Source organism: Lissotriton helveticus, chromosome 10, assembly GCF_964261635.1.
Source record: "Lissotriton helveticus chromosome 10, aLisHel1.1, whole genome shotgun sequence".
Classification (NCBI taxonomy): Eukaryota; Metazoa; Chordata; class Amphibia; order Caudata; family Salamandridae; genus Lissotriton; species Lissotriton helveticus.
The window spans coordinates 269737074-269809162 of record NC_136071.1 but is presented as its reverse complement, the minus strand read 5'-3'; positions in this window follow the sequence as shown (position 1 = coordinate 269809162).

The following is a 72089-nucleotide window of genomic DNA, read 5'->3' as shown; positions in this document are numbered from 1 at the left end:
TGTAAGGGCTGAGATGGACATAGACACTGGGGGTGGCCTGGCTGCTGATGAGAGGAGAAAGAGCGACCGGGGGTCAGCTAGAGATAAGGATGTCTTCAATGTTGGTGAATCCGGAAGTGGTGTTATTTCAACTGAAAATAATGGGACAAATGATGAGGCTCTCTTGCCGTCTTCGCGACGAGATCATGAGCTGCATTCTGAAATGATTAACACACTGGAATTTGGCACTCTAACTATGGAAGGGGCAGAAGCTACAGTAATCATCGAATCTACTGAATCTGTAGAAGGCAGCCCTATTGCCGAGAATGAAGAGGAACCTGACGACCCTGACGACTATGAGGACATAAGTAATGACGTCATGGGCACCGGCAAAACTCTGGGTCGCAAGAAGGGTAAAGCTAAAGCAAAAAATAGATTTAAGAAAGGCAATACCGTTACTTCCTCTGACAATCTACGTGCCAAATTGATCAGAGATGAAAGCCCCCTCCGCAAATGGATCCAGGCTAGGGGAGGAGTCAAGTCTATGGCTCTGCGTCTATCTGGTGCCAATATCGAAGATGTCAATCAAAAAGAAGGAGCCCAAACCGCTGTGAGTGCTTCGCACTCCCCGACTCTTGTTCCGGTAGAATTGGCACCAATTCGGAGGGAGCAAACTGCTGAACCGGGTGTTAAATCAATGGTTGATGCCTCAAAATTTCCCGAAGCGACTTCTCAGCCCCTTCTCACTGAGTTGTCTTTAGAGCCAGAGCCCTCAGCCTCTTGTGATCCCTCGGAATCTGCATCTATATCAGGAATACCCCCGAAACAAATAGGAGACGCTCCGTCCTCTTTCGACCTTATTTTAAAGACACTTACTGATCATAAACATGAAGCACTTCAACATTTTCTTCAGCTCAGAGAAGACAACAACATGCTTCAGAATTCTTTGATGGAGGTCTCTAGTAAATTAGGGGGTGTCACACAAGAGATGGAGGATTTGAAACAGAGAGTCGAAGTAGAGGAGGGCGCTATGCGTACTGAATCTCTCACCAACCAACATGCAGCGCAAATCTCAAACCTTGAAATTAAGCTCGAGGACATGGAAAACCGTCAAAGACGGCAAAATCTACGTCTTTTTGGTATTCCGGAGGGGTCTGAAGGCTCAGACCCTCGGGCTTATGTTGTCAAACTGTTTCAAAAAGCCTTTATAGACCTTTCGGACTGGGATTGGGACTCGCAGCTACAGAGAGTTCACAGGCTTCCTATCTTTCAAAGAGATAAGACCAGCAAGTTTCCACGTCCTCTTCTGATCTATTTCGGAAACTACCTACTGAGACAGGCGGTCTCACTAAAAGCGAGACCAAATACCCCGGTCACAGTTGAAAACATCACCTTTTTTGTTAGATCTGATCTAAGCAAAAATACGATGGATAGAAGGTGGGAGCTCCGCCAGATGATTGATTCTTTTAAATCTATCGGTTGTGAGGTCTACTTACAAGAGCCTGCTCGTCTTAAAGTTATTAAGGCCGGCCGATCTTACTTCTTTACTGATTTAAAAGAAGCAGAGACTGCACTCTCTAAGTTTAGCCTATGATTAAGTCTATGACTAAGTAATATACATAAAGAGAGAGAGGGAGGGGAAGGAGGGTGAGGAACAATGTCTAGGTATATTGGATATAGCAGAGGGCACGGAAATGGGCCCTACTAGATACATCGAATATCAGCTGAACTGTGATACTAGTTAGGTCTTTATTATATCACTGGTTCCTAATAGCGGTACTCTGATAAAACATTATTATTATTTTTTTTCTTCTTCTTTCACTGTTCCTCCCCTAATTTTTTTTTTTTCCTCTCACTCCACTTTTACTCTCTCCTTTACTCTCTTCTTTTTTCATTGTTCTTCTCGTGGCGGGGGTTCCGGTCGTAGCCTCTCCGCTGCTGCTCTTAAGAGCTGCCTCTCTAGCGGCAGTAAGGTTAGTGGGGTGTTCTCCCCAATTGTACTAGGGAGGGTGGGTGGGGAATTGGTTTGGGTGGGGCTAAAAAAGAGGGAAAAAATAATCATTGCTCGAGACTTAATTTGGAAGCAAAGACAAAATATAATCACTATTTTATATAATGATTTAAAAACAGAGGAATATATATCACTGTGCTATTGTTTTTTTTTCAGAAAATGCTTTTCTTTAGATGCTTAAGTTGGAATGTAGCCGGCCTTAACAGTAAAAATAAACGTCGATTGGTTCAGGAAGAGCTTAATTTGTACAAACCATATCTTGCGTTGCTTACAGAAACTCATATTGGTGTAAAAGATAAAAAACTGCTTGGTCACTTGGGGTATGATCTTATTACTTGTTCAACTTTGGGCGCTTCCATACGGGGGGTTGCTATAATGAAGTGTAAACATTTGAATTTAGAAATTACACGGACAACTGCTGACTCAAAGGGAAGATGGGCTATCATTCAAGCCGAACTGGAGCATTTTAAATATGTATTTTGTGTGGTTTATGGCCCTAATATTGATGATCCAACTATGTATGATAGATTAACTATGGAATTATTAGATTGGGAAGGCGAACTACTCATTATGGGCGATTTTAATTGTGTGATGAACTATCATTTAGATACAACCCGACGTCATGCACTAACCCGGATGTGTAAAGTTAGAGCAGCGATATTAGAACTAAGTCACATACACAATCTGAAAGATGTTTGGCGTACTATACACCCTAATGTAGCCGGCTTTACATATTATTCAGCACCTCATAAATTATGTTCCAGAATTGATATGGCTTGGGCTACAGAGAGAATCACGAATAATTGTACAATAGAGCTATGTCCCAGAGTGACGTCTGATCATAACCCTATACTGATCGAAATCAATATAATGACTAAAAAACAAGAGCTCAGACAATTCACTTTCCCGAGATACCTCTTTTCAGATACAATCTTTACTGCCCAGCTTAAGCAACACATCACTGAATTTGTACTGATTATTTAAATTCTGTGGCTGTAATACACGTTTGGGATGCTTGTAAAGCTAGCATTAGGGGCTTCGTACAACAATACGTCTTATGGATAAACTCAGAAAGGCGGAAAGAGACTAAAACACTGACTTCTAATCTTATAGCTTTGGAAAATCATCTAATACAAGCTTTGCAGCAAGAAACGCCTAACGTCGATCAGATAAAGATGGATCTGATCAATTTGAAGATTGCTACTAAAAAGATTTTGATTGAAAGACATAGTCAGAAACTGCATCAGTATCACCTTTCACGGTACGAAAGTGGGGATAAAATAGGAAAATTATTAGCATATAAAGTTGCTGACAAGAAAGCGAAGACTATGATCAAAGCTATAAAAGATGACAATGGGGTCTGTCACACTCAATCGGATGATATACTAAATCAGTTTGTTAACTATTACACTAGGCTATATACACCTGAGAACTCCCCTTCTAGCGATCTTATCTTATCTTACATTAATAGACATCTGGCCAATCAAAATAACGGTTTAAGGTTCAATCAATTGGAGGATGATATCTCTATTATGGAGATAAGATCAGCAATAGCTTCTCTTCCGTCCAGTAAAGCGGCCGGGGAAGATTTAATCCCAATCGAATTATATAAAATATGTTCACAGGAATTAGCTCCCCTGTTTAGTTTAGTTATCAATTCCATTAGAGAAACAGGGAAAGCGCCAGCTTCATGGAATAAGGCTAAAATAGTATTTTTCATAAAAAAACAGAAACCAGCCAACGATTGCGGGTCCTACAGGCCTATTTCTTTGATAAACACTGATGCTAAGGCCTTTGCCAAAATATTGGCCACTCGGTTAGCCCCCCACATGTCAGAGCTGGTCAACACCCAACAGCATGGGTTTGTCACAGGGAGAGACACAACGGCCCACGTCAATATGGCAATCACCGCCTTTGATATAGCTTCTACGGAGCTCTCCCCACTCGGTATGATCATGCTTGACGCGGAAAAAGCGTTCGACCGAGTGGGGTGGGATTATCTCTGGGCCGTTCTTAGGGCATTCGGTTTCTAAAGTAACTACATTGGCTGGATCAGATCCCTGTACGACCAACCTACAGCTAAGATAAGTTATGCAGGCATGGACTCTACCAAATTTCAGATAGCAAGAGGAACCCGGCAGGGGTGTCCTCTTTCACCCCTGCTGTTTGCTCTTTCCTTAGAACCATTTTTAAATGCACTTATGACTGAAATGAACATTAGTCCTTTTCAATTTGGTAGACATGATCTAAAAATAACTTCATACGCGGATGATATAGCCATCTTCACAACTGATGTAGTTAAATCACTACCCCTGATTATTAGAGAATCAGAAGATTTTTGGAAGGTCTCGGCGTATAAATTAAATTTAAACAAGACGCAAATTATAGCCAACTATAAAACATTGACCCCAGTCCCTGGTATCTGTACCAATGCTACGTACCTTGGAATAAAAATGTCAGCTCATCTTGGAGACTTAATCGCTCTCAACTACAGTCCACTCTTGAAAGAAGTGGTACAGTCTTTTAAAAAGTGGCACAAGATCCCACTGAGCCTTGTCGGTCGGATTAATCTTATTAAAATGAAAATTGCCCCCAAATTTCTTTACTTATTTAGATGCATCCCCCTTCGACTTAGCAGTGCTTTTTTCAAAAGACTTGATGGGTTATGTAGTAGCTACATATGGGGCTATAAGAAAGCCCGCAGATCTATCCAATCATTGAAACTCTCCACTGAGAAAGGTGGACTGAAGCTCCCTGACTTTAAACTATATTTTTTTGCTACTTTTTTCTCTCGTCTTCGAAGCTTGCTCACCACTAAACTACCTCCACCTTTCTATTATGAGTTCATGTTAGGCTCTGATAGCAGCCATTTTCTATTAAGGGTCCATGATCCCAATTTTTTCAAACGTGTTAAATTTAAGACCGCTAGAGAAATTATCGCCATTTGGAACACCATCATGAATTATGGCAACTTTTCTTTCTTTCATTCAAATTTACCTTTATGGGACAACCCAGGCCTTCCCGGAATTTTCTCTGATGGGGCAGGTATTTCCTGGGCTAGATGTGGGGTTCGTACATTAGGAGACCTTTTCGGACATGAGGGCTTTTTAGATTTCACGTTATTAAAAACTATATATAAATTGGATGATGCCATGTACTTTAAATACATACAAATGAAAGACTTTCTAGTGAGAAAAATGAAAATCAAAGATGCTTGCCAATCAGATATTCTAAATTGTCTGTATTCTAACAAAACTAAATCAATTATTAGTGAGGGGTACGCATGTCTAATAAATCTAAAAATGGACGACTGTAGCAAACTTGCTATCAAATGGACCAATAAGATGGGTATAAATATAACACCAAACCAAATTTCGGGCTCATTACGTCAAATCAATCAGGTGGTCCAGTCCTCTAGCTTAAGACTACAGCACTATAGAACCATTTGTCAACTTTACTACACGCCGCAGAGAATATCTAGCTGGGCAGGCAACAATGATGTTAATAGTCGTACGAAGTGTCCTAAATGTGACTTACATGCTGCCGATCTAGTTCATATGTTTTTTTCATGCCCGTCTCTGACTGAATTTTGGGGAAAAATAGAAGACATACTTTCCCATAAACAAATATTTTGCCCGAAACTCACTGCACAGCTGGTCTTATTCGATTTGCAGGATACAAGTAACATATTCAAAGACCTCATTACTATCTTAATTGCTTGTGCACGACTGGTCATAGCTAGTGCATGGATTTCTCCTCATCCCCCGCACATATCGGAATGGTGGGCTTTAAGCAAGGAGATACAGTTGATGGAACTCTCACTAGCAAAACTAAGGGGACCTCAATCTCTAAGGAAAAGAGAGAAACTTTGGAGACCTTTCTTATAACATTATTGTTTAGCTAATGCTGGCTAAAATCATAACTTATTAAAAGAATTATTATTATTTTTTATTTTTATTTTTCTCCTTTAAATGTTCCTCTGTATCATTGACTGTTGTATAAGCTCTTAACGTTTTATGAATCTCGTATGTCTTTCTCCTAATTTTTCTTATGTATGTCTCTCTTGCAATGATCAATAAAAATATTCAAAACAAAAAAAAAAGAGATCTCAGAAGGCTGGCAGAGATCTCTTAATATATTGAGGGTGGTAGTCCAGCCAGGGTGGTGGAAGTGATTACCTCCAACACCTTGACAGGCGAAGTGTTACCCGTCATAGTCTAAATGTGGCCCTATTGTTTGGCAGTATGGAGTTCTTGGTTCATTAGACAATCTTTGGGCTATTAGCCAGCCTTAGCGCCCCTTCGACCTGGCTCTCAGTTGGAATCCAGCACGGGGACACTCCGAATTGGAGGAACCAGGCACTCTACTAATTTCTAACATAACACATCTTCCAGAAAAAGCAGTTATTTGAATTTATTAACATGGAAAAAATAGGGCATTTCTTATGACTATTCAGCAGGAACATATACATGATTTCGATGGAAATGTGATACCATGGACAAAATGCTAGCTTTATCAATGCTGGTTCCATGCTTCTGGTGTGCTTTTTTCACTAACTTTTTAGCTGCTTTTGATGGAGTGAACAGGAACCTATGAGGGCAAAGTTATCATCATGGGGAGGGGGACCTTGCCCTTATTCCTGCGATCTTTTCACACCCTGTACTCCAATACATGGATTCAGTTTAAGTTACGTGTGAATGGACTACTGTCCCTCAGGTTTAACAAAAAGTGAGGGTCAAAATAGAGGTGTTTTTTCAACCCCTGCTATTCTAACATTGATGTGAAAATAATGGTCAAATCACTACGTAGTGTTAATTCATACCAACCATAGCACAGGGGTCATAAAGTGATGGTCCTCCGTATGCCAATTATACCATTGTTTTGGTTTAGACATCCTGCTCTACATGCCCTACCGCTGCTGTTCCTGAGCCACAATCAACAAAGACGCCGCCGCCATGGACAACAACGCAGGTATGTCAATGACACACATCTGCATACCACACCAACACACAACACCTGACCTGCAAATGGCTTCCTATCCACATTTGACATTCTAGTGTACACAGGACCATATCCACCAGTGTCCTCATAGGGTGCTGCAAATCGTGAAACCACACCTCCGCACCGGGACATCCATCAACAACATCATCACCGCCACATCCCGGTCACGTCACCGCAGCAGGGAAGATGCGGGAAAACCTCAGCACTATCTAGTAGGCAAGTCTAGCGCCACGCATGGGCAGTCTCAGGGACGTATAAGGATTGTGTTGGCCCTATGCCTAATGTATATAGTGTGCCTCTGTTGTTAGCAGCTGTCATTACCTGATACCATCACAGCTCCAACCATCCCACCCTGTTCAACATCAAAATGTGTGCCATCTGATATTCAGGGATATTGATGTTTGTAAACAAGTTCATATGTGTTTTGTGGTAAAACAACACATGGGTTGTATTTCCAAATAGGTGTTTGTGGTGTTAAACCCCCTTCCTTCTAGTGCCAAGATGAGTATTAGGGGGCAAACCCCACTAGCATTGTAATGCCAAACAGGTTTTTGTGGTGTTAAACTCCCTTTCTGCTAGTGCCAAGATGAGTTTTAGGGGGCAAACCCCACCATCATTACAATGCCAAATAGGTGTTTGTGGTGTTAAACCCCCTTCCTATTAGTGCCAAAAAGAGTATTAGAGGGCAAACCCCACCAGCATTGCAATGCCAAATGGGTGTTTGTGGTGTTAAACCCCCTTCCTGCTAGTGCCAAGATGAGTATTAGGGGGAAAACACTATCTGGATCATACACGTGTGTAGTTGGCATGTGCAGGGCCACATACACCTCAACACCACTGACAATGACAGGCCAAGCACACTGTCTGACCACTCAAGTACACACATCCAAATATACTCATGTGAGTATGAAGGCAGGCCTACACAAGATTAACACACACACACTGCTGTTCACACATGAATGAATGAATGCATGAATGAATGAATATAAGACTTTTAGAGCGCGGACTTAGCCCAGGGGCATCAAGACGCTGTGGACAGAGATCAATGTATCAAAGTTCACAAGTTACTAGAGCTAAAGGATTAAGGGAAATGGCAGCTAGAGCAAGAGAAAAGCCAGGTTTTCAAGGATTTCCTGAAGGAAGAATGTATTTCCAAAGTGGAGATTGAGAGAGGAAGCATATTCCACAATTTGTCACATCAGACATCACCAACCATGGACACCCCGCAAGTTAGACTGTGTGTAGAATTCACCTCTGTTGTGGTATAGCCTCCTAACATTACATGTGTACAGTTGGTCAAAACTCAACAGTGAATGATGATTGTAAGAGTACATGAACACAAACAAACATCATTGCTCCCGCAAACCTCAAAGTTCAGCAGAACAAAAAAGTGTGTAACGTTTGGAAAACAATGACAAAGTGAATCAAGTAAATGGCAAAGTGGAAGTGCCGTGCAGAGCATGTGGCACATTAACCTATACCCACACATCAAAATGTTTAATTAAGCAAGGGCAGTAACAAACTAGAGAACAGGAGTTACAGTCTTTATTGGACAATATGCTCATAGGCATCAACATTCAAACAAAGAAAAGGCCATAGTTCAAACAATGCACATGTGTGCATGATAATGTACACAGTGAATGTCTAACACCATACACTGCCATGTCAATGAGCAAAGCACCGGGTAGATCAAAGCTTAGTCCCGGCACCGCTGTGGAAGAGATTGGTATGGGAGGGGGTCTTTGCCTCAGACTTGGCTGTAATTTGGACTGGGATGTGGATGACTGTTGTGGCCAGTGGTGGGCTGAGACCAGGGAGAGAGAGGCTCATCTGAGTCAGAGGCAGTAGTGGCTGTGCCAGGCGTAGGGCTGCTCGGACAGGGTGGCATGGTGGTACGTGGAGGCGGAGAGAGATGCTGCTGTGAGACACAGTGGTTGAGGGTGAATGTTGAGGGATGCCTCTCGACTTCTTATGTATACAATATTTCAGAAGTGTTTTGGGAGTAGTGGCAAGTGGGTCCGGCACAACAGATTCGCTCTCTACCAAAGGTGTCCCAGGTGCAGGTGGCTCTCTCTGTAGGGATTTGCTGGACATGGACTTAGCCTTGGTTTCTGCTTGCCTTTTGCTCTCCATCCCCATAGTCCTGCTGAACCCCTCACATTGCTCTCCTGACCATGCTTCACAGGGGTTTGGGTGGGAGTAGAGGTCGTGTGTGAATCAGCCTTAGGTAGCTGTTTGGGCTCACCCTTTACTGGCAGCAGCACCACAGCAGGCATGCCAACTGTTTGTTTGTCAGTTGGAGCAGTTGTGTGGATAGGAGGCTCTTGTGATGGGTGTTATCTTTTGGACTGTGAGCTAAAGGCCTGCTTCTTTGCCTGATGCCCCTGAGTATCATGTGAAGGGCTCTTTTCTTTGCGTCCCTGTGTGCCTGTGTTTGTTTTTGGGGATGGAGTTTGTGGTCTGGCATGTTTGGATTGCTGCTCTCGTGTGCCTCGTGTTGACCACTTTGGGCCTGAGGGAATTGTTGTGTGGTCACTCTTCTCAGGAGTTGCCACTGGCAGGGTGGTTGTTGAAGGCATTGGAGCTGAACGTTGATGCTATGACAGCTGAATGGTTGCCGTCACGGTGGAGGACAAACCCTGAACAGTCCTGTGTAGCCCACCCATATCCGAATGAATGCCCTTAATAATTGCCAGAACCTGTCTCAACTTCTTGTCCTGATCCTGGTAAGCATTTAGGAGAGCTGTCTGCCCCACACACTGCTGATGCAAGAGTTCTACTGCCTCAACACCGAGGGTAGCAGGGTAGACAGGGGCAGCGGTGACTGGGGGAAAGGAGGCTCTACCCTTAACAGCCCTGTGGGCACAGACAGCACTAGTGGTAGTAACCGGGATGGTGGGCATTGGCCGATGTGTGGTGGAGGAAGAGGCAGCATTGTCACTCCTTGTGTCCGCCAATGTCGCAGTCTCCCCACTGGAGTCAAATGATTTGGAGTCTTTGGCTTTCTGCAAGCGAGTCCTCAAGGACACTCCTTTTCCCCTTCGAGGCACCGGACACCTCAGTGTCAGTGATCTCCTGGGAATCATGCGTGCCACATGCTTCAGCACTGGTGTCTGTCTCATGACCTTCTGTGCACTCGGTAGATGCTGCAATGGACAGAGACATAGGTTCAGTACAGTGCCATACACACAAACAATATATGCAAGTACAGCACTAAACTAGATTATGACAACCCCATATTGCACAACACCCTGTGCAGTCTGCATGTGCAAGTATCATGCTGAACACAAAAGATGCATGGAAATATGCATTGTTGACAACAATGAGCCATGTGACGTTTACACAGCCAAATAGCAGGTCCGTGCCTCCTTGTAATCCAACATAAACATCTAAGCATACCCACGGGCCTGTATGTGAGATAGGCATACAAAACATAGCACGTTGCCTCTGTCACATATGGAGTCACTGTAAGGGGACAACACATGTCCATGAGCAACTGAGGTCTAACAGGTTGTGCAATTCATCACGCCAACTGTTGCACGTTGGTGTCAGATGTGTAGTTCACAACATTTAGAAGTCCTGCAGTGCATACATCGTCAAATGCACACTGACATGATGCACACTGCTGTACACTGCCTGGTGATGTCCATGACACCCAGAATGTAGAAGATGTCATAAGGCCACCTCTCATCATGCAATGTCAAGGGCCATTGTATGAAACACATGAGAAAGTCCATCTAGGAAAAATACATGAGACCTGCACTCAACACATAGGCCACTCAGAAGTATTTAATGAAAATTGACACATCAGCAAGATCATCAACGGCTCACGTTTGCCATTCATTCAGTCACTTACACACAAAGTCAGCTTTTGCAAAATACCCGCCACAAACTCCCTGCTGATGGTCCCTCAAATGTTCATACAGCTCTGGCTGTGTCACAGACAAGATGCGGGACATTATTGGAGTCATGGTTCAGCGTGCCAACCTGCCACTTCGAGGGAGCACCCCACCGTCATCTCTGCCACGGTCTTGCTCAGACGGGTGATGTTGTCCCACCTCTTGTGGCAGTGTGTGTGCCGTCTGTTGGATACACCCAGAGCCTGCACCTTCTGTGTAATGCTCTTCCATGTGGCCTTACGCTGGTGGACCTTCAGCTGCATGCATGGAAGACAAGAAGGGGAAGTATCAGAGACCCTGTGTCATTCCCACTGTGTGTCAGTACAGGAGAATAGAAATGCATGGCACACAAATAGCTACAGCTTCCTCAGAGGCCATACAACATGACACATAGTACATTTGCATTACATAGCCACATAGAAATGTTTGCATGTATGATGTTGCACACAGTACATGGCCATCTCATACACATGCACGAAGGCAGCACAGAGAGCTATGTGCAGAAGGCACTCATCTCTGATGCAGTATGTGACTGACCATGACATGTAATACAGTGCTAATGAAGTGTCATGGCAGACTCACTGTGTCCACCACTACACGCCCCTCAATGCCCTTGGTTTGTGCATGTCTCAATTCATATTTTAGTACACATATTGGGACATAATCTGAGTTTTCCAGCCCTTCTCACAATGTTAACTCCTTTGTAGTGCAAATCTATGGACTATCATGGCTCAGTGAGTAATAGTTTTGTGGACTAAACACATGTTTGACTTAGTCCAGTTAAGCATGGCTCAGGGGGAACATTGGGCAGTGTCTGTGCAGGCCAGAGGAACTCACACTGCGGATCAACATGTTCCCTCAAATACATCACAAGGAGGTATAACATGAGAGGGTGAAAAGTGCCTAACACATGCGAGACTGAACACATGTTCAAATCAATGTAAGGATGAGAACTTCTACTTACATTGATGTGAAGTGTCATAGGTGCATTAACAACTAGTGTGTTACACCCATGCATTAGACTATTGTGCATGATACTCACATCGACACAGTGCACTTAAGAAATATACAACACATAAGTCATTGGCCCATTCAAATATACATTTCAACAGTCACATATGAGGTTGTGAAGAGTGAACAGACAGTTACATCACATGGCACAGTAAAAGTTAGTCCCCACTTGGACTGTTTCAAAACACCATTGTATTTGTGTGCCTGTTTAAACAATGCATGTCACCTACTACCTTCAATCCAGTCATGTATGTGTGGAAATAAGGCTACAGACACCATTGACATGAAGTTAGCATGCATGGCAGTGTAACACACATTTACATTACCTAGTCTCAGACCAACATGTTCATGACGTTTGTGCAAGAAGGGCTGTAGAAGTGTCCATTTTCCTGCCTCACCACATACTCAAACGCTATTTCCACAGAACATGTGTGGAGCATGCTATGTGAACTATAAGGATGCCTGTACATCGACTTGCACTCACAGGCACATACTGCTGCACAGCAACATCATGTTAGCTTTTTGATCACTATCACACTTGGATTCAGGAACACTTACGAGTACACCTGGTGCACCAAAAAGCTTCCCATACTGGGCAAGGACCTCGTCCACCAGAACCTCCAGCTCCTCTGTAGTGAAGGGACGGGCCCTGACATTCTCTGTTTTCGCCATCACTGGGTCCAGGAAACCGCAAATTATGCAGAAGTTGAGGAATGGCAGCCAGCAGTGTCTGAATGCATGTGAAATGTGTGGCTCTCACACAGAGATATATAAGCCCCTGGGGTGGTATCAGTGGCAGTCAGCTGCTGCAATTGGTCTGCCTGGCTGGCATCTTTCAAGTGTGTTCAATGAGCTGCCTCGCGGTGGCGGTGCACGCCTATCGCGGGTTTCAAAGTTGCATCTCACTACCCTTCCACCTGGAGAACAACAAGGACCACAACACCGCCGCCCTGCTGGACAACCTCGCCAACCTCGGACTCAAGCAACTGGTGAACACCCCCACCCACTACGCCGGCCACACGCTTGACCCCGTCTTCTCATCCAGCAAGCACATCACCTTCAAGCCACTCCACCGGACTCCACTGGACCGACCACAGCTGCGTCCACTTCAGCTTCAGAAAAACCACAACCCACCACCACCCGCAACAGGTTCCTCACAGGAGCTGGAGCAAGATCACCGCCGACCAGCTCACCACCTCCCTCAGCCGGAACCCACCTGCCAGCACAACGGACCCCAACGAAGCAGCCCGCAACTTCACGCAGTGGCTGACCACCTGCGCCGACGACCTCGCACCACTGAAGAACCCTCCCAGCAGACCCAGAAGTAAGGGGCCCCCTGGTTCACCGACGAACTCAAGGACTCCAAGAAGACCTGCCGCACCCTCGAGAAAGCCTGGCTCCTCGACCTGAACACTGACAACATGACCGCCCTCAAACACACCACCCGCAAGCACCACCAGCTCATCCGCACGACCAAGAAGAAATCACTGAAGGAGCGACTGGACAACAACGCCCACGACAGCAAGGAACTCTTCAGCATCGTCAAGGAGTTCTCCAACCCCAGCACCGGCAACAACAACATCACCCCTTCACAAGATCTCTGCGACTCTCTCGCATCGTTCTTCCACCGCAAGATCGCCGACATCCACAACAGTTTCGACACACCATCCACGCACCCAACCGTCGAACCAATGCACCCCACCGCCACCCTCCGCACCTGGACCACGGTGACCACCGAAGACACAGCCCGCACGATGAACACCATCCACTCCGAATCTCCAACCGACCCCTGCCCACCACGTCTTCAACAAGGCCGACTTCACCATCGCACCCCAACTCCGAGACGTCATCAACACCTCCTTCAACACCGCCACCTTCCCGGAGAGCTGGAAGCATGCCAAGCTCAGCGCCCTACTGAAGAAACCAACAGCGGACCCCACCAACCTCAAAAACTTCCGCCCCATCTCGCTCCTCCCTTTCCCTGCCAAAGTCATCGAGGAGATCGTCAACAGACAGCTTGCCGCCTTCCTCGAGACGAACGGATCCCTCGACCCCTCGCAGTCCGGTTTCAGAGCCAACCACAGCACCGAAACCGCCCTCATCGCAGCCACCGACGACATCTGAACCCTGCTCGACAACGGGGAAACAGCGGCACTCATCCTCCTGGACCTCTCTGCAGCGTTCGACACTGTCTGCCACCGCACACTAGTCCAACGCCTCAGCAACACCGGCATCCAAGAGAAGGCACTGGAGTGGGTCATCTCGTTCCTCGCCGGAAGAACACAGAGAGTCCGCCTCCCCCCGTTTCGATCCGAGGCCACCGAAGTCATGTGCGGCGTCCCGCAAGGCTCATCACTCAGCCCCACCCTCTTCAACGTCTACATGAGACCTCTTGCTGCCATCGCACCCCAACACAACCTCAACATCATTTCCTACGCCGACGACACCCAGCTGATCCTCTCCCTCACCAGAGACCCCGACACCGCCAGAACCAGCCTACACGAAGGGATGAAAGACGTCGCCGAGTGGATGAAGAACAGCCGCCTGAAACTGAACTCAGACAAGACGGAAGTCCTCATTCTGGGACCATCGCCCGCCGCCTGGAAAGACTCCTGGTGGCCCCCAGCCCTCGGCACCGCTCCCAAGCCCACAGACCACGCACGCATCCTGGGCTTCATCCTGGACTCCTCCCTCTCGACGTCCAGACAAGTCAACGCCGTCTCCTCATCTTGCTTTCACACCCTTCGCATGCTTCGCAAAATCTTCCGATGGATCCCGACTGAAACCAGGAAGACGGTCACCCAGGCCCTTGTCACCAGCTGACTGGACTACGGAAACACCCTCTACGCCAGTACCACAGACAAGCTACAGAAAAAACTCCAACGCATCCAGAACGCCTCCGCCCGACTCATCCTGGACATCCCCCGACGCAGCCACGTCTCCTGAGGGACCTTCACTGGCTCCCCGTCAACAAGAGGATCACGTTCAGGCTCCTCACCCATGCACACAAGTCTCTCCACGACCTGGGCCCCAAGTACCTCGATGACCGCCTGACCTTCTATACGCCCACCCGCCAGCTACGGTCCACTAGCCTCGCCCTCGCCGCCGTACCACGCATCCGAAGAGCCACCGCCGGAGGCAGATCCTTCTCCTACCTGGCGGCCAAGACATGTAACTCCCTCCCCATCCACATTCGGCTGGGCTGACCCAGGACCACCTCGCCGTCAGGAGACAACTCAAGGCCTGGCTGTTCGAGCAGTAGCGGACCCCTTCCCCCAAGCGCCTTGAGACCCTTCCGGGTGAGTAGTGCGCGATACAAATGTTAGGATTGATTGATTGATTGATTGATTGATTGATCGCGGTTCCCAGTATGTGCAATAGCATTGGCGGTGTCACACCGCAGAGGCCAGGCGGTTATTACGGCTATGCTGCATCTTTCAAGTGTGTCCAATGAGCCGCAAGCGGTGGCGGTGCACGCATACCGAGGCTTGAAAGTTGCATCTGACTACCACGATCACGGTTCCTAGTGTGTGCAATGGCATTGGCGGTGTCACACCGCGGAGGCCAGGCGGTTGCTACCGCTATGCTGTATCTTTCAAGTGTGTCCAATGATCCAACCCGCGGTGGCGGGGCACACATACCGCAAATATGGACACAATATGGCACTAGCCAACTTTTATATTTGGACACTATACCTCCACAGTTTCTTACTGCACTTGTTTTGTACAATGAATGCTAGTGTGACATACAACTCACTGATGCCTACATATGCCATGTATGTTGAACATTTGACATGCATTGCCATGCACTTACTCATGTCACCTATGGTATGTGTGTGGATGTACATCTATTGGTTGTATAATGTTGTCTCATGTGTGAAATCAGCTCAATGTGTGAGATGGCTAATCAAACAACACTAATGATTGACTGACCACATAATGGTGGTATTTTACAGTGCACATAGCTGAATTAAGTAGGATATGTGATCAGCTTACACACACTGTGCACATTGTGATTAAAAGTAGTGGTCTGTGCAACTTAAGCAAGAAGGTGTGGCAGGTACAGCAGCTACATATGTCAGCTGTGTTGCTGCCTCATACATCTGCTGTGTCACCTACTCCTACTCCTAGGGCTGGTGACACAAGATGTATTAGTGTACCATTCACAACGTCTGATTATGTTTTATAGGTAGTCAGTATGTACAATATGACCACTTGTACAAACACATGTGGTAAAGGTGTCTCTGCATCTGGATTGCGGATTAAGTAATTGTTAGAGTACATTGATTGTTTCTGTAGCGTGAGTCAAGATGTGAGTTGTTTGACACATCTCATTGTGTCATTTAAATAACATTAGTCCTCTTCCATTTCATGTAGGCAACGCCCAAATGTGCCCTATCCTTTCACAGTCCTGGCCGAGGATGTGGACATCATCCGGACGTTTCATCTGGATCGCTTTACACTGCAAGAGCTGTGTGCTCAGTTGAAGCCCCATCTGAGGCCTCAATGTACATATCCAACTACCTTGTCCCCAATAGTGAAGATCAAGGCATCCCTGCTTTTTTTTTGCAACAGGCTTGTTCCAATACACGGTGGCCATCGCCGGTGGGATGTCGCAAGCCACATTCAGCATCGTGCAATGTGATGTCGTCTCCGCAATTATGCTATACAAGGATCAATACATACGATTCCCAAGTATACCAGAATTGCCCGCTGTGAAGGCTGGTTTTTAGGCCCTTGGCCGCATTCCTCATTTAGTTGGTTCCATTGACGGCACACACATTGGCCTTGTCCCACCACAGGCACGTGAGCAGGCGCATAGGAACAGGAAGCACTACCATTCCATAAATGTGCAGGTGGTGAGCCAAGCAGATTTGATCATCAGCCATGTTTGTGCCAGATTTGCCGGCTCAGCCCATGACTCCTACATCCTGTGGAACAGCATTGTACCCCATTTGATGGCAAATCTGTATCCAGAGCATGCATGGCTTGTAGGTGAGTCAAGTTGTGTGTTGTGTGTGACATACTGTTCTCGTCAACTGTTTGTATCACAACATTTCTCTGTGTATGCCACACCTAGGTGACTCAGCGTATCCCAACAGGCCTTGGTTGCTGAGCCCACTGCGCAATCCAAGTACCCCGGATAAAGTCAGCTACAGCGAGGCACATGGTAGAACACGCCATGTGGTGGAAGGCTCTTTTGGCCTCCTGAAGTCCTGATTCCGGTGCCTGGACAAGAGCGGAGGTACACTGTTGTATTCCCCCCAAAAGGTGTGCCGGATAGTTGTAGCATGCTGCATGCTACACATCCTTGCCTTGCGCAAAGCTGTTCCGCTGATCCTGGATAACAATGAGCAGCAGATGTGCCCCCCCTGCAATCCCACACACTTCCAGTGAGAACGATAGTGGTGAAGAGGAAGGTGTTGACTTGCGTCAACAGCTCATTGCCAACTTCCTCCCTGGAATGTAAGTGACTTTGTAGAACAGTGACATTGTGTGTTGGCTTGGATGTTATTGCCAAGGCATAGATATTTTTGACTGCTGGCTGTTGCTGTGTGTGATAATGGCTGATGTGTGTGGCACAGGGTATTTGTATCCAGGTACATAATGTGTATGTTGAGGTTGTTGATCCTTACTATGTGTGTTTCTTTTGGTACCTTGATGCCTATTGTTGTGTTTCAGCTGTAATGGTGTCACCTGATAAGTAAATGTCATTCTCTTGTGTATTTCTCGGTTCATTTACCCTCTCAATGCCTCTTCACATTCAGAGCTGTTGGAACAATGGATTATGATTTGTCATTGTACATACTGCAATAAACATGGAGCTGACACAGACATAGGTATGTGAAGAGTGTTTATTCAATATAAGTATTTGTGCAAGTGAAGTGAATATGTACAAAAATGTGAAAAGTGAAGAAATTAGTTGTCAGTCATGGTAAATGAGACGAATAGTGTAGTTACAACACAGCTGAAGTCACACAGTCCAACAGACTCAGGCCTGCAACATGGCAATGTGGGCAAGGATAGTCAACAGAGTCAATGCAAAGGGGAACATCAAGATACCATCATGGCTGGCTCAAGGAGTGGCGTTGGTATGGTGGCCTGCAGAAGATCCTCCCCTGTGGATTCTCGGACGGTCTCTGGTGCATTTGGCAGGGTCATTGGTGTGTGAGGACTCGCTCTCCTCCTGCACACCCCTCTCTGTGGCTGTACCTGGATTGGTGGGCTGCACTGCATGCGTGCCACTGGAGGGGAGTTGAGCTGCACTTACGGCTGGGAGTCTGTCTTTCAGAACACCCACTAGCTGGCCAACAAGGTCTACAAGTTAGCCCATCCATGTGTCAATGGACTGCTGCAGCAGGTGGATCTCATGCATGTCTTCAGCAAGCTGGCCCATTACTCCCTGGTTCTCTTGGTAGGCACCAAGGACTCTTGCAATGGTGGACATGGATTCAGGGTAATTGTTCTCCTGTGTCTCTGCCCCAGTTGTCCTCCCACCTGCCCTCCTGGCACGGACCTGTGACATTGTCCCCCAATGCACTGGCACACTCTCCCTGGCATGCTGTGATTGTGTGGTTGTGTTGGTAACCACCGTGGCAGGGCAAGTGTTGCAGGCAGCAGTGGTGATGGTGGAGACCACACAGTTCACAGTGGCAGGGATCAGCACAGTTGTTCTTGCCGTGGTGGTGGTGATGGTGGTGGTGGATGCCACACAGGTCTCAGTGGCAGGGATCAGCGCAGTTCTTCTTGCCGTGGTGGTAGTGATGGTGGTGGTGGAGGCCACTCAGGTCGTAGTGTCATGGGGCAGCACAGTTGTTCTTGCTGTGGTGGTGGTAGGGACAATGAGGGCTTGAGACATGCTGGTCCCTGCCACGCTAGAGGGGCCAGCTTGAGAATTCTCGTCTGAGAATGTTGGGGAATCTGCATCAGAGAGTTCACGTTCTGGGGGGGAGACTGGCTCTGCATGTTAGTGTCATCCTCTGCAGTTAGCAGTTGAATTCCTGCTGAACAGAGGTAATGTGGTAATTGAGTTGCACGCAACAAGCTTGATGTTAGACTATTGTTTGTGACATTTGATACAACAAACACTTTGCAATGCAATGACTTTTTATGTCTGCAAAATACTGTGCACCATGACATGATGCTGACGTACATACCTTAGTAGTCCATGGTGTTCGTTGTGAATTGAAAGTTGGTGCAGTGTACAGATAGTGTAACTACATGTCCTCATCAACATAATTGTGTGACATCAACTTTCTGTTATGCGTTTTTTAATTTAGCTCTTCATGTAATCTATTTCAACAGAGTTAGAAGGACCCATTGTCATGTTATACATAGCTTTGTAATCATATGTACTTTCCTTTGTTTTTCATGTAGACCATGCATGTTTACTGTTCAGATGGGCTTTCATTCTCAGACACCATGGCACTTCCACATTGCATTCTGTGCTGTGCATGATTGTGGCATGAATTAGTTTCAAATGTGACTTGGTAAGTATGAGTTTAACATGTGAGACAGTTACATGCACTTAGATGTCTACACACTGGTTGTGGCATTTAAAAGTATGCCAAGTTGTCTGACATGTTTTGCTGGTGTGGTTATGTGGCTACATGCATTTAGAAAAGGATGGCGGGGTGCATGCAGTCACTACCTACGTGTACGTTTTGGGAGAGCAATGAGATAGCAGCCCCATGCTGGTGGGTGTGGTGAATGATCCATGCCGCTCAGCTGTGGGACAAGGGGGCCTGTCGGGAGTTGTAGTGTAGACTTCCCAGCCACAAACACTCCTCCAAGTTAAGATGGCTACCTACCTGTAAGGTTACACATTGGAGGGAAATGGATGCCCCATGGTTGTGGGTTTGGGGAATGCTCCATGCTCTTCAGCTGTGGGACAAGGGGGCCTGTTGGGAGTTGTAGTGCAGACTTCCCAGCCACAAACAACCCTCCAAGTTAAGATGGCTATCTACCTGTAAGGTTACACATTGGAGGGAAATGGCTGCCCCATGCTTGTGGGTGTGGGGAATGCTCCATGCTGCTCAGCTGTGGGACAAGGGGGTCTGTTGGGAGTTGTAGTGCAGACTTCCCAGCCACAAACACCCGTCCAAGTTAAGATGTCTGCCTGTAAGGTTACACATTGGAGGGAAATGGCTTCACCATGCTTGTGGGTGTGGGGAAAGCCCCATGCTGCTGAGCTATGGGACTAGGAGGCCAGTTGGGAGTTGTAGTGTAGACTTCCCAGCCACAAACACCCCTCCAAGTTAAGATGGCTACCTACCTGTGAGGTTACACATTGGAGGGAAATGGCTGGCCCATGCGTGTGGATATTGGGAAAGCTCCATGCTGCTCAGCTGTGGGACAAGGGGGCCTGTTGGAAGTTGTAGTGCTGGCTGCCTGTACATGTGCCCCCATGTAAATATTGATATGTACCTTTGTGGTGAATGAGAGGGAGTTAATGTGTGATCTGTGAGACATGTTTGTTGGGAGTGTGGTGGACATGACTACATTTTGGCCTAGGAGGTGTTGCTTTATAGTTGTGCAAGATATTACATAGCAGTGTTATGGCAGACTGTTGTTGGTACTTGCCAGCCTCCACTCCCCCCTCAATTCCAGTGCAACTCTCTGGGTGCGGTATGCCAAGCACCTTCTCCTCCCATGCGTTGAATGTTCTTGGTGGAATGGGAGGGCCACTGCCAGTCCGTTTAGCCTGCTCACGGTTCTTGCTGTTCTTCTTCTTGACCTAGCTCTTGAGGTCAGTCCACCTCTTCCTGATCTCCTTCCTGTTGCGTGGAAATTTCCCTACAGCATTGACTCTGTCAACTATCCTTTGCCACATTTGAGTTTGCCTGGCTGCTGGGGTCTGCAGGAACCTGCTTCCTAACATATATGGCTCTACTCTTATGATCTCATCCACCAGGACTGACAACTCACTAACAGTGAATGTGGGAATCTTCTGTCCCATGGTATGTGATGTGCTGAGTGGTTAAGAGTGCAGATGTGAAGGTGGTGGTGCTGATGTGTGTGGTGTGTGGTGTGTCTGTGTGTTTGTGATGATGTGATGTGAGCAGGTTTGCCTATCCTTTGTGTAGTATGGTTGGGCCCTTCAGTTCAGGAATTGTGCAAAGAATTGTGGTCATGCAGGGGCTGGTTTTATGCTCAGCTATGTGGGTGGGGCCAAACTGAGTATTCAAGTCAGGTGTGTTGTCTGTGTTGAGCTGGAATTTGTAGTTTTTATTTTCCTGGGGCATGTGTCAATGGGGTGTGTTAGATGATTTTATTGGCTGAGCCAGATACACATCCACATTTGGTAGTTTTGTAATGTAGTTGCTAATGACCGCCATTACTATTTGCGCATGACTGCCGCGGTCGGACTGCATTAGTCCTTTCTCTGGCTCTCCCATTCATCATTGATGACAATCGCGATGGTCGGAAACAAGTGGTCGTACCGCAGGCACCGCGGTAACATCATAATTGCACTCGGGGAATTCCGCTGGTGTATCGGAGGTTTGTGAGCTTTCCGCTGCAAATCCGACCAGCATGGACAGAATTTCAGCATTTCCATACCTGCACAGCAGTGTTTCATCGGATTTTTCCTGCAGTGCACCAGCAGTGGTGCCGCGGAACATGCGGGCGGTCTTTTCACATTACCACGTCTGTCTGAATGGTTTTCCACCCACCATCGTAATCGTCCCCTATTAGCTCCAGATTTGAAAATCATAAAAGCTGAATGAACGCTATTGTAGGTCAATTAAGTATTCCCTTGGAAATTGTCGAATTGGCTTGAAATAACATAGCATTGCACTTATAAAAGGCTTTTCTTGTTGCCTAACTCCATTGTGCAAGGGCCATGTAAGGGGGCAGTTGTTTAAATATTTATAGGACTCTACCATAGCCACAGATGAGCAATTTATATAACTCCCACTGTCAGCCTTGGCTGGAATTTATGTAATACATAATCAAATTATTTAGGGCCAGACTTACCAATATGCTGCGCTTATTTGCTCCACAAAAATGACAAGAACCATCACAAAAATGTTTTGTTGGTTATTTATTTTAATTAAAACAAAGTTACCTAAAAGTAACACAAAGCAGCCCAAAGCACTGCTTTACCTTACAAGGGCATTCGCAGGTAACCACCCATGATTTTTGATGCAAAACCCTATCCACCATAAATTTAAGAGAGGGGTTTGCGTCAAAACTTAATGCCACTTGGAAGTAGGCTTGAAAAGGAGATTTATTTTCATTTCTCAGTTCTTTTCTGGCATTGCTTGTGTGCTGCACTGTACCACATGCATACAAATAGAAACAGTTTTAAAAGTTGTCTAGGCATAGTATTTCTCACTGGAAGGGAACTTTTCCAGTTCAAAAGGTATGGTAGGCTCACACACAGACACACACCCTTGCTCTACAGCATAAAGGTACGTTGCGCTTGCCAGCAAAATTCTGCACCAGCACAAAGGAAATGGGAGGAGAGAGCCATATCTCTGTAGATATTGCCTTCTCCTGCTCTCTCATTCTCAAGCAATGCAGTGCAGCATCCATGGCTGCTGCACTGAGTAAGGTGAGAATATAGTGAATCTGGCATTTAGTGTTCAGAATGAGTGAGAGTCTGTTACTTATTTTGCCTCATTTAAAACAGTGATATTGGAACTTCTGAAAATCTATTCTTTTAGTGCTGAGTATGTGGTGTGTGCATAGAGAAATCATGCTTGGTTATTCCTAACCTGTTACTCCTGAGAGAACACAGGGTGGAATGTTAATTTTCCTAGTTCTCTAAAATAACACTAATCAGATATTTCTTTTTTTATGCTGCCTCTGGGTGAATTTCAGGTTGGGAGATAGACTAAAAGTTTTAAATCTATTCAAGAAATATATGTCTGCAAATGAAACTGTTCTGTATATTTTAGGCTCCCACTGTAAGGAAATGCTTCTTTTTGCCTGATCACCCCCAACGTCTTTGACTGATGCTGGTGATTTTTCGACTCTGAGAGTGCACTGAGGCCTACTAACCAGCCCTCGATGCCAGTGTGCTAGCCCCTTACAAAATGTATGTTGCATTGGCTAGCATCCATTTGGCATAAGCTGACTCACTTATAAGTCCCTAATATATAATACCAAGGGTACTCATGGTGGGTAAGTTAGACTACAACAATGATTGTGCATTTCTGTGTGACAAAGTATGAAATGGCTCTCAGCCTGCCACTGCAGCCTGGAGGAACAGTTTTAAAAATGCTAGTTCGACTTTGCCATTTAAACCAATTGCAAAGCCCCAACTTCAATTCACAATACATTTATGTCTCCCCTAAGGAAGGCCTCTGGATCCCTAAAGCAGGGAGCTGCATAATATTAAGTAGAGCATGGACTTTCAATATGTCATAACAGCATAGTTCTCAAATTGCCGTTTCGCTCTAAAAACGTTAGCAGCCCCACTGGCAAACATAAAGTTACTGACTGATCCCTCAGTCCAGCTAACTGCTAACTAGGAGTACTTCAATGTATCAAATTAATTGTGGCTTTAAACTCGACTTGATGCCCAGGTTAAATTTGATGGCACTTTTAAGAAAAGGCAACTTTTAGAAATGTGTCACTTTGTTGCCCAGTTTGTCTAGTGGCTTCACTCAGCTGCTGTCCACCAGACAATGTTCTGCCCTTCTGGGGAGTAGCATAAGCAAGGCTAAGGAACAATATAAGCCTGTTATAATGAGAGGTGTTACCTTCCCCTTGCAGAAAGCCACTCAGGTTGTTGGCCCGGAAAGTGAGTTTCAAAGGCAGAGCTGCCTTTGTTGGGCAAATGGAGATCACACTCCTGAAGGGTTGCCTCTTTGTACAGATAGACAGGCTGATGTCAGGAACAGAGAGGGGAAATCAGTGGCCAAACTAGTTTTCCTGTGAGCATGTAGCCCACAGCAAGCCACACCTCAAGGGTGGGCTACCAAGCTGCTATCAACTTAGAAAGCGTTCAGGCATCTTGAGAGTGGACAGAATAGTACACTCTGGGAAGGGAAACATCCTTTACAACAAAACTTTTACAACGCAGTGCTTTTACAACGCAGGTTTTACAACGAAAACCGCTCTAGGATAGGGAATAGATTTAATTTACTATCCAACACCTTCCCTAGTGTCCACGGGGACTATTCACTATCCAGCACCCCAAAGCGCTATGCGTTGTAAAAACTGCGTTGTAACAGCATGCGTGGTAAAAGCATGCGTTGTAACGTCATACATCCCTCGGGGAATGCTAAATGCCACACATAGCCAGAAGTCATCACAGGGCAGGTGAGATCCAGGTACTCCATTGGCTAGTGACTGCATCATTACCCAGGGGACTTTCTGGTCATAAATATAGCACCCCTGACATCCTGAAACTCAGATCATATAGGAAATGGAGAAAGGACTGGAGAAGGACTATCCTACTGACCCCTGGACCTGGCAAGAGAGGCTAAACTGATTGCTGGATTGCACCTGCTGCACCTTGGGTTAGCACAGACAGGACTGTGCCTGTGGGTCCTGACTCGTGGAGAAGTTGCTCCTGAGCCCCAGACCAAAGAAGTGACTCCAAGGGTCAGTGGGCTGATTTCCTGGAACCAGCACCAGGGCCATCAAAGCTGAAGCAGTCATTCCAGCAAGTCAGTAGCATATTCTGTCATCTGAGTCTAGATTGGTCACCAAAGATAGACACCGGACTTCACCAAAGGATACTGCTGGGGATGTACGTTGTTACAACGCATGCTTTTACTACGCATGCCTTTACAACGCAGGTTTTTCAACGCAAGTCGTTACAACGACTTGCGTTTGGGGGGTGCTGGATAGTGAATAGTTTAATTTACTATTCCAACTCCAGTCCCTGTGGATAGTAGGGAAGATGTTGGATAGTAAATTAAACTATTACCTATCCTAGAGCGCCCCCCAGCGCAATTCCTTGTAATGACTTTCGTTGAAAAACCTACGTTGTAAAGGCACTGCGTGGTAAAAGTTGCATCGTAAAGGATGTTTCCCTACTGCTGGACTGCTGTGTATAGAGATCTGTAACCAAGCATTATCTGGCCTTCTACTGGTTCACAAAGGACTTCAAGGGACACTGACCCCTGTGGCTAAAGTTAACCCACCTTATCCGTGGATGGAAAAATTGCTGTAAGGACACCCCGTTGACCGCCCAGCGCCCAGAGCATCTTTTAGCATCCTCTGAATAGTGCATCTCCAGCATCAGGAGCACTCCATTGAAGTCTACGGTGGTCTTGATGTAAAGTGTGGAACTGGACTTAAGACTGGTTTGGTGACCAGTTAAGTGTCCGAAAACTCCTTAGTGGCCCCCCTGACCATCAGATTTGGTCACCCCAGTCAGGCCAGAGTAGCTCGACACAACTCTTTCAAACTTTTTTAAAGTTTTTTAAACTTTACAATAACCATTGCTTGTTTGCACTTCGAACTAAAAAGCTGAGATTTCTGTTTTACTTAAACATCTATGTCTCGGAAACCCTCTGGTGGAATTAGGTCATCATGGTTTCAAGAAATTCACAAAATATAACCTATTTTATAAATTGGTGGTGGATTTCTTTCATGTTTGGTGCTTCCAAATTGTTTACACTAGTTCCTCTCTTTAAACTTCTGATTTTACAAATGAGTCTGAATGGACCCAAGCAATTTTTGCAAATGTATTGCAGATAAAGATTACACAACCATTTCATATAACACACCACAATCCTCGTTACTCACCCTTTCTTGAAAGACAATTGTTCATCAATCATAGAGATGGCACTTGAGGGATAGTTAGTTACCCTCAGGTAATAATCAGATTGATTACTTTTATGAATAAAGTTTTCAATATTTTTTAGCTAACTCTTATAAACAAATATTATTGTCATAAAATTGTTCTGACTTAAATGTTTGAATGCCATACCATATGAGGATCATGTTTAGAGTTTTTTAAAACTATGACTACGTTAGGCATTTTATTCTAAATTAATGTTCGGCATTTTTATTCTGAATTTAACTAAGCAATAAAAAAATGTAATAGAAAAGTTGCAGTAGTTGTAATCAACATTTATATTAATCAGAATTTCCACTTTCCTGAATCAAACCTTGTTGAGATAAATTTCACCCCTATTTTGACCTCTGTCATTAATAGTAAGTACTCATGAGTTGTATTCATGCAAGTGGCTTTATTTCATTTGGCCATTATATGCCTTGTTAACATGTATGTGAATGCAGCTTCTGTTGTTCCAGTTTTTCAATCTCGCAAGAGTTTTAGGTGTCTGCTACAGACAGTGTTGTACCGAATAACCTCATGCATACATTAGAGCGGGCTTTGCAGTGACATAATGCAAAATGATTGCCCCCCCCTTATACCTTATTCATGATTGAATAGCTTACTCATTTATTTCAGTACTGTGCTCCTGATTTGATGGCTTTCATCTGCATTCTTTTTTTTAGTTAAATACTGTTTATTGAAAGAATGAACAAACCATGGAAAACATTACATAACCAAGACGAAAAAGCGAAATAGGAATAAGCACATAATGCTAAAGTCCATTTAGAATGAATAAAACAGCATATTCACATTTACAACTATTATAAGAAAAGATTATAATTACATGAAGGGAAGAAGATGGATAGTCTAACATTATAATATCTTACTAAAAAGTGTGTTCCAGAAAAAAAAGTGATAAAGTCTGTATAATTTTGTGATAAAGAGGGATAAAGAAAAGAAATAAAAAGAAGAGGAAAGGAGTGGAGAAGAAAGAATTAGATAGGGGGAAAACCTAAGAAGGAAGAAGAGTGAACATTATGAGAAAGAAGAGTGTGAGAACAGGAATGTTGTAAAAGGTAACCATGGTAAATGTAGCCTAATCTTTTGGAGAATAGAGCAATGGGAAACTGATGCAATTCTATGTTCATCCCAAACTTAGATTCCTCCAAAGCATGTACGATATTTTAGAGTTGTCTTTCCAATTTGTTAATATAACTTTAAAAGCAACTGCAATAAAGAGGTCAAATAAGATAGTTTTATACGAACAACGTTCAAAATCAGGAGACATAGGGCCCGATGTAGGTAGGAATCATTTACCGATTTTTAATTACCGAATTTTACTGATTCGGTAATTAAGAATCGTAAATATGAAGGGTGGACATGTAGGTCCATCCAGATGTTTTTTTTACCGAATCGGTAAAATTCTGTATTTACCGATTCGGTAAATACCGACCGGTAATGCTCCATTCATCCCTATGGGCTTTGAAGCCCATAGGAATGAATGGGGCACTTACCGGTCGGTATTTACCGAATCGGTAAATACCGATTTTGACAAGGGTGCAGGGGGTGTCACTTTGACACCCTCTAGCACCCCCAAAAAAGGTTCGGGGGCCATGTGGCAGGCATACCTGCCCTAAGGGCAGGTCTGCCTGTCATATGGCACAGGTGTGCATGCACACATGTGCATGCACACCTGAATCGGTATTTTAACATCAAATTGAATTTGATGCTAAAATACCGATTCGGTAAGGCTTGTGGGACTCAGAAGAGTCCCACCTACATACCAAATTTACCTAATCGGTAGAAATACCGATTCGGTATTTTACAGAATCGGTAAATTTACCGATCGGTAAATTTACCGATTCTGTAAAATATGTGTCCCTACATACTAAAGCTCAAATACCGGTCGGTAACGGCCGAAAATACCGATTTTCGGCCGTTACCGACCGACCTACATCGGGCCCATAGTACCTAAAAAGATATTATGAATAGCAAAAGGAACATCACATGAAAAAATCAAACAGCATTTTGACCAAATAACTTCCCAAAAGTTAAAGACCTTAGGACAGTAGTAAAGTAAATGTATCAGTGAGCCCTCAGAGGAAAGACATGACCAATATAACGGTGAAATAGAATGGTCAATTTTATGGAGAAAAAGAGGAGTGATTACAATTCCATAAAAAAAAAATATATATATATAATGATTGTGTAATGTTGGCAGCACAGAACTCTACTGAGTGAGGTACAGGGCGCGGAGCAATGGCTTCGGGAGAGGGAACGAGAGAGACCGGGGTGGGAGGACATACAAGAGGGGCTACTGAGGGCGAAGGAGGAGCTGGCCACACAAGTGGAGAGACTGAGGTGCTTTGATTGTAGGGCCTATATGGTGTGAGCGCATGCGGAGCGCGATAAGTCAGGGGCGCTCCTGGCCTGCTTAGCGAATCCTGCCCGCAGGGGTACGCCGATCCTCGAACTACGAGACGAGAGGGGGACGTCCCACTTTGGGCAGCAGGCATTTAACACGCAATTCCTAGATTACTACTCCACGCTTTATTATAGCGTGCTAGTCCCCAGGGAACTGGAAGAAGGGGATTTCCTAGATATAGAATTACCTCAGATTGAAGCGGAAGAGGCAGAAAGCTTGGGTCGACCGGTGGAAGTGGGCGAGGTCCGGGGAGCCCTCAAACGCATGGCTAAGAACAAAACCCCACGCACCGACGGGCTGCCGTCAGAGTTTTACGTCACTTATATCGACGAGCTGGCCCCGCAGCTGGTGTCTCTCTATAATCGATCCAAATAGGTTGGCTATCTGCCCACCTCGACAAGGGAGGTGGTGATTGTCCCGCTCCTTAAACCGGGGAAACCAGAGTGGGACCGAACAGCGTATCGCCCCCTCGCGATGTTAAACATTGATTATAAGGTCCTGAGTGGCATATTGGCACATCGCCTGATGGTGCACATGACGACTCTGGTGCACGAAGACCAATCTGGTTTCATCCCCACCCGGAACACGGCGGTGAATATTAGGAGGCTATGTCAGCTACTGCATGCATTGGCGGTCGGAGGTGAAGAGGCATGTGTGCTATCCATAGACATCGAAAAGGCTTTTGATAGCCTAGAGTGTCCATACTTGTTTCGGGTTTTGAGTGCCTTCAGCCTGGGCGAGGGGTTTGTGCCATGGGCGCAGATCTTATACTCCAGTTCGACGGCCAGGGTCCGGACAGGTGGGTTGATCTCGGCAGCATGTGCTGTGGGCAGGGGGACGAGGCAGAGCTGCCCACTGTCTCCCCTCCTGTTTGCCCTGGCAATGGAGCCCCTAGCGGTGCGTGCATGGATGGGGGAACACTACAGGGTCCTAGAGATGCTGGGTCGGATGCACTATATTGCCCTATACGCCGATGATCTACTGATGTTCCTTGCCGATAACACTGACGCGCTCTGTGGAGCCTGGGAATTGCTAGAGATTGGGACGAGTCGCAGGACTCAGGGTTAACTGGGTCAAGACCTGTCTGTTCCCGATGCGTGGTGACTGTGGTGATCCCCCTGAGGGGCTTGAAGTGAGGTGGGAAGGCAGCTGCTTACCATACTTGGGGGTGAGGATTTACCATGACACAGCTGATTTATTTGAGGGTAACATAGGCTGGGCCCTGCAAAATACCAAGAATAACCTGGACTTCTGGGGGTCTCGACCTTTGTCGGTTGCGGGACGAGTGGCACTACTAAAAATGGTAACCCTACCCCGGTTGCTTTATTATTTTGTGACTTTGCCACTTTGGATACCGGGGAGGTTCTTCGCCCAACTCAACTCCATGGTCTCGAGCTTCCTGTGGGGTTCAGGGTGGTGTAGAGTGGGAAAGCCTACCATTATGCGCCCAAGACAGGTGGGGGGCTTTGCAGTGCCTGATTTCGAGGCTTACTACCATGCAGCCCAATTCCAATGGTTTACCCAAAGGTTGGCAGAGAAATTAGGCCTGGAGATAGCTCAGAGAGTCCGGGACGTAGAGTTGCACCACCTGGCGCGGATTCTCCTGCGCCTTCCAGTGCGGGAGAGGGCGGTCCCCAGGGAGTTCTGGGTCCGGAGGCTCTGTTGGAATAGGGCCCTACGGCGCCATGAAGGGAATCTGGCGTACTCGCCCGAGATTCCGATATGGTTCTGCATGGAACTTCCTCATGGGGGGAATTGGCAGTGGCTACATGAATGGGAGGAATTCGGGATCTCCACCTTTGGGGATCTATAGGAAGATGGTGCACTCCTACCGTTTCAAGATCTAGTGGACAGACATGAACTGCCTGCTCAGGACTTTCTCCTACACGCGGCCGTGACGGCTGCTGTGTGAAACATTGGAAGAGAGGACTAGAGGAACCACGGGTCTTCCTTCCTTGCCAATACGTGGTCACCTCTGCTGGTAGTGTTAAGGCGGTCATGTGCCTGTACCGAAGACTGACGCAGGGCTGGAGGACTCCCCTTTGGCTACGTGGGACCTTCGCTGCAGATGGTGGGATGACCAAGTAGGTGGGTGGAGGTCCCTTGAATGGGGGCATTCTCCCGGGTGGGATGTGGGCCACTGACACAGGATTTACTTGGAGTGTGCGGAATACATTATGAGCGGCAAGCATGTTGTTAGGGAAGCGGCATGTCTGAGGGGAGGAGGGAGGGTGGGGAGGGGGGGGTTTGGGAGGGAGGGCCCGAGTTGGGGAGGGTTGATTTTTCGGTTGCCTGATCTGTTGAGTGGAAGACGATTATGCCTTGTATGAATGAGTAGTAATCAGATTGAGTCCCGCGGGCACATGCCTCTAGTCAACTAAGTTATGGCACTTGACTCAGGAAAGGCTGGGCACTGCACGCTGAAAGTGCAGGAGGGGTAACTGAACTGCTGAAGCACTGTTCTACTGTGTCCACAATCGTCGTTTGGACTTTATAAGCTTGCCATACATTATATGACAATAAACAAATGGGATAGGAATGGCGGCACTCCCTCTGTAGAAATTCAACTAGGTCAAATAAAACACGAGAGTGTATTAATCTTCGGGTGCCTAGGAAAGGGTCCCTCCTGGCCAGTAGAGACTCAAAAGTTCAGTAGAGTAAATAGGGGAGTGCAGGAACGTCCTACATTATATCCTTTGGCACTCCAGTTGGAGAAAATAACTTCTTCAAGAAAATGTTCTGAAGGTAATGAACAGTGTCATAAATAGAATCTCACTGTCGCATCAATGTTCATGAGTAATCTTTATTGTGAAAGTCACATATTCCATCATAGTGACTAAGTTGAAGTAATTGCGTCATTATGCATATTTCAAATTCAAAGAAATCCAATTGCGTGAATGGTGTCCCTATGCATTTCGGGACTAAAACCCTTCATCAGGGGACAAGTCGCAATCTAAAAGTAAATGGAAAGTACAGCGTATCAGGAAGAGGTGCGGCCTCCAAGAAATATGAACGTAAATGAGAGAAATTAAACATGCAGTAAACACATGTACCAGGGTTAACGCTGGTCGGTACTTCGGAGATGAATGAGTGAGGGGAAAACTTGTGCAACCTTAAGTGCCATAAAAAATAATCGAGAAAAACAGAGGGGTATGGTGGAAGTGAAAAAGTCACTGTGCCAGTAAGTGAAATAACGAAGAAACACCAGGGTACACAAACATCACAAAACATTCCAGATGTAAAAATAAGACTGAAAATCTAAAACACCCGTGTGGAGCGAGTAAAATATTCAAGGTAAAATGATGGGGAAAAACCAAGGTGAGCGAAGTTCACAAAACATTCCAAATGTGTAAATGAAATCGAAATTCTAAATCACCTGTGTAGAACGTGTGAAATATTCAAAGCTTACCGGATTCAAACACCTGGTCACACGGAGCGTGTGAATCGAACGAGTGAAAAGTGCCGAAAGGAAACCAGGAAGTAAATACGTGAGCGCGTGCTGCATAAACATGAAAAGTGGACTGAAGGGAGTGTCGGCAAGTGAAAGTGACAGTGGACTACAGGGTTAAAGTACGTAAACAAACGAACGAAAACGAATAAATGGGCGAAAGTAAAAAAGGAGCGGGGAATCAGGGAACTAGTATGGCGAAAGGAGACTGAATGGGCAATCAGGCCCAGGTACAAACATTCAAGACACAAGGCGGCCATGTTAGAACAAAACAGTACATCTTCAAAGGTGAAGGCAAAAAAGGTAAAAACAAGGTAAATATAGTCACAGAACATCAAACCAAAAAAACTGAGATAAAAAAATAAAAATGAACATGGAACGAAAGACATATGAATACAATGAGAAGAAATGAAGATGATAAAAATAGCGGATAAGGTGGACAGAAGGGAAAATAAGTGTGCAAGTTGCAGTACGTAGAATCAAAGTAAAAAAACGTAAAAGGTGAGAAATAGGCTCATAGGAATACCATCAAATGAAAAATAGCTTGTGAGGTGAGTGGTACGAAGTGAAAAGCAACGAGTAAATAGGAAAGATACATAAGTTTGACTGTAAATCAGAGAAAGCAACTATATTCAATCCGATCATTAAGGCCTTTCGGCTGGCATGCCTCAAGTCTCTTTATCCAAAACGTTTCTCTTTGAAGGAGTTTTTTCTTGTTATCAATGCCTGGTCTCAGCGGAACAATTTCCAAAATTAGGAACCGTAGTTGGCTGACATTGTGGTGGTGTGTGGTGAAATGAGCAGCAAGTGGTGCTTTGAGAGTCTTATTCCTTATGGTACTCTTATGTTCTGTCAAACGTACCTTTATTTTTCTTTCAGTCTTACCCACATAGGGTAACCCACATGGGCATTTGAGTAGATAAACGACATTTTTGGAATCGCAGGTTGCATTAGTCAAAAGTTTAATAGTTTTACCAGATGATGGATGATTAATGGAATTCCCAGGGATGATGTTGTTGCAGTGGCTGCAATTTAAACAAGGTTTAGTGTCATTGTAACGGGTAGGCGAATCAGTTGATCTTGTCTCTAAAATGTTCTTGATGTTTTTCGCTCTCTGGTTAGCGAACAGTGGTCTGTGATCAAAAATGCCTTGGAAATCTGGTTCATATCGAATCATGTCCCAATTCTTTAGGATGACGTTCTTGATGGTGGTACTTTTAGTAGAATATTTCGACACAAAGACTGGTCTTTGGTTGCTGCTTGAATCATGATGAGATGTCATTAGATCTTGGCGACTCTTGTTGGAAATATGTGATCTAGCAGCCAACAAGGTGGATTCAGGATATTTCCGGTCCCTATATTTCTGTAGAATCTTTTGTTCAGACAACTCATATGCCTCAGGTTCCGAACAAATTCTTTTGGCCCTAAGTAGTTGCGAGTAAGGTAAATGTCTTTTCAAGGATGGAGGATGACAACTAGTAAAAAATAGGGCATTGTTTCTGTCGGTGTCTTTCACGAACAGGTCAGTGACCAGTTTGTTGTCCCGTAGACTCACTCGAACATCCAAGAAGGGTAAACTGGTGGTACTGATGGTGTGGGTGAATCGTACATGATCGTCAAGACTATTGATGTATGTAAGGAAATCAAAAATCTCTTCTGTTTGACCGATCCAAATTAAAAAAATGTTGTCAATGTATCGCCACAGGGTTAGAATGTTGCTGGCCCATTTATTATTGTTCAAAATGTGATCAAGTTCCATGCGATGCATAAACAGATTGGCGTAGCTGGGCGCTGTGCAATTGCCCATTGATGTACCAACGAGTTGCAGATAGTAATCATTGTTCCAAGAGAAATAACTATGGAAAAGTGTAAACTGGATGAGCTCAAGGATGAGAACTTTCAGATCATCATCAATGGGAAGGGTTAGTAGGAACGATTCAATCGCTTCAATACCCCTGTTGTGTGGTATCGATGTGTACAACGCACACACGTCAATGGTTACCAAAGTGTATGTGCAGTCAGACTCTAGGGTCACTTGTTGGAGACGATTAAAAAAATCAGTAGTATCACGTAGGTAAGTCGACATGTTTTTGACAATGTCCTGGAGGTAAAGATCAATGAATTTACCTGTAGGTTCATGGATCTAATTTTTGGTCGATACGATAGGACAGAACGGTGGTTGATGTAGATTCTTGTGAATCTTAGGAAGCATGTGGATGCTGGGACATTTAGGATGAGCCTGGGTTAAGTACTTGTGGTCTTTGTCCGTAATGGTGCCCATAGTAACTGCTTTATCCAGAATTATCTTCAAAACCTTGGAAAATGGCTCGGTTGGGTCATAGTTTAACTTCATGTACAGATCAGTATCGTGTACGTGATTGGTGACGCTCTTGTGGTAAAACTCACTGTCCTTTACGACCAATGCTCCCCCTTTGTCGGCTTTACAACATACAATGTTGGGATTGCGTGCAATTTGATCAAGTGCTCTGGATTGTCTGCGATTGAAATTGTTGTGGATGGGAACAGATTCTTTGAAACACTCTTTGATGGAGTTCATGGTAATGGTTTCATAGGTGTCAAAAATCTTATGGCTCACCGGAGCCAAAAAGGTACTCTTACTCCTCAAGTCTTTGCATGCATGAGTTACTGAAGTGGCTGTAGGTGGACAAACATTCGAGAAAAAATGACGAAGTCTCAAGTTTCGCATAAATTTATAAAAGCTGACTTCAGTTTCCAGTTCAGAGGCGTTGTAAGTGGGAACAAATGATGTACCACATTCAAGTGCAGACAGTTGAGTGCTATCTAACGTGGTTTTGGAGATGTTAATGACTAAAGTTTTTTGCTCCTGGTGGCATACGCTACTGATGTGGTGGTTTCTTTGTCGGCTTCTGCTCCTCCGGGTTCGACGACGATGACGGGGCCTTTCTCTAAAAAAGAAACACCAGAAATTGAAGCGGTGGTGTGCGAAGTACTTTCAGTGGACTTTGAAGGTGCGGGGTTTCTGGGAGGCTTTCATGGGAGACCCCACCTCTTTGTGAAGTAGAGCCATCAGTAGAACTGCCTTCATCCGATGAGGGATTATTATAGGGTCTTTGTTGTCTCCGTTGGGCATAAACTTCAGCCCAACTATAAACCTCCCCCAGCTTATAGTCCATGGTATCGCGTTTGTATTTCCTGATCTTCCTGTCATTGATTTCTTTGGTGTATTTGTCCAGTTGAACGTTGATGTCAGCTAAAGCTTTATCTAATTCAGCTTTGGGCATGTTATTGTCCAAATTACGTTGAATTTGTGCGATTTCTTTTTCCAAATCATCGATGACTTTCGAAAGTTCCTCAACGATTAGTAAAATAAGATCCAATGAACAACGATTAAGGATGGCGTACCATCGTTCCGTAAATTTTGGATTGTTCCTGCAGAGGGTGGGCTTCAAAGCGATGCGTAGGCCTCTTGGAATGCGTTGATCTTTGTGGTACCTAATGAGAGTTCCGGCATGTAGACGTTGATTAATGATTCTTTTGGAAGTATACAGTAGTTGACGTAACATACTCGGATTAGAAAACGTACTGGTGGAGGACGGATCAACTTCCTGAATTAAAGGGTATATACGACTGGTTTCTTCAGGGGTAAAACCAAACGTTTCAGCACGGTTAGCTGTGGTGCTAGCAATCTCTTCATAAGACATGTTTGGTGGGTGCTTGCCAAAATTGGCCAGAAAAAGTATGAGAATAAACAAATGGGATAGGAATGGCGGCACTCCCTCTGTAGAAATTCAACTAGGTCAAATAAAACACGGGGGTGTATTAATCTTCGGGTGCCTAGGAAAGGGTCCCTCCTGGCCAGTAGAGACTCAAAAGTTCAGTAGAGTAAATAGGGGAGTGCAGGAACGTCCTACACTATATCCTTTGGCACTCCAGTTGGAGAAAATAACTTCTTCAAGAAAATGTTCTGAAGGTAATGAACAGTGTCATAAATAGAATCTCACTGTCGCATCAATGTTCATGAGTAATCTTTATTGTGAAAGTCACATATTCCATCATAGTGACTAAGTTGAAGTAATTGCGTCATTATGCATATTTCAAATTCAAAGAAATCCAATTGCGTGAATGGTGTCCCTATGCATTTCAGGACTAAAACCCTTCATCAGGGGACAAGTCGCAATCTAAAAGTAAATGGAAAGTACAGCGTATCAGGAAGAGGTGCGGCCTCCAAGAAATATGAACGTAAATGAGAGAAATTAAACATGCAGTAAACACATGTACCAGGGTTAACGCTGGTCGGTACTTCGGAGATGAATGAGTGAGGGGAAAACTTGTGCAACCTTAAGTGCCATAAAAAATAATCGAGAAAAACAGAGGGGTATGGTGGAAGTGAAAAAGTCACTGTGCCAGTAAGTGAAATAATGAAGAAACACCAGGGCACACAAACATCACAAAACATTCCAGATGTAAAAATAAGACTGAAAATCTAAAACACCCGTGTGGAGCGAGTAAAATATTCAAGGTAAAATGATGGGGAAAAACCAAGGTATATGACCACATGTATGAGGTGTATGTTCTCAGAATGTCAAACTCAATAAAATCTGTTAAAAAAAAAAAATGTGTGTAATGTTGGCAGCTTTCGAAGTCCTGAAAATCTTTTGCCAAAAACGATCCCATTGAAGAATAGACAATTGTTGGGATAAGTCTAGTTCCCAAGGTATTTCAATATGAGATTTATGGTGAGTATTGGTGTGTGAGGATAGGACTTTGTATATGAAGGAAGCACAGGGAACTGAATCGTAAGGAACATGAAATAATGGTGTATTGGGAGTAAACGAAATAGGGAGAGGGAAAGAGGTAAATCCTTGTAAACAGGTTTGAATAATAGGAGATAATTTATTGCATTGTTGAATACAAGAGTAAGGAAGATTGAATTTCTCTTGGAGTTGGAGAAAAGGCATTATCAACTTATTATTTACCAATTGGTGTACGTGAAAAATGCCCTTTTCCTTCCAATGTTTGTAGTAAAAAGATTTGTGGCAAAATGTAATGTGCTTATTAAACCATATGGACGATGATAGAAAATATTGATAGAAGCCAAAATGTTAAAAAAATAGTGTATGTACTAGGTGGTGAGAGTATTTTAAAATAGGATACTTAGAAATGAAAGTATAATTGGACATAAACATAATATCTTGAAAAGAAAAGTCCTGTAACAAGGAGCGTTCAACAGTAACCCAAGTTGGAATCGGTAACTAGATAATCTTTGGACATAGCATAAAATTGACGAATTAGAATAGCATTGTGGTACATTTTAAAATCAGGAAATAGAACACCACCTTCTGTTTTAGGGCAAAATAATCTAGATAGAACGGTCTCGTTTAATATTCCATAAAAATTTGGTGCAAATAAAATTGATCTGAGAAAAATAATATTTAGGAATTCTAAAAGGTAACATTGAAAGTAGAAAAAGTATTTGGGGGAGAATCATCATTTTAATCGTATCTAGACGACCCCACCAAGATAAAAATAACGGGGACCGGGAAGAAAGCAAATTAGTAATTTGAGTTTTAATGCTGAAAAATTATGGGTTAAAGTAATTGAAATATTTGAGGAAAACCATGTTCCTAAATAGTTCATCTTTTGGGGAAACCAAGTAAAATTGGTGGAATCAAACATATATTGATAGCATGTTGGGTTTAAAGGTAAAATCTCAGTTTTAGAAAAATTAAGTTTGTATCCTGAAACATTAGAAAATAAAGCAATCTCTTGTACAAAAGGTGGAAGAGATTTGCAGGGGTGGACATATAAATGAGAATATCATCTGCATAAGCAGATAATTTAATTTGATGGGAATTAAAAGTGAAACCAGTAATATTAGTATTATTTCAAATACATTCAAGAAAGGGTTCCAAACAAATGAGAAACAGCAATGGGGAGAGTGGACAACCCTGTCTGGTACCTCGTTGCAAGTGAAAATAAGGAGGGAAAAACCATTAACAAAAACACAGGCCCATGGATCAGTATATAATATTTTTATATGGGAAATAAATCTTGGACCAATCCCGAACCATTTAAAGGTATAAAGCATAAATTGCCAATTTATTCGGTTGAAGGCCTTTTCAGCATCAAGTGATAAGGCAGCTAGAGGAGAAGGGTAGTTCCTACCAAGAGCTAGAATGTTTGAGAACATTCTAGCATTGTCAGAGGCAAGTCTGCCTTTAACAAAGCCAGGCTGGTGTGGTTTAATAAGAAGTGGAATGATGTTTTCCAATCGTGAAGCTAAAACTTTTGCAAAAATGTTACAATTATAATTAATGAGGGAAATGGGTCGAAAATGTTTACAAAAGGAGGAATCCTTGGCTGGTTTTGGAATGACAGTAATAAGGGCTTCTAAAAAAGAGCCACAAGCTTTAGAGTATGACAAAAATGAGTTAAATAGATTTAATAATATTGGAGCAAAAATTGAGGAGAAAGCTAGGAATAACTCAATTGAAAAACCATCTGGTCCCGGAAATTTGGCCTTTTTTAAAGATTTTGGAGCATTGGTTATTTCTTGAAGGGAGAGATCATTTTCAAGGGATCGAAGAATATCAGGAGGGGAGTGAGGTTTGGAGATATCTTGAAAAAATGTTTCAAGATCTTTTTCAGAGTATCCTCTGTATATAGGAGTTCATAGTAGGATTGGAAGGTATCAATAATGCCAGAATCAGAATAAATAAGTTTTTTTTTTTTTCGAGTGTATAGGACCAATATTTTTGCATTCAGACTTAATTTTTAAGTAGTTTACTAACATTTTTCCTGCTTTATTTTGGCCACCATGAAATTTAGATATAATCTTAAGAAGAATATTACAGGCATCAACAGTGGCAATTGTATTTAATGTAGATTATGCTTTACTTTTGCTTGTAGAACGGAGGGGGAATTAGAGGAAAAGTAACTGTATTCCAGGGTTTAAATTTTTAAAAGAGTTTCCTGATATTTAGTTTTCAGTGATTTTTTTTCCTTTGCGGAATAAGCAATGGTAAATGCTCTAAATGATGCTTTAAAGGTATCCCAATTATTATGAACTGAGGTGTCTGAAGGTTTGTTAAATTGAAAAAAATCATTAATAAATGAGGTCACTTCTGACATAAAAATTTGATCTGAGAGTTGGTGATTGTTAACATGCCAACGACCTTGTTTGGAGGAGGTAAGTGATAGATCAAAAGAGGCAAAAATGGGGGTGTGATCGGAAATAAAAATAGAACCAATTTCGGATGTATGGATGCAAGGAAGTAATGACTTAGAAACCAAAATATAATCAATACGGGATAAAGTATGGTGAACAGGGGAAAATAAGGTAAATTCAGCAGTATCAGGATTACATGATTTCCATACATCATAAAAAAGACGAGAGGTGACAGCAGATTGAAATGCTTTATGTGTCTTGTCAGGTTTGAATTTACATTTAGATTTTCTATCAGAGTAAGGATACAGCCAATTATTAAAATCGCCACCAACAATTATATTGGGATTAGAAATGGAGATTTTTTATTTGATACAGTTCCAAAATTGTGGGTCGGGTTTAACGAGACCATAAATATTTTAAAAAGTAATTTGTGTTTTACTAATTATAGCATCCACATAACCCATTGTCCACTTGCGGCACATTCTGTTGATACAATTTGTGCATTAATCGATTCATGAAATAAAATACCAACACCACCATGGCGATCAATGGCAGGAGGGAAAACAATTTGATTAACCCATTGACGTTTAAGTTGAAGAGATTCCATATCATTACAGTGAGTTTCTTGTAGAAAGGTAACATGGGTATTACGTTTGGATAGATAACACAGTACATTTTGACGCTTGGCAGGATGACCTAATCCACGCACATTCCACGAGACAACATTAAACATGATGGTGGGAAGAGAGGAACATAAGGGAATGGGGAAGATAAGCTGCAAGATCAATATTAAACAAAAAGAAACAACATTTATCATATAATTTCAACAACACACTCATACAAGTAAAAAAAGATGTAAAGAGAAGAAACTGAGGGAAGAAGCAAACATAGAGGAAAGAGAAAGAGTAAATAAGATAAAGCAAGAGATAGATATACAGAAAGAGTAAACAGATCAAGGAAAAGAATCCAGATCTGAAGATAAAAAAAGTAATCGGCAAAAGAGGAGCATGGTGACGCCAGAAACAAGAAACAGTGGAAGGAGAAAATAGGTAAGAAAAAGCCTCCTGAAGAAAAAAGAAATAACGAACAATAGAGAATAAAAGTGGAGGAAAAATAGTAAGAAGAACAGAATAATGTAGGAAATCTGAGTATTAAATAGAAGAAAAGGGTGAAGGGGTATTAGAAAGGTAAAAAAGATAGACAAAATATTAGAATAACAGAATATATAAATATATAGAACAATAGATATCTTTTTGTTACAGAAGAGAAAAGTTAAACATTATTATTCATGTTACGAGAAGAGACGTTGTTTAGAAAGAGTCTAAGTTTCTCAGGATCGTCGAATGAGGGGAGCTTCCTTCAGGCGTAATTGTCCATAGGCAAGGGTGGAGAATGCCATATTGGATGTTTAAGTGTCTCATCTGTGGACGTAGAGCCAGGAATTCTTTATGGAGAGCGTTTGTTGCATTAGAGACATCTTAGGAGATAAAGATATTATGGCCCGACCAAATAGGGCAACGTTAAAGTTTTACAGCCTTCAAAACATGCAGGAGTTCAGTGAATTCCAGGAAGAGCATTATGATACCATGTGGCTTGTTGGAATTAGGATGGATGCGACCCAGATGATGCACACGTTGTATATTTAGAGGTGAAGAGGATTGAAGACCTTAGAGTGCTGGAAGGAATTTCAGCAAAAAAGAAATCATGTCTGGTCCTTCAATATTTTCCAGAAGACCATAAAGACGTAGGTTATTCCTTTGATTATGATTTTCAAGATCATCTGTGTGGAGTTTCAATTTGTGGATTTCTTCCTCTAATAAAGGAATTTTAACAGAGATATCCTGAAGGTCTCTCACACATTGCTTGAGTTCCAACACCTGTTCCTCCATAATAATCCATCGGTCCTCTATTTGTTTTAATTTTTCATTGGTAGTGGACATAAAAGATTGAAGACCACGAACCTCATCTAAAATAGAGTCTAGAACTGGATTTTGTGAGGATAGAATAGTAGAAGGTGGGTCATTTTTATGTCTTTTTGGTTTTGTACTTGTTGAGGCTGTTTTAGGATGATCTGTTGCCATTTTAGGCTGTTGGATAAGTCAATGCATCGTAATTAGGGCGAGGCGGATTCGGCCCATACACTAGAAGTATTGCAGGAGCAAGAAATATTCCTTGATGTGATTACCAGAAGGAGGAAGCGTATAAAACACTGGAGAACAGTATACATATGTATATCCCACTGCAAAGCAGAACATTATCTCAAAGAGTATATTATCCCACCCAGCATATATGAGGAAATTCACAAAGCCAAGGGCTGTGCAGTATACCATGAAGGAGGAGCAGTCATTGAGATAGACGTTTCAGCGCAGTTCTGGGAACCAAAAACTATGTTAAGTGGTCAGCATTGTAGTTAGCTGCAGAAATACTGTGGCATAAAGCACTAAAAAATGGGACTGTCTGTTATTATAAATCGTAGTGCCTGAAAGAATTCAGGAATATAAGCATGGACGTCCACAAAAACGTTTCTTTTTTCTTATAAAACACATGAGGCTTATAGTAGAACACAAACAAGTATTTTCTGTGAGAATTATGAGAAGTATTTACATAATAGCTGGAAACCTCATCAGGAGCTCAGCCACATAGAGAAAAATGGAGCGCGAATGCCGCGAAAACAAAATTGCAGCCGTTCGTGATTTATTGTGGAGATAATGACTGCCGCAGCTCTAGGGTTCCAGGAAAACGCTGTAGGATAGTTGAGCAGCATTGTGCACTCACCGCCACTTCATCCCGGCGGGACAGGAGACAAAGAGCCGTTTTGGTGAAGAATAGAGGCTCTATTAATGTAAAACGCTCCACAATCTAGCGGAGCTAAAACGGGACCGCCATCTTGTTACGGCATCCGAGCCAACGCCCCCTTCCTCTGCATTCTTGTGTTTATCCCGCCTCTAATTGTCACTGCTAGAGTCATTATTTGCATTTCTGATGTCAAGGAAATATTTTCTATTTCTATTTTTCTGTGAAACTTGAGCTTTAGCACAACATTGGAGTTCATGTACTGCTTCTTCCACTCTTTCTTCCTCTCTCTCGCTTTCTCATTTTCTGCCTGTCACACTGTCTCATTCCACCGCCACCTCCCCAGTCATCCTCTCTTCCACCTAGTCATCCTCAGATGATCCATTGCCTCAGTATTGATCTTATTCCAACCATTCACCACTGACACTGAGGACTGATGACGGTCAAGCTCTCTTTCTCTTCTCCTGCCTTTCTCTCATACTCTCTGCCCACTACCCACATGTGAGTAGCTGGCTTGGTATGATGTCCACTAATATAAGTGGGCACCTTGCCCCAGTCCAGACATCCCTTATAGTGATTTGGGGGGTCTCAGACAACCTTAGAAAGCTATCCAAGTGTTAACTGTGGAGAGCAGCCTTCAGGCTTAGTCTTGAAGAAGTGTAAAGCAGCTTGTGTACCAGAAAACAATCTTATAGCATAGATTAAATGAAAAAGAACCACACAAAAGTAGTTATAACAAATATGTATTTATTATACAACACTGTCTACTATGTGACAGTATCTCCCACACGGAGATAGACACAAAGCACACATACCTTAGCAAAGAAATCACAGTAAATACCACTAATACACAGTGGGCCCCAGGGGGGACCAAACCATATATTAAGAAAGTCGTATAAGAACCACGACTCTTGTCAGGACAATATCGAGAAGATTGTAGAATTGCTGAGGACCCACAGAACTATCCAAGGTAAGTAGATAGGGAGCTCCCGGAGAGCGTGTGCAGTATATGAACACGGCTGCTTGCTCTTTACAAGGCTATGTACAAGTCGTGGTTGGATTTTTAAAGAATAGGGACCCTTCCCAGTGGACTCTGAAGAAACCCCATGGAAGACAGAAGGTTGGAGAACCACCACACCCATGGATACCTTGGTACCCAAGTAACCTATCCCAGGGAAGCCGGGTTCATAGGTGTGAAGTGGCATCAGAAACCGCCATCAAACCCAAAGGAGCACTTTAGGAAAGTGCCGCTGTTGGAAGAGGAGAAATTGCTCCGAAGGAATCCAAATAATGGATTCTTGAAGAGGAGTACCTGGAAGCAGAGGGGAAAGAGTCTATATCACTAAGGGGTGACCAGGAGACTCGGAAGACGAATGCCCTCCGATGTCGGGTGCTTCAGGAAAGATGATGGTGACCTTGACTTTGCAGCGGGAGGACCTCAAGCAGCTCACCAAAAATATGCAGGCTACGATGCACACGATGCAGTGTGACTGAAGATTCTGGTCACTGGTGGTGCTTGAGGGTGGGCTACCTGGTGCCTGAAGATCTTCTTCCAAAGATGTAAACAAGCCTTTGCAACTGCAAAGGGGATGCAGTACTCAGGGGTTCGGTTACTGCAACCCCCACCAGGACTACTGACCTAAAACGAGAGTATAGCAGCTTATAAGGGAGCTGTGGAAAACCACCACCTGTGATGCAGAGCTCATGGAGTCCGGAGAAGTTCAGGATCTGCAGACCAGTCGACTTAGTTGCAATGCATGCGAATGCAGGGGAGTGACTCCTTCACTCCAAGAGAGATTACTTTTGTAGTCCTTGATGCTTCACAGGCCTTGGAAGGTTCCTATATGATGCACAGGCACAGACTATGCAGCAGACTGGAAGGGAGACAATGTCAGGCCCAAACGAAGTCCAGCAAAGTCCAGAGTGCCCAGACGGTAAATATACAGTGGTTTCAGTTCTGAATCTTATCCCATGACAGATCTAGGGACCTACACCCAGGTAAGCCCTTAAGTACCCTAGGAAAAGGGTTGGGAAGATTCAGAGGACCCTCCCAGGGGAGGGGATCGACAGGGAGAGGTTACTCCCAGTCCTTTGCCTAGTTTGGCAGCAGAGCGGGAGTTAATGGCTCCCAAGTCTGGTTTGAACTGGACTATGCACAGGGACAGCAAATGTGCCCCTCATGCAGACTTTCAGACACTGGCAAGCACACCCACCCAGCCCGAATAAACTATATCCTGTCTGGGAGGTGATCACACCTCCCTGTGACAGGATGCCAATTGTTCTGCTTTCCCCTGCTTGAGCTTGGCTCAGCAGCAGGAGAGCAGAAATGTGTCTCTGGTCGGCAGCAACCATTTTGTGCTGTTGGGGACTAGAAGGCTGGTACCTGGAACATTGAGATCCTAACGGAGGGCTCTTCCAGTGCCTGGAATCATACCTCCCACACCGTTTACTGTAATCCTTTTACAAATCTCCTAACATACCCAGTCAGACCCACGAAAGCACTGAACTGAGTCTGGATAGTTGGAGCAACCCAGTCCATTATGGTCTGGATTTTTCTCTGAAGTGGTTGAACCTGGCCTCCACCCTCAAGGGGACCTAGGTATACAACCTTGCTCTTCCCTATGGGCTTTCCAGACCTGTGAGAACTTTGTTCACCAGCCTTTGTAATGTGGCAGGTGCTTTCTTCAAACCAAAGGGCAGCACAATAAATTAATAATGCCCACTAGGGGCTGAGAATGCTGTTTTGGGTTTAGCATCCTCAGCTAGTCTGATTTGCCAATAACCAGCAGTTAGGTCAAATATGCTTAAGAACTTGGCTGAGGCCAAAATGTCAATAAGCTCATCTGCCCTAGGAATTCGATGAGCATGAGTCATAGTGACTGCATTGAGTCCCCTGTGGTCAACACAAAACCTCATCTATTTCTCACCATCCTGGATGTGAGGTTTTAATACCAAGACCATTGCACTAGACCAAGGGCTATCTGAGGGCTCAATCACTCCCAACTCCAGAAACTTTTGGACCTCTGTCCTGATGCAATTTCTGACATGGTCAGGCTGCGTGTAGATTTTATTCTTGACAGATAGAGTTTCCCCTGTGTCCAATTCATTCATACACCAGGTGCTTTGCCTGGGTGTCAAAGAACACATGTGCCTATATTGATTGAGAACCTTCCTACAATCAATCTGCTATTGGTCAGTGAGGATGCCTTCCAAGGCTACACATCATCAACTGATCCATCATCAGGGTTTTGTGAGAGGAGATCAGGGAGAGGGTCACTCTCTTCCTCCTGTCCAACATCAGTTGCCATGAGCAAGCCACAGTGAGCCCCGGAAGAGGGACCAAAGCATATACTAAGAAAGTGGTATAAGAACCATGACTCGAGGACAATGTCAAGAAGACGTAGAATTGCTGGGAAGCCATAGAACCACCCAAGGTAAGTAGATAGGGACCCCACGGAGAGCCTGTGCAGGGTGTGAACACGGCCGCTTGCTCCTTACAAATCTATGTGCAAGTCTCGGTTGAATTTTTTAAGATTAGGGACCCTTCCCAGTGGACCCTGAAGAAACCTCATTGAAGGCAGAAGGTTGGTACCCGTGGTACCCAAGTTACCTATCCCAGGGAAGACAGGTGCATAGGTGTGAAGTGGCGTCTGAAACCGCTGTCGAACCCAATGGTGGACTTCAGGAAAGTGCCACTGCTGGAAGAGGGGAAAGTGTCCAGAGGAATCCACACATAAATTCTTGAAGAGGAGTACCTGAAAGCAGAGGGGACAGAGTCTATGTCACTCATGGGTGACCAGGAGACTTGGAAGATGAATGCCCTCTGATGTCAAAAGCTTCAGGAAAGATGAAGGTGACCTTGACTTTGAAGCTGCAAGGACCAGGTGATGCTGAGGACAACCAGGACCCAGATACGAGCTGCCCCACAAGGGATGTCGAGTGCTGAGGGGTCGGTGTCCAGCAGGTGCCCTAACAAGCTTTGGCAAATGCAACCCATGCAGAAAGTCAATAAGGTGCACAGTTGGGACCAGCAAGGTCCAGGAGACTCACCACAAGCAGGAGAGTCAGGGCAGGCTCGATCAATTTGGTTTGCCCAAGGAAAACAAAGGTGACCCTCAAATGAACCCACAGGCTGGAGACACGTAGTAGTGAGAGGACCACCAATATATCACCAAAAGATGCAGTCCACGATGCACACGATGTGGTGTGGCTGAAGAGTCTGGTCACTGGAGGTGATCGAGGTTGGGGCTACTTGATAACCGAAGATCTTCTTGCAAAAATATCAACAAACCTTTGCAACTGCAGAGGGGACGTGGTACTCAGGGATTCGGTTATTGCAGCCCCCATGAGGACTACTGGCCTCAAACTTGGTGAGAAGGTAGAGCAGGTCTCAGGAGCTGTGGTATACCACCAGCCCATGGAATCCAGAGGAGCTCAGGATCTGCAGGCCGGTCGACTTAGTTGCGGTGCCTGTGAATGAAGGGGAGTGACTCCTTCACTCCAAGGGAGATTACTTTGGTAGTCCCTGATCCTTCACAGGCCTTGGAAGGTTCCTGTATGATGCACAGGCACAGACACTGCAGTAGACTGGAAGGGAGATGAAGTCAGGCCCAAACGAAGCCCAGCGAAGTCCAGAGTGCCGAGACAGTAGAAGTGCAGTGGTTTCAGTTCTGAATCTTATTCCATGACAAATCTAGGGACCTACACCCAGGTAAGCCCTTAAGTACCCTAGGGAAAGAGTTGGGAAGGTTCAGGGGACCCTCCCAGGGGAGGGTCTGGACAGGGGAGAGGTTACTCCCATGTCCTTTGTCCAATTTTGCACCAGAGTGGGAGCCAACAGCTCCCAGGGTTGGTGTGAACTGGACTATGCACAGGGACACCAAATGTGCCCCTCGTGCAGACTTTCAGGTGCTAACGAGCACATCCACCCACCCTAATAAACTAAATCCTGTCTGGGAGGTGGTCACACCTCCCTGTGACAGGATGCATATTGTTCTGCCTTTCCCTGCTGAAGCTTGGCTCAGCAGCAGGAGGGCAGAAATGTGTCTCTGATCAACAGCAACCATTTTGTGCTGTCCGGGACTAGGAGGCTGGTACCGGGAACACTGAGAGCCTAATAGAGGGCTCTTCCAGTGCGTGGAATCAGACCTGCCACACTGTTTATGGTGTGAGGGTATGATTCCAAACATGATAGGATTTGCTGCAGCCATTTCGAGATGGTCATCGCACGATTACGCAGTGCCCCTATATATAGTAAATGGTTGCTTCACTGACAACCCGGGAGTATGTGCTCCATAGGCAGCAGGGGTGTCCCACTCATGCAAGGGCACCCTCTCACTTAGAACCAAGCACCCTGCCTTCAGGATTGTAAAGGCCTGCTATAGGGGCGACTTATAGGTTTCAAGCGCAGTGACCCTTAGATATAGTAAATCTATATCTTTAGTAAGTTATGCATGCACCAACTTACACAGGCTGCAATGGCAAGCCTGTAGTTCCATTTTGAATGGTCTCTTATGGGTGGCATTATACATGCTACAGCCCATGGGAGAACTCTTGGGTATCAATGCTCTGGGTACATGGGCGCCATATACTAGGTACTGACTAGGGGACCCCAGTATCCAATCTGGGATGTACCTAAGTACTGAACACATCAATTTAGGGAGAAAGCAGACAGACTGGGGTCCTGATTAGCAGGATCCCAGTCAGACTAGTCAAAAACAGCATCACATCAAGCAAAAAATGAGGTAACCATAAGAAGCAGATCCTACTTTCCTGCATCACCATTTCCTGTTGCTGCTACTTGCTTTGCCAATGATGGTGATTACACATCAGCACTGGCAAAGCAAATGGCAACTATCTTGGATGTTTATTTTAAATACTTCAAAGTGGTAGGCCCATCTCTATTCCCTTTGCCAGTGCTAATACAGTTTGTTTAGCATAGTAGCCGCCATCTTGGAACTACAGAAAATACGTTTGGCCATGTTGGAATGTTGTTATCATTGTTTCTGAGATAGTAACCACATTGCTTGTACATGCAATGTAATGTTCATCTTGGAAGAATACAAATAGGACATCCTTCTGTCACTATGGATTTTGCCAATGTTCAAGTCACAATTCTATACCCATTAAGAAATCTAGCAGTGGCAGCAAATAAGCAATGGCACAATAAAATTATTTGACTGATCCCTGTTCATTATCATTATGTTTAGTTGCATATCACTACTCTCACAACTCATTGAAACTTTTGGCCTTCATGAAGTTGACATAAAAGCTATTTAATTCGGTGAGTGTTTCCTAGTTTGCGGTTTGCCAACTGGCACACATTTTGGGAAACAGAACTTATTTTTCCTCAACAAACTTTGATCTATATCAAGAGAGACAAAACATAAAAGGGGGAAAGAAGGAGGGAGATTGAAAACATTGACAAAGGGAGAACACATGGATAAAAAAGAACCAAGAAGAGTTAAATAAAGGGGCAGGGAGAGTCTGGTGATTCATTAAAGAGGCATGAGGAGAAATCAAGACCATGCAGCCTTGGTATTCTGTACCCTGACCAGCGACAGACACTTGCTTCTCAACAAAACATTGGGCCCTGGCCCAAATTATTTTACAAATTAAGCACTTCAGATGGGCAAGAATGTCATAGGCCCAGCCGCGGTCTGTTTAGGTAGCAGGGGTGAGGCAAAGGGGCCGTTTGGGGGAGATTTCGAGGGAAGATGCAGAGAGAAAATTAAATAAATAATTAATTTTCCCTCTGCATCGTCCCACGGAATACACCCACCCGCCCCACTGCTGTTACCTGCATGGACCACGGCTGCATAGCCCACATTTTCAAAGCTGTGACAGGATTGTTTCTCACTGAATTTTCCTCTGCAAGTCGATAACGAAAGTATACTTAGGTCATTTACAAAATAAGATGTGCCCAGGGCCGGACTGGCCATAGCGGGCACCGGGCAATCCCCCGGTGGGCCGCATACGTGGGGGCCAGTTTTGAGACCCTTGGGGCCGTTTTTGTTACATAGCTGCAAAATCGGCCCTGTACCAAAATTGGACGAAAACCGGCCCCTGCAAAGAGCTCGGCAGCACCTCCAACCGGGCGGCCGAGCACTTTGCCAGCGCCGGTTGTGGTTTCCAGTCCAGCCCTGGATGAGCCCCACTCTTTACAAAAATTTGGGCAAAATACAAGCTAACACCTTTAAGTGAGGATTCACTTACCTCTTTGGTAAGGGCATAAATCGAGAGGGAAGCCAGAGACTGGCATTTTTATCTTTGATTGCTACTAGTATGTAGCAAATTCCTTTGTGTTTACAATTCCTAATATTATGTCTTTGACAGCCTAAATAGCAATGGAATAATGCTCCAATTTAATATTTTATCTTAAGTTAAGAAGTGATACCAAACACATTGAGCTTGAGAATAAATACCTTGTTTTTTGTAAATGGATCAAAAGAAATGTTGCGGTTGCATATCCTTCTTTTAGTTAAAAATTCTAATAATGACATAAATAAGTCAAACTTACTTTAAACAATTTCAGAGCCCCATCTTGTTCAGCTTTGTACTGTAACACGACATCTATTGTTTTCGAGTATTTATTTCCAGCCTTATTATGGTAATTTATTTTTTTATATTCTAGTCTCCTTTTCACATTGAAGCTGCGGTTGCATTCTGAGGGCATTAGCAAAATTCAATAATTTGATATTCTGTGAAATCATTAGCTTCACACAAAGAAGTTAAAGCAGCAGAGTGGGAACTAAACGTGCCTCTGCGGCAATAAGATAATTAGCTGTTGCCAGGGGAGTGTTAAATGCTCTGTATTGCACAACTTCATTTTTTGACAAGATGTTACATATTAATTGAACTAATTACAAGAAATAAGCAAAATGAACGAAAAAATAACACACAAAAAAATGAGTAAATTGAGGCGGCTATAAAAGTCACATTTACAAAACACTGTGTCTTTAAAGAGAATCCAGAAAATGGTAATTGACAGCAAAAAAACTGTTTTGCTTATGCCTTGTTTTCATTGAGATTGTGAAAGAAGCGGGGTATTTAATAACTTGGCTTGGTAGTTAGCTCTATGAAGAAGTAACTTCAAAAAAGGTGTTTTGCTTCTTTATCCAAGTCTTCTTGCGCAAAAACCTGAGAAGTCAGGAAAACAAATATTACATTGAATTTCAGGCAAACTTTAAACCTACCATACACACCTGTCATTGCATAGTGTCACAGGACCTCTTGAATCAGTTGTATGGCCAAATATGGAGACCAATAATATCGACCTGCACTTGTACCTGCACTTGTATGTACTGTAGATTATCAACTATCATTATATCAGTAATACATGCTTAGGGAAGAATTGGTGTATCATTCCTACCGCCACATGTACTTACCTTGACGATATGTTGGTAGTCGCTATGAGGTGCATGTTGAATTAAAAAATTGTGGGGCCTTATTTTTTTGTTTGATGAGATACTTCATCAAAAATGCGGCGGATGCCGTGTTCATTGTATTATTACATGAACATTGTAGCTTATAACGCTTGTAATACTGAGGATTACATATCAATAATGCTATGACAAAGTATCCTGCCTGCCAACTCTGAATAAGGTCCATAGTATTTTAGTAGAACACCTGCAAGGGATGAGTGTGAGATTGCTGTGTCAGTGCAGATGGCAGTATGGGAATCTGAAGCATAGTTTCCACCAGTGTGATTTCCCTCTGATATCTCTAGCCTCCACTTTCATGTTGTGGCCATCTTGCCTCTTCACTCAGCGGTTCCTGTGTGTCTCCCTAGAGGGCAGTGTTGCATTGAGAGGCACTTCCACAGTGGTAGCTTATGTCGGCCTATGGACTAGAAGGATAAATTACTTACCTGCAATCCTAGTTCTCTTCCAGGAGTATCCTCATCAAAGACATAAGCACTGAATATTCCCTCCCATGTGCGGGACCTGGAAAAAAATAAAATTATATATGAAAAACATATATATACAGCTCTATATATATATATATATATATATATATATATATATATATATATATATATATATACATATATCATTTTTTCTCATACCAATGCAGCCCACATATAGGAGGCTAAACAATGTAATAATAAATCACAGCTTTTGTAAACACATAATGAATATATAGACCACAGGAGGGCAAGTGTCACTTGAACTCTTTTTAATGAGCAAAAACTCATGAAAACTGCAAAAAAAAGCAGGCATTGTTAGCCACCAGGCTGCATTGTAAACCAATAGCATAGAAACTGAAAGCAATTGCACAAACAAATTGGCACCGTGCCTTTAAGGCAGCCATGACCTCTAGCTTACCATCATGCCTCAGGGGTGACAGTTAGGTCAGTTGTTCTTTGCGGAGACCCGAAGGTTAGGGCACAAAGATATACCTTAATAAAACAAACAGTCTCATTTGCCTGGAGAGGCGGGTGGGTTGCTTGTGACTTTGATGAGGATACCCCTGGAAGCGAACTAGGATTACAGGTAAGTAGCTTATCCTTCTCTTCTAGGGGATCCTCATCAATAGTCCTAAGCACTAAATAGAATAGCAAGCCCATCCTCCGCCTGCGGGCAAATGAGAAGGAATGACCCAACAAATAATCATAAATTATCAGTGTTGGAACAGATTCCTCAAGGAGGCCTGGCCTACTTGGGTGTCTGCTTTGGTATCTGAATCAAGACAAACGTAAACTCTTTGCTGCCACTGTTGGATGTTATCCTACCTTGTCTGAAACCAGTCCCGGGGGGGACTGTAACGCCACGCCACACTTGCTGTCATACCTGTTCTCTTAGCAACAGGGACTCCAACTCCCAGCGTCCTTTAGTGGCACTCACCATCTGCTTCAGAGCAAAGCGCCAGTAGGCGCTTCAAAAATGCTCGAGGGCTCCCGCAGCACGGGACGCAGGCAGGCGTGCCCGAGCCAAGGGCGGGCCCGTCTTGCCCGTCTGTGCCTGGATGAGGCTGGGCTTGGCCCACTCTCTTGACTTTTATATGAGCCAACTGGACACAAACTGGAAGTAAGAAATTGAAATTGAATTTCCCGATTAAGAGACTAAAAATATTGTGAATTTGGTAAAACTCCTCGTATTGTGTTCGGGTTTTGCTGTGTAAGATTAATACTCATATTATTATTGCCATATTATTTGAGTTGATCGGAGATTTAGCTATTAGTTTGTAGAGTGAAATAAGTAGCACGCCGAGTACCTTTGATTTCTATATATTGTACCCAGCGTAGAGCTGCTTTCTATAATACAATTAGCTATGGGTAAAAGGAAATTGCCAAGCCCCAAGCCTTGTGTAGTAAAAAGAGCTCATAGTGACAATCAGCAAACTTTATTGAGCTATCTCACAGGGTCAATGGATGGGGGGTTTGGATAAACAGATATCATCTGTAGAAGAGTCACTAGAGGCAGGAACATCACGTTCAATTTCTGAACTTGAACAACCCGAAGTTTTAGATTCCTCGAGGCATGACCTAAAGTCCAATCCCGCCCCAAATGGTTGTATTCAGCAGATTTCTGAGGAGATTGTACTGAGTGATTCTGATTCCTCGTTACAACCTACCCAGAAAAAAGAAAAGAATCCTGCTCCGGGAGAGAAAATAAGTGTTGAACAAGCTCTAGGCGATGATGGTAAAAAATTATCGAAAGTCACTGTGTCTACTACGATGAAGCAGCGCCACCAACGGAACAAAAGGGCAGAGTCAAGAAAAGGTTCTTGTAAAGGTAAAGACAAGGTCATTAGAAGGACTGATGTGTACAGCCATGATTTAAAGAGACTAACGACCGTGGTCAAGACTAGATCTTTCTGTGAGCATCCTGCAGTACACATAGAAGTAGCAAATTGTCATTATATAATGTTTGTTTATGTTCCGGTAGGTGCACCTTCCTGCACATAAACAAACATTTATGGCTTTTTGCTCTTTCTATGTGTGCTGCAGAATGCAGCACCACAGAAAAAGCAAAACCGAGGAGAAATAAAAGCCTTCCTCCTTGTGCACCATTCTAACACCTGCTCTTGCATGGCTTTAGTTGTTTTACCTCCTTGTAAATCTGGGGCAGCATCAAAAAATAATGGGTGTTGCAGTGGAATGCCCACAGCAACACCCACTGCACGACCTCTGCCCCAGAGGACTGTGGCGGAAAGGGGCATATATACAAGGTGGCGTTAATCCATGCTAAATGGCATAGCACCACCTTGTAAATCTGTAAAAACATGCTACGCCACTGGAGCGTCATAAAAGTGCGGCTCCAGTGGCAATAGGGGTTTATGTAAATATGCCCCTAGCAGTGTTATTGTATAACATCACTCGAGTTATGTACAACCCCAGTGACATGGAGCATTACCGAATGGAGGAACAGGCATACTCTCAGACACCAACCAAAGAAAGCACACAAGATCAAGTGGAAAATAGTCGCCCTCTGTACAATCTTAGTGAAAGGCCTCAGAAATCACAGTGTATTAGTGGAAGACATCAACCCACAGGTTGCACCAAACGTGCAATCAACCCAAACAGTGTGCAGCACCTCTGTGGCACGTGTTCCATGCAGATAACCAACATAATGTTCCCTAATCATCTTACCAAGAACCAGCTAAGCAAATGTCATCTTTGGACATGTTTACTGGGCAAAATCCTCTTGATGAGCACCCACCCTTGACAATTAAAGCATTCAAAAATGTTAACGCAGATGTAAAGTTGCAGTAACGTGAGCTCGATAAATTGTAATCACAATTAAAAGATTGGCAGCAGTGGTGGCATTTTTCTTTTGCCGAGATGTCATGCCATTCATCCCATAGTTGGGTTTAGATGACACTGACTGACAGTATATTTTTCCCAAGAATGCTCACAATGGGAGATTTCCTTTGGCGTTCGTTCTCCTTCCAACCAGTGGCAATGATTAATTTCTGCTGAAAACAATTAGGCCGTGATATATCATGTACTCAGTCTTAACATCATATACTTTGAGAGGAGCAGATCCTAGAAACACAGTACAAGATACCTGAGTTGGTCAGGAGAGTATGTTAGAATTATTGTACCCTATGCAATCTGACTCCCCGAGGTTCGGAATTTATCTGGACCGATAAATAGCACCTATTTGAAGTTATGCCTACAGCACCAAAATCTGCATGGTATGGTACATAGTGGATTGTTTTCATCTGCTAAATTCAGCTGCGTTTGATCTGCCGAAATTTAAGAAGCATGAGATATTTAACACTCCCAGTAATTATTGCATGCAGCAGAATACCACCTAACTCAGACCAATTCAGAATCAGGGCCTTGGTGTTTCAAAGTTTGTATCTTGGCTGGTGTAAGGTAGAAAGTGAATACATATTCATAATCAGGCTTTCCCCTTTTCAGTTTCTAGTTGTACATTCTGGGCAGTATATTCAGTGTTTTCCAATGATTTCAAAAATTGTCAGTAAGTGGTTATTTGTGCCTTTTTTTATGTTCCATAAAAACATGCACATGGTGTTTACTGGTGCATACAAAAAAACATTTTTATTTGCTTCCTTCCATAGTTCATACCTATTGTTAATTCTTCCTTCCTTCTTACTCCTAACTATCTTCTCTGTACCTTTTCCTTGAATTTGCTCTTCCAAGTTACTTTATATTATTGCCCTCACCTCCCTGCCTGTCTCATTTCCCAGGACTCAATCGACACTCTCTCTATCAGTCCAGTTCCACCTTATCTCAATGATGCAAGTGAATTGAGTATGTGTTCACCTGATTTAGATTTGAATCCAGCAGATAAAAGGTTAAAAGTAAAAATTTAACGCATCTTCCTGTTTCTATTGTAGTGTAGTTTCTATATTCCCAATAGGCTCTGCGCATTGGAATAATATATCCTGTAGTTAAACGTAGGACTGAGGTCGACTAGGTCTCTGCCGAATATATTAAACTTAATTGTGAGTGCCAGCTAGCTCAGAGGTCACTAGAAACTTTCTCGAATTCACAGGAAGGGACAGCGTCTCTCAGTGCGTCAGCTGGAGGGTCGGATTCCTTCGGCACTTGCTGCTGCAGGGCGTCGGGCAAGTAGTAAGTCGATCTGCTCCAAACCACCGTGTGTTTGTCTGGGCAAATCTAGGCATATTTATACTTTGAAGGTGCCGTGTTTGACGTGTGATTGGACTTAATAACGTCATCAAAGACTCAGTTCTTCGAAAGTCCATGATTTCCTAGATAAATTAGTATTCAGGCAAGGGGAAGTCCCTAGCTGCTGAAGGCGGGTTTCTCTAAGAAATTGTTGTTGATTCTTGGAATTTAGTGGAAGTAGCCATGCCGTATTTGGGCTGCATAGGCTCAGTCTAAATATATTAATGATTTCTATGCCTATATAAGGATTGAACAATCTATACCTATATAAGGGCATGAATCGGGAAAAATTACACTAGAGTCGTAGATTCATATACAACACCCACTCCACGATTTTAAGTTCAATAAAACTAAACGTAGAAGCACTGATCCTATCTAAAGCTAGTGTTTACAATCCCACCCAAAATACAACATACAAATTGCATTTGAAAAGGCTTGTTTAAATGTAACGAGTATAGAACAAACAGTTCTCTATAGACATGAAGCATAGTATACATTCTATCATTTGTAAAATGCAAAATTACATTCATGAAACGTCTCTGATGTTTACAGAAAGGAGAGAAGAGAAAAAAAATATATATTTTTATTTTCGAGACCATCCCAAAGCATAATATCTAAACCGTTTTCGTTCTGATGATTAGGTCAAATATTGTTATTTAGGAGGTATAAAAAATAAATCTTGTTCTCTAAGAATAGTTCAACTTTAAGCAGATTACTCTGTGCCAAAAGTTCTATTTTTGCGAAAGAGTTCAATTTGGTAGATGATTTGTTTTGAAAAATGAAGGCCGAATTTCAGAGTTCATAAATCAAAAGTTATTCTCAGAGTCAGGAGAAAACATCAGAACGTCTAGGCTGGCAAAGAAACCGTCTACCGTAGTAGGTGAAAGTGGAACCACTTCAGTTAGCAGATCAAAAGTGCATAAATGTGGATCATCGCCGTCAGCGCTTGATGCATAAGCAATGTCCGCAATAGGTGGTACCTGTGTGTCTGTAGTGTCTCGTATCTCACCCTCAATTAGACTTACCGGTGAGAACTCAATGAATGCCGTCATCAGAATGGGCAGCCGTTGGGGGCAACACGATGCATGAGTCGTTTCCGGACTTAGCAAAGCGTCAACATCTGATGGCAGGACTGATGGAAGTGTAAGACAAATGTCCAACATGCATTCCTCTCCGCAAAGCAGGCATCGTAGAACAGGTAAGATGCAATCTTGCCAGATTGGTCTGAACGATAGAAACCAAATTGTGTTCAGATCTCTTAAACAAGCCAAGCCAAGAATCTGTGTAATTCTTTCACAATACCTCATGGCAAGGAGGGATTATTCCATGGTAGTCTGGGTATCGCTGGTAACCGGACTTGCCATATCGGAGCAGAAGGAACAAAAATAGAATTTGTGCTACGAGTCCCAAGATGAGAGGCAGACCGCCAAACACAGAGTGCACGAAATTTGGAAAAATGCCGAGGACTGCTGTAAATGGTGTTAACAGTCCAGAAAAAATCGTCTTAAATACATGTGCGATGCCACTGGTATCAGACATATTTAAGATTTGACTTAACATTTCTGCGAAATGTACTGGTCAGTTTGTTGATAATAATGCATGTATCGCTGCAGAAGTCCTTGCAACTTGCAGATCATACGTTTCTCTAGACGAGGTAAGTGGCACAGTTTTATGTAAAAGAATGGCTTTCATTCTGCTTAAAGTATCAATTCGTATAGAAAAGATATTCAGTGAAGGCCATGATGCTGTCCCCCTGTCTATCTTGTGCGTTGCATACAATACTTGCATACAACAAGTGACCATGGACGAGACACTGACTAGATACGCTTTTCCTGGCAACATGCCACAACATCTGTGGTCGTTGAGCATAACGTAACTGCCATTGAATAGCTGCCTGAAAATTGGTTCTATCACTGCGGAGGGTGTACCGTGCAGGTGGCAAGAGAGGTTATTTGCCGAACCTTCGCAGGCTCCATGTATATTAATACCTTGGCACAAAAGTGTACCACTTAGTGAGTTCTTACAATTTTTACCACTAAGGAATACTTCCTTTCCCCCATTTCAACATTTGTGTGTGTATGGTAAAGTCCAGGTCGACTTAATGTATTCTTTACCCAACCTTTCATACAGGCCCGCTGGTATATGCTGTAGACAATACTGAAATTGGAAAATCGTCACTGGTATCGTGATGGTGCCATGTATTATCCATTCAATGACAGGTTTCTCATAAACTGTCAATGGTAATCTTTCCAGTTTTTCAATGCTCAGCACCGCATAGTCTGCTCCTTTTTGTGCCAAAGAGATTTGTTTATCTGTAAGGTTAAACACAGAAAATAATGATGTGGTGTTGATTAGACGCCATAGCACGTAGCCTGAATGGAGATTTTGTAACGTCCAGCCTAGCTGCATTATAGAACGTAATTGAGGCTGGGTATGTTGTAACATTAGCAAGTCCTGTTCTATTATTGCAGATGATACAATGCTGTCCAAAGAATATATTCTGGAGGACAGAGTCATTAACCCATTGTCCACTACAGAGAGAGCTTTCTCTAAATTAATACGATCAATTTCTCGTATTCTTTCTGCAGTTTTTATTTGCGTTATTTTCCAAGCTTCGTTGCACGCAGCGTATATACCGGCGTATATGAAACGTTTTTGACGTGATTTGCGAGGCCCCATTAAGAAATCTCGCAAATCATTGCCTTCTTTACGTAAAGATGAGTGTTGTTTGATTTCTGGAAGTGTAGATTTCTGTAGCCACGCAAGGCATCGCTTTCCTACACTGTAAGTAGTTACTATCCCTGGATGTTGTCTCTGGGAATATCTTGGATCTGGCCTATTCACTGTGAACCCGTGTGTTTTGTTCAGGAATGTATCTTGACAGTTATTTGCGTCTGTGGGCCAGATTAACAATTTTTTCCACTCAGGATTAGTTCTGTTTTGTTTTAAAATATAGGGTACGTCTACTTCCTCTTCTGTAGTATCATCACTGTCAGATGTGGGCTTAGGTATATACGGTTTGTTAAAATCTTTTATCTTAGCAAGGCCAAGACAAGAAGTTTGTTGAACAGTGTCATTTAAAAACATTATTTGTTCTGGTATAATGCAGGCTCTGAACAGGGCTTCTAAACCTTGCACCTGCCAGTCTTTCGTGCCCCAGACAGTTTTTGTCTCAATGTTGTCTTTCCAAAAGTACAAACCTAATGTAGACAGCTGAGCATAAAAGTTTGCAAAATAAATTTGTTTAGTATTCGTCAACATTGTTTTCATTCCTGTCTTATTTATATTTTTGAAATAAAACGTTTCTGGATTTGTAACATTAAACCCTGTGAAGTACGAAAAATGTTCATAAAATGTTTTCGAGTTGCCTCTTGGCGGCGTTGGACAATGTTCCCATTGATTATAAGTAAAAACATTCCTAGGGCTTTCAGATTTATGCAAATAATGGTGACCATAATGATTAAACAATACATTTGTTCATAATCTGATGAACCTTGTAAGTATTCATGTTCTGTAAATTTAGCTGACATTTCTAAATCTGTGATCATGTTATTAACAGTTTCAAAGTCCCAATCATCAGAAAATGTGCTGGGTGAGACAAAGTCACTCAAAGAAACCTTAAGCTGGTGTCGAATCTTCAGCAGTTCCACCGGGCCATAGATGTCATAAACAGTTCTGTCCCATGCTATAGCACCAGGTATAGGAATGGCTGTGATATTTACTGATGACAGGTCTCTTCTTTCACGATGAGATGATTTGTGAGGTTTGAGGAGCAAGTTGATTTTCTTACTTGCTGTGTCCATTGTACTGTATTTTCCATCTATCATCCTTCCCAAACTTAACACCAGTATGAGCCAGAGCAGGAGGAAAAGTGCACCTAACACAATCCAAAATTCAACCCATGGTGAAACCAGATATGTTTTCTCAAGTTGATGAAAGATTTCTGTTATTTTTTCTTTGAAAGTTTTATTTGCTGGCGTTGCTTCGTGTTCACTGGGATCCTCAGAAAATGTATCAAAGTTGATGAAATAGCCAAAGGCAGTTCTGTCAATTGTTGGAATTGCATCAGGATTGTTATTAATCTTTGGAGTTGCTTCTTCCTTTGTCATATTTGTATAGTCAGAGGCTACATCATTGTAGACAGGTGTTTCTGACGAACTGTTATTTGGGTATCCAGAGGCACAAGTTCCATGACTTTGTTGCATAGTCCTTCTTTTCTTACAGCAGGTTTATCAAAGGTGATAAGTCTTTCAGTTTGAACCTCTTGGATTGTAGCAAGATTTGGTTGTCTGCTACATCTTGGGAGTCCACTGGGCCTACTACTTATTATTGGCCACATGATGTGGTTTGACCAGGTCGATGGACACAACTCTGTTCTCCCTTTTACCAGCAAGGGGCGGTAGTAACACTGATCTTGTTCCGTGGATAGCTAAGACAGGTACTACTTTTCTGTTAGAAGGCCCAAATTCCTTCTTTACCGCGATCTTTTCCCTGACTAGATCCCCAGTCTTTGGAATCCAGACAGGTCTTGCTGGGACAGGTGGTTTTTCTTCAGTGGTCGTTTGCTTCTGTATTGTGTTACTCAGACTTCTTCTTGTTTCATTTAAGTCCTGTAAAACAGCCAAACAATCTTTGACATCAAAGGGTTTTTGTTCCACCACTGAAGTTTGACAATCGAGGTTTCGATTATCATTCTAGTACCAAATAGTAATTCATATAGAGTGAGTCCACCCAGAGAACCTCTTGGCAGATTGTTAAGACTACGTTGGACACTTATTAGATGTTTGACCCACCCATCACCCGAACCTAATTCCTTAGCTGCTATGGTTTGCTTTATGTCACGTTTTTTTCTTTCCACTACCGCATTACCCTCAGGATGGAAGGGACTAGAATACCACAATGCAACGCCCAAGCTATCCACGGCCTCCTTGTAAGCTAGAGAGCTAAACGCAGGATCCTGGTCAGAATGTAGCATGCCGGTTGCGTATGTGCCGATAAAGACTCGCAAATCCTTTATAACAGTTCTGGCATCAGCCGAGCGCTGGGGCCACATCCAAATAAATCTTGTCCTAGTAGTTGTGGGACCTCATCCGTCTATTATGACGTTTGCGTGTAGATAGTCTAATGCTGTCTAGCAATGGTATCTGAACTGGACTGGCGTCACTGTAGTCAGGTATCTGGTGACTTTCACTGATGCGATCTCTGTTGCAGTTAGGGCAATAAATTGCGAAATTGTACACATCAACGCTCATTCCTGGCCACCAGTACATCTTTTCTAATTTTATTAGAGAATTTAAGATCCCTTGATGTCTCAGACCCTCTCCCATATGTGCTTCGTGAACCAAAACACCTCTCTCGTTCCTGTTTGGAATTACTCTGTCCCCCACTCCAGGAATTCGAGCAAAAGGAAGGGAGTTTGCATCAATTATGTATGTATTACCAAGTGGATAGTTTAGAGGTAAAGCTGCATAGCTGCCTATCATTGAGGTTTTTACTGCTAGTAACGTTTCACCGTCTATTACTCTTTTCGAGTGAGTGATTGTAGCTACGGAAGCCGTTCGCACAGCTGCCTTTGTGGCTTCATCAGCCAATGAATTCCCTGCAACGTGAACGCCATCACGCTGATGACTCAGTGTATGAATTACATGAGTCTTTTGTAGTTCTTTCTGCAAAAGAACTACTTGTTCCCAAAGCATTTTATGCTTAATTGTGCCACCTTTTGTATTTCTGAAACCGTTTCGAACCCAGTTCTGCAAATGCTCGTTGTAAGATTCTACGCAGAAATACGAATCGCACACTATTAGTGTGGGGAATTCGCGATCGGTATTCTCAAGCGCCATCTTGAAAGCCTGTAGTTCAGCTCGCTGAGCTGTACAGTCTCCGAGAGATTGAGGTTTAGTGACCATAGGTCTAAATATACCTTCGCTCCAGCGACCTTAAACAATCGCGCACACAGCACTATAGGCTTGTTTACCCCCAACTGCGGGCTGCGCTGATCTGTCTGTATAGATTATACATCCGTAATGTTCTAGAGGCAGAATCTCGGTCGGCAGAGGACATACGTATTCGTATTGTAGGAATTCTTGTGTCTTTAAGTAGGGGTCAAAAACGTATTCAACGTCTGCTGCAGCAAGGGAATGAACCCATTGTATCCATCTTGGATGTAAAGCCTTAGCATTGAGAATGCTTGCTTTTGTCACTGCCTCTAAGGCAGGTACAGGTGTAACGGTCATTATGCGTTTACCCTGTGCAAGGGCTCTCTCTTTTGCTACTGCAGTTTGAGCCCCTGTCAGAATTTTTTCTGTAGAAGTGAATTTTATTTCAGCTTGTGTGTACAAGTGTGATTTGTATGCTCTTGGTACCTTTTCTCCTTCATTAAAGGTCAGGTATGTGAATCCGCATCTCCCTGGGATGATTCGGATCACAAGATTGCGCGTATTATCGCGTGTTTCTAATTGTGTTTTTGCTAACATGTCTGTTTGCACTGAACGCAAAATTTCTGTATGGTTTTGAGTCCAATTAGTTGGTTTGAAATCAGGTTTGATTAGTTCGTATAGAGGTTTACCCTTTCTGCGTAATTTAGAACGTAAGTTCTTCCAAAATTCAGGAAACCTAGAATTGATTGCAAGTTTTTCAGTGTCTTTGGAGGTTGGAGCAGCGCACATTTCTCTAGGAAGTTGGCTGCCAGGCTTTTGCCTTCACTTGATAACTCGTATCCTAAGAATAGGATGTTGAGGTGGGCAATTTGTGATTTCTTAAAATTGAATTTGTACCCTTCAGATGCAAACCCGATTATTATGGTGTTCACTCTTTTCAAGTGCACGTCCAAATCATCGCCTGTAAGATAGATGTCATCGACATAAGATAATGCCTCATCATCGTACATTTGTAGTAACTCTGTTACTCTGGCTGAAAATAACCCTGAACTATTCTTGAGTCCTTGGGGGAGACTGCAAAATTGTAGCTGTGTCCCCATTATTGAGAAAGCGGTCAAATGCCTGCTTTCAGGTGCAATATTTTGACAGAAAAACCCATTCGAAATATCTAATGTGGTTTTATATTTTTTTACGCACAATGTTATTAATCAGTGCTGCACTATATGCATTTTGTACTGCAAATGTTTTGCAACAGGAGTTTAGATGTCTGTAATCCAAAACTAGACGATATAAATTGTTTGGTTTGGAGACAGGAAACAAAGGGTTGTTCATTGATGAGGTGCATGTTTCAATCACCCCTTGGTATTCAAGTTGATTTAAAATCTCCCTGACTTGTTTTTTAGCTTCTTGCTTAACTGGATACTGCCTTTGTGCAGTAGGTTGATTTTTTAACTGGATTTTATGGTGAGGAGAGTCCTCATCCCATCCCACATGATATTTATATAATGCTGGAGCCTGAGCTACTGTCCATTTTCTGGCATATGTATATTTTTTATGAATTGGAATGTGATTTGAGAAGGCTGGCATAATTATCTCTTTGCCATGTGGGCACTCCCTAACAAATTCAGGTGGCCAGCCTCGTTCAGCTACAAGAATTTCATAATCCTTGGAAAGCTTATCCCAAAAGAGAGCTTTTATTTTCCTAGTTATGTCCCCCTCCATCCGGAGTATCACTTCGTATAACTTGTGGGGGTACACTAACCCTGGTGTCGGCAGTTTCAACTTGAATGCATTCATTCAAGTCCACTGTCTCCAGATGATCCATCAGGATCTTGCGAGCTATGGTCACTTCTGCTGTGCTGTCTAGCATTGTTTGGGCCCACTCCCCGTTCTTGAGTTGTGTCCTCAAGATCCTCGGCATGTCTGATCTTTACGCTTGCTACCTTCTTTTTGGTGAATTGAGTTTTCTTATTTTTTGGAACGTGCTGTTTTTCTTCAGACTTAACGTGTTCCTCTTTTTGTTCTGATCGTCCTCTTCTCTCGGATTTCTCCGAGGGAGTCTGAAAGGTACGAGAGGTACGTGTATCAGTATCTTGATATCTATCAGGTTTTCTTAAAGTATCCCTATTTCTAAGGTTATACCTTTTTTCAGAGGGCTCCCGTTGGGGAGACCTACCTCCCTGTTGGGGAGAAATTCCTCTGGACTGCGAATGCTTCTCTTAAGGAAGTGTTTGCTTAGTGTTTTCCCACTTCTTTTTAGGAGTAGTGATATTATTTTTAATAAAAACGTTTCAGGGTTTTCAGTTAGCTGGGGTTTTAACGGTTTTCCACCCAAACTATCTCTACCTAGTTCTTCATATGATTTTTCAATAATTCTTGCAAGCTCATATGGTTGATCTGTTATATTTGTTTCTTTTAACTTCTGGCGGATTGCCACGGATGCTGCTTCACCTTTGATGTTGGCTAATAATATAGCCAAGACCTGTTTGAAATCTTTCAGTAATTTCATACCTAGATTCAAGGCCGGTTGTGGACCGTATTCATTTTGAATCTGTCTCAGAACATCTGGTATTACCGCCATAGACGGAACACCCTGTGTTTTTGTGTAGATTGAAGCCAAGACGGTACCCCAAGTGTCACAGTCCTCCACGTGTGGTGCTATCCCCATTGGTAAACAGATTGTCAGAATTCTGTGTTTCTCATGAGGTGTACTATCAGGGAATACTGCCTCAATTTGAGTAATTTCTTGTGCTAACCAAAACGGAATTTGTTCCCTTTTGGCAGGCATTTTACCAATGACTGATTGTATAGTCTGTGGTGTGATTTTGTTTGTGTTCTCCTGGTGAGGGGTGTGCTGTGGAATCCTTACAGTAGGTTGGACTGTTAAGGTCCGCATGACATATTGAACCAATTGTCTATGTATTTTAATTAACTGTTTTAGCTGAGCTAACAGTTCTCGACCTGTCATATTTTCTATGTCAGGATGTGGTGTATAGCTGGCTAGTACTGGCCATGTAGCTCCTGGTCTACCTTGTGGACCGAGCCTGGTAATGTGATTTTGATGTTGTGGGGCGCCTTTAAACCAGAGCTGATGCTCTTGGTAAGTTAATGGAATTTCAACGTCCTCGTAAGGAACGTATTCCTTTGGAGGTTCTTCTACTTTGTAGTAGTGAAACTCGTGTGTCTCTCCATCAGCTGGAGGAAAGTGAATCCATGAATAGAATACCTCTGTCTGCCAATATTCATGTGCCTCTATAACAAAGATTACTTTACCACCTCTCGATGATACTCCATTATTTATCAGTTTGTAAGTTATAGTTTTCCTTACATTTGCCGGGATGATTATAGCATCCGGGTCATTCTCTAGGAGATTTCTGTCATTTAAGGCTGCTTGAGCTGCTGCTGCAGCTCTTCCTAATTCTTCGTCAGTATCCTACATTTCGTCGACTCAGAATTTGCAGAGCAAGTTTCAAGGAAACAAAGATTAGGTGCACAATATTTTGGAACACTGTATCCTTCAACGTTGAAAAAAACAAAAACTAATATATAGGTTTTTCCGTCCTACTCAGTTTTGGCGGATATTAGCCTTTCACCCACTCCAGGCGTCTATTGGAGTTTTTACGGTAAAAAGGGGTCTGTGTGAAAAGCACGACAGAGTTACTCTAGTACCTAGCGTTAAATTATCGCCTTACCAAACGTTGGGCGCCATGTAGTGTAGTTCCTATATTCCCAATAGGCTCTGCGCATTGGAATAATATATCCTGTAGTTTAGACGTAGGACTGAGGTTGACTAGGTCTCTACCGAATATATTAAACTTAATTGTGAGTGCCAGTTAGCTCAGAGGTCACTAGAAACGTTCTCGAATTCACAAGAAGGAATTAGTTTCTGACAACCGCATACACATGACAACTTTGTTTCTCAAGAATAAAAATCAATCTCTAGTGTCGCGGAAACAATAGATAACTATTTTACTCAGTCAATCGTGCATGCTTCGTTTCACCAGAGGTGCTGAGAAAATAGAGACACGGGCGTTTTCAATAAAATGTATTTATTGAAAAGTCTTCTTTCCCAAGCATAAGAAATGTACTGCTACAATCGTAATACCGGTTATAAAGTACAAGGCATATAATACGAAGAGTATTATAAAGTAGTACTGTAAAAGCATGTTATGGTTTCTAAGCCATAAATAGCCTAAAACATATAAAATACATACAGTGATAAAATAATGACTAAAAGTACTCAACTGGTGCTTCTAAAAAACACCTACCCTGGTGTACCTAACCTAAGTCTAGTACAAGGGAAGAAGTAAGTGATGAGTAGCTTAGGTTTAGTATTTCTCTGCCAAGAATCTATCCAAGAATTCTCTAAGGGTCTAATCAGCTCCGTACCTTGGTTTAGAATGAAGGTGGTCTTGTATCTCTCTCTCAGGACTTGATTTCCCAGCAACCCGCAAGGGTAGCCTGGAAACATTGGAGCTGGATTTCTCGGCAGGAGAAAAGACAGCATCAGCTGGAGGGTCGGTTTCCTTCGGCACTTGCTGCTGCAGGGCGTCCGACAAGTAGTACGTCGATCTGCTCCAAACCACCCTGTGCTTGTCTGGGCAAATCTAGGCATATTTATACTTTGAATATGCCGTGTTTGACGTGTGATTGGACTTAATACCGTCATCAAAGACTCAGTTCTTCGAAAAGTCCATGATTTCCTAGATAAATTAGTATTCAGGCAAGGGGAAGTCCCTAGCTGCTGAAGGCAGGTTTCTCTAAAAAATCGTTGTTGATTCTTGGAATTTAGTGGAAGTAGACATGCCGTATTTGGGCTGCATAGGCTCAGTCTAAATATGGTAATGATTTCTATGCCTATATATGGATCGACAATCTATACCTATATAAGGGCATGAATCAGGAAAAATTACACTAGAGTCCTAGATTCATTTACAACACTATATTCTTCAAACAAATGACGTATCAGGTATATATTATGGGTGCTAGTTGCTCTATTTTTGCTAACCAGTGTAACACTGACCTAATCTTTGTCTGCTGAGCAATTAATATGGAAAGTGTAAGCTATACGTTCTTTGGTGACAGCAAACTCTGCTGCTGGGCAGGTGAGCGAGGAAAAAAATGTCATGAACTACAAGATGCCCTGGGTTGTTTGCATGGGCTGGTCACACAATTAATGCCATTTATTTTACATTGTTGGACCATGCTTATGGGTCTTTGTATTTATTTGAAAGTAAACACACGGTTTGATTGATTTTTACCAAGCATGTGGCTTTTGTTTAATTGAAGGCAGTGTGGGGACTGTGCTCCTTTGAGGCCTGTATGAGAGTTGACCAAGGGACCTTTACCTTTGTGTGCTATGCACAATTCCCATCTTAGTGCATTTTCTTTCCCGGAAAAAGAAGCCCACAGTCCAATAAAATTCAATTGCATACAGGACCATAATAGTAAAACATTTATTGTTTGATTAATTAAGATTATAAAAATATGCATCTAAATAAATGTATTGTACATTACTCGCAATATTCTAAAACAGCAAATCCGTCTGTTAAAATTTCAAGGTGCTCCAGTTATTTAGTAGAAAAAAAAAGATTATTAAAATGTTTTTGTCTAACAGAGCTCTGCTAGATCTTCATGTTCGGGAAATGCATAAAAGGCCCCTTTTTACATCTCTCCTCTCCCAGCTGGCTTCAGTATGGTAATCACACAATCTGCACAACCGTTATTCAGGTTCGTTGGACTTGGCCCTTTTTGCAGGGTCATCCCTGAGCTTTTTGCCTTCCTCCTATATTTTTTCTGACCTTTTTTGGGCTATTTTATGACTCTGGGCACTTTATCACTGCTGATCAGTGCTAAAGTGCATATGCTCTCCCTATTGTAAAATAATGTATGTATTAATTCGTGGTTCCATGATTGGATATTTGGTTTACTTGTCAGACCCTAGTACAGTGCACTGAGTGTTCCCAGGGCGTGTACATCCAACTGCTGTTACTGGGCTTGCAGCACTGGTCGTGCCACCCACAGAAGCGGCCTTGTAAAATGTGCCTAAGATCTGCCATTGCAGAGCCTGCGTGCATTCTGGTACTGTCATGCTGACTGGGCAAGTGCACTCACTTGCCAGTCCCTAAACCTTCGCTTTTCTTCATATTAGTCACCCCTATGGTAAGCCCAAGGGCAGGGTGCATTGTAAGTATAAGGTAGGACAAGCCCTAATGTGTGTGGCATGTCCTAATAGTGAATTACAGGCATTTTAGTTTTTCACTATTGCAAGGCTACCTGTTCTCCATAGGCCAGAATGGGCTGTTAGAATTATTACACTTTATAATCCTAGCAGACTCAGAGAACATGGTAGAAATTCGAGTTTAATATGCCTGGACTCAGAATAAGAAAATACATCTTTTAGTGAAGTTAATTTTAATATTCTGTGTTTGCAAATACCACTTTTAGAAAGTAGGTATTTGCTTGCCTAACCATTTGAGCCTGTCTCTGCTAGGTTGTGTATTCCTTGTCTGGAGTTTGAGTGACAGGGCTGGGGGATTCCAGGAGACAGAATGAGTCAGCCCAGTGGTGAATAGAGAGATCTGCATGTAGATGGGAGGGAGGAGTTGCACCTCAGACCTGAAAAGGACTGTGCCCGCCCCCCCCCCACAGTGCTGCCTCCACCCCCTGTGGTGTGTCTGATGTCTCTGCCCTGCACACTGAAAGAAGAGAACAAAGACTGTCAACAAAGTGCTCCAGGGCTGTACTTGCTTTCGACAATGGTGGCTCCACCTCCTGTGGGGCGTCTGATGTTCCTGCCCTGCATTGTGAAAGGAAATGAGAAGTCTGGTAAACAGAGTGCTTTAGAACTGGTTTGTACTGGGCACAGGCCCCTCTCCCCTCAGAGAACAAAGGATTTTGGGGTATAAGTATCGGGACCCTGATCCCATGAAATTAGATCACTTCTGGACTTACAAGACAAAACCTCTGCTGAGGAGAAGGAACCTGAAGTAACTGAGGAGAGACTATTCCTAAGCTGAAGTGCTGCTTGGGGGATTGGCCTGCAGTGGTTGCCTGACTGCCAAAGAGAGGAGAAAGAACTTTGGATTTTTCTTTCAACTTGTGTAAAGATCTCGAGGGGCTTGGAAGAGAGCTTGCCTCCTGACCCAAGTCCCAGGACCAGTGGACTTCACCAGCCTTTGTGCTGCTGGAAGCAAGTGGCTACAGAGGCAGGGAGCTATGACCGACTCTCCCGACTGGCCCGGAGTCCTGTGGGCACCGCACCAAGAAACGTTCGCCTCGAACAACACAAGCTCTGCACTCACCGTCTCCGTCAATGAGCCGTATCCTGCACCATGACTGGAAGGACACTGCGACGAACAACGCCTCGCTACACCGAATCGAACTGGTCTTACCGACGCAGTCACTGCTTCTGACTTCGAGTCCTGTGACCGTACCGGAGTAGGGCACCGCCTTGCACGCTTTGCGATGCACCGCCCAACTAGGACCGCTGTCCGTACTGACCGACGCCAGCTCCTGAACTCCGGCTCTGTCCGCACCGTAAAGCTGGAAGCACAGCAACGAGCAACGCAAGCTCTGAGCTCACCGACTCCGTCTCTACGCCGTCAACGAGCCGTAGCCTGCACCGCGACTAGAAGGACACCATGACCTGCAATGCTTTCTTTTACTACACCGCGACGAACCCCGGAACCGGCTCTCACATCCGTGCCGACCGCCTCAAGGAAAAGGTACTGTGACTGAGTCTGTCGATATTTGAATGGGACCGAACAGCCGCAGTCCGCTGGATTTGTTAGACTCTGTGTTCTTTTCAGCAACGCAGTAGCCGGACAAGGCTATCGACTCGCACAGAACCTTGAATTAAGCCTTTTTAACCTGGACTCTGGAAACTTAATAGTACTGTGGATTCCTTTTGTCGTTTATTGGTGATAACTCTATATAAAGTATACTTATTTTTTATATAAAACCTGTGTGGTGTCCATTTGTAGTATTGTCACTGGGTTACTGTACGTGGTCACAACTTACATTGCCTCTGAAATAAGCCTTGACTGCTCACGCCACGCCGCCTAGAGGGTGAGCAGGGGTTATTTTGAGAGAGTAATTCCCTTGCCCTGACTAGAGGAGAGGGTCCCTGCTTGTCACAAGTACCTACCTGTGCCAACCAGAGACCACCAGTTCTAACACGGTTCAATACTAACACAACTTCTCCTGAAGTCTTTGGATGGAAATCAATGGAGAAAGTGCATCCTTATGACGCTGAGCCTGTTTTTACTTGTTTAATATTTCCTTTAGATAGTGTTTCATGTTTTTGATCAAATGTGTTTTATTAGTTTCAACTGCATAGCACATAATACAGTTCAGTTCAGTAAATCTTTATTTCGATGATTAAAAACCATCATAAAAATAAATTTTACAAAAATCCATTTACATTTCTGAACTTTATAAGAAACAACATTTATACATTTATAAAAACATGGTATTATATACATCATTGCTTAGCCTCTTGTGTTTCTTAATCCTACTGCTACTTTAAAAAAATTCATAACAGAGCATAAAGTGCGCATATCATTTGCTCTTTGTATGAAGAGTAGTGCAGTTTTAGCGTGATAACATTTTTCCTCTTTTAAAATATCCACCAAAAATCTACGTCGGGGAGTCCGATAAAATGAACACAAAAGTACAAAATGAAGGGTGTCCTGCGGAGACCTACTGTCGCAACCGCAGGCACCCTTCTGCTCAATTGTTACAGTAAAACCAGATGGATAAGATATTAGGTAACAAATTGAGCCTAAAACGACACATTAAAAACCTATCCTGCTGATTGTACATTAAAAATAAATAGGGTTCCATGCCCTCCCCATTAGTTACTAGACAATGAGCTGCTACTGATTTCTTCAATAAGTCAGAGCCTGATCTGTCAGACGTAAATCTTTCTAGCAGCAGTTTTTTAATTCGGGATGTGCAAGAGTTGGAAATTGCAGTCAGGTTGCTGAAGAGGTTATGCTGATCTATGTTCTCTAACATGCTCTTGACATAGTTTAACCAAGGGATTTGCACTCCCTTATCCCTTTGTAGGAAGTCCCCAACAATTACCCTGCTTAATTCTGCCTCAGGGTTTACCCAGATTCGGAGCCATGCCTGGTCTATAATGTATGGGGTCCCAAGTTCGGTGTGTGCGATTTCTGCTGGGGTGCTCTGTGGGATCTTTAAGATCCTGCGAAGGAATTTATCTTCCTCCAGCTGTAAGTATTTTACATCCCTAAAACCCCAGGCCTCTGCTCCATATAGGGCCTTTGCAATACTTATGGAGCCATACAGGCTCATCACTTGTTCTGGTGACCAACGGCGCAGCCTGCGAGCAAAGTTTAATATCGCACTGTTTGAGGAAACCAGCTTTGCACAGCGTTCCTCAATCAGGGAACTGAACTTTATTTCCTCGTCAAATAGGAGGCCCAGATAAGGGAAAGTGCTTACAGTTTCCAATGTATGGGTCTCTATTTTAAACACAAATTTCCTGGAGGGCCTTTTACCTGCCACCATCACAAAGGACTTGCTCAGATTCACGGACAGATCTAAATTGTCCATGAACTTTACAAATCCGTCAACAAGATGTTGTAAACTACGTGCTGTTTGTGCAAGCAGAACCGCGTCATCCGCGTACAACAGTACCAGAATCTGACGCGTTCCTGCTTTGGGGCAGTCTACATTCAGGGCAATCAGGGTTTTCACCAAATCATGAATGTACAGGGAGAACAAAAAGGGAGCAAGGATACACCCTTGCCTCACTCCACTAATGCACGAAAAGGGATCGGTGGTCCCCCCTCCGTGCTAAAGCGGACCCTGGCAGTGGTGTTTCAATGTAATTCTTTGAGGATATTTATAAGTCCTGGGTCAATTCCCAGGTTGTTCATCATAACCCACAGTTTGTTCCTATTTACATTGTCAAAGACCGCAGCCAAGTCCATAAATCCCATGTAAATAGTTCCATTACTAGCTTTCGTACACTTGGCAACTAATAAATATAAATTTACACACTGATCGCTAGTTGATTTACCTGATCTGAAACCATACTGAGTATCTGCTATGGTATGGTGCTCTTCCGTCCAGGCCATAAGACGATTCAGTACCACCCGGCCCAGGATTTTAGCTGAGACATCAATCAACGATATTGGTCTATAGCATTGAGGGTTGTCCCTACTCCCCTTCTTGAAAATAGGGACAATTAGTGCAGTAGACCAAGATCGAGGGAGCCCTGATTTAATAGCCACATTTAGAACTCTCGTCATGATTGGTGCCCATAGATCCACGTTACTTAAGTAGAGATCTGGCGGGGTACCATCAGGCCCTGGAGCTTTATTTCGAGACATTCCTTGAATAGCCTTGATTGTTTCTGTAAGTGAGAAATCTATTTCCATACTCCGTGTCCCATCCCAACCCTCTTCCGGCAATGTATCATGGGTATGATTGTAAAGACCCTCAAAGTGATTCACCCATTGTTCAGGGAGTATATTGGTGCTAATCACCGGGGCACTACTATCCTGAAAACAAGGTCTATTTATAATTTTCCAGAATTCCGTAAAATCCCTGTTCTCCCCTGCCTCCCTTAGGTCAGCCCAGACTTCCGCTTGCAGCGTAGCCTTTCTTCGTTTTACCATGATTTTATATTTCTGTCTGCAGAGGGCCACTTTTAGTTTGTCTCTGGGATTAGCTTTGAGGCTCGATTTTAGGTCTCTGATTGCTCGAGAGCAATTGGTGTCGAACCATCTTGGTTGAGTGATGTTCCTTCTGGTGCCTTTTGTCTTCAGTAATTCGTCCACCAGTTTAGTTAACAGCCCAAACACCATGACCAACTCACATCCCCCTATAGTAGGTTCTAGACCAGGGGTCTCCAACCTTTTCTGTAGTGAGAGCTACTTCTGCTCAAGGAAAGTTCTCATGCGCTACTAGCATATTTTTTCACTGTAATATAGTAACCAGATATGACATACCCTAAGCAAAATTATCACTATTGACCACCCAATCTTTACTGGTGAGGTTACCACAAGAAACACCAGGATAAATGTTATAAGTATTAAAGGCCTATCCCAAATTAATGAAATAACAGCCAAAGCATCACATGGCCTCCAGCACAAAGGACATAACCACAGTAAAAGGTCGAACCAACTCAGCTTGAATTACCTTTGAACTATCAGGCATTGTCATTTTTATGCGAGAGGCGGTCACCATTGTCAGCGATGGCTACAAGTTGGCCTGTCTTGCTCTTGATAGGCCAATGGTGGCTTCCAGAATGCCGTAGCTAGAACAAGAATAACAATTATTATGCCATACGCACTATTATCACATGAACGAACAGTATTGAGCCAAAAATTAACCTGAGGGGTGGGGGCTAGCTTATATTTGTGTTGTCCTTGACACCAGGCAAAGCTTTCAGGGAGCGATACTGTTTATTATGGAGGGACACAGTGTCTCACAGACACACATAAATGTGCACACATGCATACACACACCCAGATGGGGCTCTTAATTGTCTCAGCTCTGTATCCATACCCTGTTCTTCTCCGTTCTTTGACTGATCATGCACCTAAATAACAGTTTTTTTCACTCTGGCTCTTGTCGTCCAACACTGCAGTGGGTCAGCACTGGCTACGGCT